The sequence below is a fragment of the Coffea eugenioides genome, chromosome 1, assembly GCF_003713205.1.
Source record: "Coffea eugenioides isolate CCC68of chromosome 1, Ceug_1.0, whole genome shotgun sequence".
Taxonomy (NCBI): domain Eukaryota; kingdom Viridiplantae; phylum Streptophyta; class Magnoliopsida; order Gentianales; family Rubiaceae; genus Coffea; species Coffea eugenioides.
The window spans coordinates 5,150,628-5,222,716 of NC_040035.1; the positions used below are offsets into that span (position 1 = coordinate 5,150,628).

Here is a 72,089-nt window from a genome sequence, read left to right on the forward strand (position 1 = left end):
GGTATGCTTTGTTATTCAATCGTTCTTTTTCTTGTGTTTCACTTTGACATCTCAGTGGCTTTTTTTTCTTAAATTAAAAGTGGATTAAAATCTTGAAGGTTTCACCATACCCAAGGGACAGAGAGTATTATTTTGGATTATTAAGTGTTCACTTAGGCCTCAAGAACCCCAAGGTTTTAAGTCTTCGAGGCTAGAAATCTTTGTATTCACCTGAGAGGTTGGATGCCTCCCTTCCACTTCATTCGCGACTTCTTGTACTAAGGCATGAATTTGGGTCTCATAGCTATTTGTCCAGCTTATATTTCCAGAATGCAACAACTTTTATGTGGTTTTGTTTGTGCGTTTTAGGTCCTTCAAACGCTACATTTGGTGCACTCGTTCAAGAAGTAATAGCTGGTGTTAACAGGTATGGTTTGTTATTCAGTCATTCTTTTTCTTGGGTTCAACGCTGAGAAGACTAATCAATTCCCATCCGAAAATTTTTCATAGCTCAATCCTCTCGAACTTGAGCCTTTTGTCTCAAAATTCCCTTCTATTCTTATTTTTCCTTCTTTCTCTCTGAAATCTGCTTGTTTCTCCATTCCTGTTCGATGTATACTTTTTTCCTCTTGATTAAATTTTCAATTGTAATTTTCTATTATCTTTATCTCTATTTCAGAGCTGTTTGAGAAATGGAGAGTGGAAAATTTTGCCTCTTATTAAAGTATTCCCTAAAATTCTAGTGAAGTCATGATTAAGAGGTTGTCAAGGTTTTTTTAAACAGTTCCGTTCAGTAGTCATCCTTACTTGAGGTCCAATATTCTATACTTTCATGCTTTTGCATTGGAACTTATGATTGTGTCCTTAGATAATATCGTTTGACTTCCTTTTCATGTTCTTAGAAAGTTTCATTTTTCCAAGTCGATATTGCCAGCAACTCTTTACAGGTAAGAAATTTAGTGTAAGATGGTGTCAATTGACTGTTTCTATTAAACTGTTTTAGTTATTTGGTAATGACTTTGTCATTTTTCGCCTTTTTGCAGCCAACTATTAGACTTTGTGGGCAACTTTTTATTGCTTAAAGTGAGTGAAATTCCATCTTTGGCCCTTTTTTTCAGAATTTGTATCAATTTTGTTTGATAAAAGTCTATAACATCATGCTTGCTTTGCTAAGCATGCTATCTACATGACTTATTCAATGATTTGTCAAGATTTGACTTTTGCCATTATAAAGAAAAAGGGAATAAGGAAATAGGTTAGCCTGTGTTGGAGTAATATGAACCTTACTGGGAATAAAAGCTGAATTACATAACCTTATTTAGAGCTGCATGTATTTTGGCTTTTGGGTTGGAGTATGTCATTAGAATATAAAGACATCCTCTCTGAAGAAGCTTCTGCTTCATTTTAACGTTTTAGGATCTTCCTGGCCTATTTGATAGCATGATCATTTTATTTCCATTTTCACCTTATTTTCCATTGGCATTTTGTGTAAATTGCATAGTTGCATGATCAAGTTGTGGACAAGTTTACTTGCGTACCATCTCTAACTCTCTAAGGATCTAACACTGTAGCACATCCAATACTTTCACTTCAGTCAGAACCCGAGTTAGCAAGCAAGATACTTTAGCTTTGCGTGTAAGAATCTTTTCATCTATCAACTTCGACAATTATTGTAGCCAAATAAAATGGAAAAAAATTTCCTGATTGTGAAATGGGTTGAAAAAAACAAGGGTAACAAATTTTGTATTGGACTATGAGTAACCACAAGTGCTGTTGTTTGCTGAATTTGTCCTGTCCTTGGTGGCATCATTCAATTCTCTTGATTTATTTTTAACTTGGTGTTATATAGTAAACTAATTCTGATGGATTATATCTTACTTTCTCGGTGTTATACATGGTAGGTTTCTTTCAGTAGTTTCTTTCGAAAGTTGCTCATTACACTTCTTGGACGAGTACGAATGATAGAAATTTTTGTTTTTGGTTTGCGTTAAAATATGTTTCTATTGGAATCATGAAAGTTAGACTTCATGTTTCGAGATTTTGCAAGACTGATTTTATTGTTTCATCTATTTATTATGAATTCCTTGACTATGAACAAATGTCAAGGTTTTCACTGTATGACAAATTGTAATTGTAACTTTTTTTAGTTTAAATCTTTTACAATTGCAACATTATATTTTTTTTTCATAGAAATTTTGTTTGGAGGGCAATAATTAGGCAACATTAAAAATAACTGGGTAAAATTAAAATTTCACACCGCGCAATCTAGTTTTTTTAAGGCAGGGAAAGTGAATCTTTAGCCATGTGAATAATTGATTTGACATATATTTTAAAAGGGGTCTGTCTAAGGGGTGCTTATTAAGATGTATTTCAAGTGTTCGATTTTTAGAAAAGTAAGATTAATTAGAAAAAGTGTATAAATGCAAGATAACAAATTAAGAAAAGTGTATAAAAACAACAGAATATTATAATTGTTCATATATGTATATACATGATAATAGGTTGGGTGGAATATAAATATGTTAATGAGTGCCCGATAAAACAACCCTTTTAAAAAGATTCAGCAAATTGTGTTTGCTTCTGCCATTGAAACTATTAACTCCAGGGCGAAAACTTGAGTAAACCTGATCTATCAAATTTAGTGGCCTAAATTTTGTCACATCTTAATTGCACATTTAATGCTTGATGATTTGATGAAATGGTGCGGCAAATTTGCACATTTAATGTTTGATGATTTGGTGAAATAGTGTGGCAAATTCTCTGCCTACAGGTAGGGTCCATAGACCGGGTCTACCCAATTTTTGCCTTCGGAATTTCATATTCTAAAATTTGGACGTGTGTTGTCCAATACATGAACCTAAGTTCAATTGCGATTACCTACCGATCAAATATACTATTCACCCCTTTATCGAAATATACACTTACACATTACATGATTGTGTTCAATGGCTTGACATTGACATGGTGAGGACCCCGTTGTCTAAATCAATGAACCTTACATTCTCCAGGATTTCGTTCTCTATTGTCAGTTTATGCAATTAGTTCCGACTAGTATTACCTATCGTGCAAAAGCACGCAATCAGATTATTCTAAACTATAGCATTCTTTGGTGCTCAAATTCTTTGACAAGTTTTGATTGTCAACATTGTAATATAATATTTTTAGAAAATTTTCTTTTGCCAATTTGTTTTTTAAAAATATTATTTGCATTGAAGTCAACGATATAATTTTTTCAAACTTTCTATTGAACTATTTGAATAATTTATAGGTCAAAGTCTATCATATTATAATATTGATACTATCATATTTAACCAAAATTAATTACACTCCCGATATCATGATATTTAAGTTATAAAAATAAATTTTTTTATACACAACTACAAATATGACTACTCCAAAGAAAATCTAAGAATGTCATACACACACATATATATGTATGTGTATATGTGTATATATATGTATGTATATATGTGAGATAGCCACAAATATTTCTTTAATAAGTGCCTACCTAAATCAAACATGGTTACTACATGAATAGATATAATCACAATTATTACACCTCCTGCACTTGGATCAAGGTTTTAATATCCAGATCATTCAGTGAATTGGAAATCTTATTAGGTTAATGGTCACTGGTTCAACCGTTAGGCCAACTATAATCAATCCGTTATTGACCCTTAACATCATAAATATGTCATAATTAATTAATATATTATTTTCATTATTATATAGATCATTAAAAACTAAAAAGAAGTAACTTTGATAAAACATGAAATTAAAATAATATTTAAAAAAAAGCCTATGCATTTTTGAAATAGTAGAATTGCATAAGGGTTTTTAGTTAGAAATATAAAATTTAGTAATAAATTTTGAAGTTTTAAACAATTTAGAGCTAAACTATAATTTGTAAAAAGTGAAATGATACAAAAATAGATTTTGCACGAATTAGGGATTACTTTGCAATCTAAAATGAAATATAAGGATAAATTGAAAAATATTGGAACAGTAGTCAGCACTTGCAGCGTGTGTATCAGATGAGTAGGGCCAGCTTTTTTTAGTTGAAATCAGGAAGCCAGGTTCTTTTGGTAATCAGGAAACGAACAGTTGAGTGGAAACTGTTCTGGTTCATTGATTCACTGGTTCAACCAAATGATTCAACTAGTTCCTATAAGACAATGTCGTTTTTTTAACTCTATTCGGTTGCAACCTCAGCCTAGCCCAGAGAAATTACCCGATCATTGGTTTAATCAATTTGACCAGACGGACGATCCGGGCTGAATTTCAAAAATTGATTTGGATACTTTCCTCTGCAATTATTACGAGAAAAGTCCCACTTCAAATAGCATGCCCAAAGCAGAAAACATGAAAGAGGCTACGTAGCTCCACCAGGCATACTTCGACCTCCTCTTCCAAGACCCGACGAGCTCCAGGAAAATGGAAATCGAACAACAATCAAGCTTTAGCCCAGGCATTAGATACCGGTTCTGTTTTCAAAAATCATAAATTGTTTGATGAAGATACAGAGGAGAATGCTGATCCTTCTACTTTCCTTGCTATTGTTTACTCTGAAAGCATGACTCTTGAGGAAAGTATCGTTATTGAGATGCAATAAGCGTTTAATTAGTGTGTGAAGGGTCGTTTGAGTATCACAAAACTAAGACTAAATTTTGTTTAAACTTATAATCAATCAAGACTGACAATACCTTACATGTATTACTATTTATTCCCAACAATATAGAATATACATATTCCCAGTCAAGTCTACCGTCTAGTGTTTATCCATTCATTGAATCTTTGAGCTGATTTTTCTAGCGGGTGCATGTTTGATACTCATGCACAGTCACGGTAACAAGTGGGGACATTGAAGGCTTGGAATGTTCTAAGCTGTCCTCGCAAATTGCAGAACCTCTACATATTGGATTCTCATTGTTAACATGGGTCACGTTTCTAATGGGTTCAAGTTTTTTACACACAGTTGGCTGTCAAACTACTAAAAATAAAATTTGTAATGAGATCTACTCCCTAAACTGAATGAGTATAGTAGTGAGTAGAGTCATCTCCTCAGGAACAGGTAGATTTATTGCACACAGATAATTTGGGGGATTTTTGGAAGAGAGATAAAAGAAATAAATTAAAGACGTAAGGTCACTTGATAAACAATCGCAAGAAATGCAATAACTAAGGAATATAATAAACAATTAATTGACACAACCTAGTCAAGGAGATAATCTTGGCACCGGTTCACACAATTGATCATAGAAACCTATACTAATTCACACGTCCGCCAATAAATTGGTTAAAACAATTTAACAATTGCCAAACTACCAATCTCTCCTTAATTATAAGGTAGTCTAGAGATGCTTTTAAACTACCCTCTTGTAAATTAGATAACCCCAGAGATGCTCAAAGGATTTAATCTATTCACAGCTTTAGAAATTAGAGAGACCCAATCATAATTAACAAAACACATGCGGATTCATTTAAACTAGATTAACTATTCCCACGACCCAGATTAGACTGCTTGCGAGGCAATGAAATTGTGCCGTTTGCCACTAATTTAAGACAATCAAGTGATACGCACCCTTGTCCTAATTGGCAGTATACTATTCAGACAATTGAACAACTGACCACATTGATCTAATAAATCCAAACAGTAATAGGCTATTAAAATAAAGAATAATTAAATACTCACAAACGCTGAATTTAAAACAATCAAAAAGATCTCATAATTGTTTGTGCACCGGGCCTTGATTATTCTTTAACTAGATAAAAAGGTTTAGCCTTACCGCATAATCACGAAACAATTGAAGGCTTTCGATGGAATAGAATTTAGTTGATGAGAGTAAAAGCCACGAATCTCTGACTAACGTTGAGCAGAAGAAAAGAAAGACAAAAGTTCCAAGATAAAAGACAAACTCCTAGTCTATTGTTGTTCCCTTTTAAAGCTTCACCGTTGTCCTTTTAGCTAACAAGGTGCTAGTTTCTATAATGAATACCTTTCCTTATTGTTCTCTTCTTTTGTTGTTGCCAAAAGAGAGGCTCCCAAGATATTTCCTAATCCCATGCAGGTTCAAGATATGTCTCCCAAGAATAACGGTAGCTCCAGGGATAGGGCCCGCGATCTGGCTTTTTAATGCAGCTCTGCGGTCTTTGGCGTGGGCATATTCTGGAATGATTAGTCTTCTGGAATTTCGCCCCTTTTTGCCACTTTTGACACCAATCGCCTGTACCAGACGTATATACCAATTATGAGCAGAAACCCATTACTCTTGGACAACAAATGGCCAAAATCAAGACCAAATATCAACGAATAAAACGCACAATTATCTAACTATCAAATCCCCTCACACCAAGACAATGTTTGTTCTCAAATATCTCAAAACTCAGAGATACAATCACAGCTATACACATGCAGCAATCCAACATGCGAGTACAAGTGTTCTATCCTCCTAACAATGTTATCAAATTCAGAAATTGCCAGACTTAACCCCCTCTTATAGAATGGTATATGACTACTCACCACACCGCCATGAAACACAAAGGGTTACTCTCATCACACAATAAAATAATGCTACCATATGCTTGCTAATATATCACATCGCCGCCACTGAAACCAAATTTAATGCACAAATCAAAGGGTCTTGATGCGGGTTGTAATGGGGTTTAGGCACAGGTAAGATCAAACAGGTAATTTAGACTCATTATGTCAAAGAAAATACCATTGACCCGCTGCTTGACTTCCAATTTCCTTCTTCATTCCAATGATATTTTCAAAACATACCCATAAATTCCCCAAAAAGATGTAGCAAGTTGCCAGCACAACCAAGGATTTCACCCAATTATCTCAAAAGAACATATATTGATATCAGCACTTCAGAGCTATTTTCTTTTCTTTTTTCTTTTTCTTTTTTTTCTTCTTTTGTGTTTCTTTCTTTCTTGGTGTGCTTCTTTTTTTCTCTTTCTCCCTCTTCTTTCTTTTTGATTTTTTTTTCTCTTTTTTGTTTTGTTTTGTTTCAAATATGCCCAACTACAAGGGGATATAGACACACTTGCTAATTTCAATTATTCCCCTTTCAACCCAATTCTAAATCAACATGCACTGAAATCAAGGCATTCATTTGATATGGGGTAGAAACAAAGAGGGTCGACACAAGAGGTTTAGGGGTGACAAAATCAGTTTTTAAACAAAGAAAGGTCTAGGATCAATCATGGTCAACTAGGGGAGATTTGATTAGGATTGGTCTTTAGAAAACTAAAAATGGTGAACCTAAGTGCCCTTGTCATTTTAATGCATCAAACTCAAGGATGTGATCTTGACATGCACAACAAAGCAAGTTCTTGAATAATCAAATCATTTGTGATATCACTCAAAGAAAAAAAATGGAACAGTTATCAATACAATGCTCATTGGCTCGACAGCTCACAACAGGACATTAATAGCCAATCCTTGCAAATTTCCTCATTCAATTCCATTCTTAAGAAAATAAGATATTAATCCACATAAAATCACTACTCATGCTTGTAGAGTAATTGTAATCATCATCATAGCATCAAGTTCTAGATATTTGCAACTGTAGCCAAACAAACTCATCATATATATACATATTTTTTTGTTCCATTTTCTGATTGTTTTCAATTTTTTTTTCGTTGTTTTTCTATCAATCCCAAAAACTATCAACCTAAAGAGCTAAAACTACTCCCCCCATACCAGAAATCTACATTGTCCTCAATGGAGCAAAGAAAAACAAAAATCAACAGAAAGGGATTGGAGCTTCCTTGAAGGCCCACGAGGGCACGATAGCACTATAGAGGAGGAGGGTAAGGAGGCTGAAAGCCAATGTGGGCGAAGAAGGCTGCTAGATTATCTGTTTGAATGGTAGAATAAACCTGTGGACGCTTAACTTGGCCGTCCAATTCATGAATGGAGTCCTGCAAAGTACAGAACTGGGTGCCCCAAGAAGATGGGACAGCGGAGATAGAAGGTCCCGCCTGACTCGCCTCTGATGTCGGCGTAGTAGGGGGAACTCGTGATTGGGGCACACCCTTTCCAGGAGGTGTGAACTGATTAGCATCTCCCATGTTGCAAAAGACCCCCATCCGCTCTAAGCTGCGCAGGTCCAAAGGCTCAAGCTCGAGAGCCAAGGTGAGCTTATGCTTCTTATCAAGGTCGAGCACTCCTAAGCGGATGGCTAAATGAGTGACGAGGGAGCCCATAATCAAGGGCTTATGGTGCTTGCTGAGGACTGACTGCAACTGAGAGGCCACCCAACAGCCAAAGTTGACCTGAACTTTATTACGCATGCACCAGAGGAAATAGAATTCTGCTTTGGTGAGAGTGCCGGAGGAATCATTTCGACCCGAAAAGTTATAGGCCAGAAATCAATGAATGACTTTCAGCACCAGATCCTTGAGATACGAGGGTTTAGATTGACTCGGGTCGTAAAGTTGAATGTCTGTGGACCATTCTCTCCATATCTCGATATAATTTCTTGCAATGGGTTGGGTATAGTCGCAAGCACTGTTAATATAAGAACCAGAGGAAAGGGTGTCCTTACCCACAAACCCTAAGATTAGGTTGAATTTATTAATGGAGTGTTCCAGTGTGTACCTCGCAACCTATATTTGATCACTCCTGGTGCCTCATACGCAGGGTAATCAATAACCAGAAATCAGCCCCACCCAATGTCCGACAATAATTGCTCGACCTCCCTAGCAATGTTTAACTAGTCGAGAGTTAGGGGATGGAAGCACTTGCATGGGACGAATGTGCGCACCACTAGGGAGCTCAACCGCTCATTTTGCTCAGGTGTTAGGTCCTTGAGAGGTTCCCCCACACCCCCGGAGATAAAATACTCCTAGAAAGTCCCAACCGGGATCTAGTGGGGGGTTGAATCGGGGCCTGCCTCTTACGGGGGTTGAAATCCGATGCCTTAGATGTAGTGACTTTCTTTGGAACCATGTACGGGCAAAAATATCAATTTCAAAGGACAGGCCAATAAGAAAACACCAAATGGAGAGATTGGGGACCACAAGTAAAACACCCTTAGTCAATCAGTCAACAAACAAGTGACGATATAGAAATAAAGAGGACCCACTGGCGTCACTTTGGCAAATCAGAGTAAAGAATGGCAGATAATATACCCCAACAAGTGGAATTAACAGTCAACTTAACCCAACAAACTAATAAATCACCAAACTACGTGTGACAAATCTTAGACCCACCAGAACCCACAGATATTCCAGCCCAATTTCGAGTCAAATATAGCCATAAAATTCCAAATCTGAGTCACCGGTGACAAAAATATAGTAAATAGAGGTACCAGTTTGCCACGCTGGAGGAGACCGCGGCGGACACGCACGGCGAGAGAGGGAAATGCACGTGGGCCACGTAGATCTGCAGTGCGCGCGACAGCATGGGTGTTGTGGGAGCGGCGGCGTGCGCGAGGGGCGTCGGGTCAGTCTTGAGTGATGAGACAGCGGCGGCGATGGTGTAGGTGTTAACGATCTGGGTGTGGATCGCATGGGCGCTCGGCGAGACAGCCGCGATGGTGTTCGGTGGACGGCCGCAGGTCGTGAACGAGCGAGATGTCTAGCGGCGGCGGTTGTCAGCAGTGGGCGTGCGACACGGTGGCAGTGGTTGGCTTCTACGATCTAGACCAGCGGCAGCAGGCATGGTGGATTGCAGTGGATGATCAGCACGTGGTGTGGAGCGGCGGCGGCGGCGGCTTAGGATGGCAGTAAAGAAGGGAGACGCAACCAGGGGGAGACACAAGAAAAAAATGGGAAGACAAGAAAAGACAAAGAAAAGTAGAAGAGGAGAAAAGTTAAAAAGAAGAGAAGTAAGGACTAGCGGTTTAGTGTTTTTGTTCTTCGGCGTAGGCACGCCTTGTAAACAGAGGTCGTCTGTCCAACTCCTCGTACCAGAACCGCTACAGCTTACTGTGCGGCGTGGGCACGCCTTGGAGACGAAAGTCATGTGGTCACCAATTTCCTGTAACCATTCATCTGGCGCATCTCTGTAGAGCGTGGGCACGCCTGGGACACGTAAGTCTTCTATCCATCAATTTTTTAAAAGTGTCCATATGCGGTTGTCACAAGGTGTGGGCACGCCTTGGAACAGAAAGTCTTCTGCCCACGAATTTATGCCCCCAATCTAACATAAAACTGTACCGAACACACCCGAAACCTACAATAAAGATTGTCTGTTAGTAAGAACCCAAACAACCTGATTTAGAACACACGGAATGAAATAAAACACAAAAATGACAAAAATTGAGATCATTGGATTGCCTTCCAAGTAGCGCCTTTATTTAACATCTATGGTCAGACCAAAAGGAGGTTACAACTTAAATAGAACCGAGGTTGAGCAAATGGATCTCCTCCACAATACCAATATCTGAAGCATCTATAAATGGTTTGAGATGATGACCATTAACTTTAAAACTTTTGTCAGTTTCTAAATTTCTAATCTCAATCGCACCATTGGGAAAACGTTGACAACAACATACGGCCCAATCCATCGGGACCACAACTTATCTGGCATGAATTTCAACCTTCAGTTGAACAGAAGTACCTTTTGCTCTATAGAAAATTGCTTATTGCGCAATAGCCTATCATGGATGGATTTTGTGCGTTCCTTGTAAAGTTGGGCATTATCGTAAGCCTCCAAATGGATTTCTTCCAACTCTTGAAGTTGGAGCTTCCTTTCCTTGTCATTTCTATCCGCACTCAAATTGTACTGTTTAACTGTCCAAAGCGCACGATACTCAAGTGCCACAGGTAAATTACACATCTTACCATAAACCAAACTATATGGAGATATCCCGATTGGTGTTTTGTACGCCGTGCAGTATGACCATAGTGCATAATCCAATCGGGTGCTCCAATTCTTGCGATTTGGGTTGACTGTTTTCTCCAAAATACTCTTGATATCGCGATTAGAGACCTCAGTCTGCCTGTTGGTCTGTAGGTGGTAGGTAGTACCAACCCGATGATGAATTTCATACTTACGCATCAGTGTTTCAATAGTGCGATTACAGAAATGAATACCTTGGTCACTGATGATCGTTCTTGGCACACCAAACCTACTAAAAATGTGGACTTAAGAAATTCTGCAACAACTTGTGAATCATTAGTCTGGGTAGCCTTGGTTTCTATCCACTTCGACACATAATCTACAGCTAAAAGAATATAAAGACAACTAAAACAACTAGGAAACGATCTTATAAAATTCATACCCCAGACATCAAAGATTTCACAAAATAGCATAGGAACCTTGGGCATTTCATCTCGATGAGATAAACTTCTAAACTTTTAGCATTTTTCACATCTTTTACACAACAAATAAGCATCACGGAACAAGATTTTCCAATAAAAATCACAGTTAAGTATTTTTCGAGCCATTCTTTTAGGACCAAAGTGACCACCACAAGCATAACTATGACAATGAGTAAGTATAGAGGGAATTTCTTCATTCGAAACACATCGACGAATGATCTGATCAGAACCTATTTTTCACAAATAGGGCTCATCCCAAATATAATATCGAGAGTCCTGAATTATTTCATCTCTCTTATTCTTACTCATACCACTTGAAAATTTGTGACTGACCAAAAAGTTAACAATATCAGCATACCAGGGTTCCTCATCTCTGAGCTGAAACAAGTGTTTATTTGGAAATACTTCAGATATGGGCACTGCCTCTTCTTCTCGATTCAGTCGGCTTAGATGGTCTGTCACGAAATTGTCCACCTCTTTTCGATCTTTGATCTCCCAGTCATACTCTTGCAGCAGGAGTATCCAGTGAATGAGTCTTGGTTTAGACTCCTTTTTTGCCAACAGGTATTTTAGGACTGTATGATCAGAGAAAACTATTACTTTCAATTCCAATAAATACGATCGAAATTTCTCAAAAGTAAAAACAATTGCTAAAAGCTTCTTTTCAATTGTGGTGTAGTTGTATTGAGCTGGCGATAGTGTTTTTGAAACATAGTAAATGACATGGCTACACTTCCCACTTCTCTGACCAAGTACAGCCCCCATCGCATACTGACTGGCATCACACATAAGCTCGAATGGTAGGCTCCAATCCGGAGGTTGAATGATTGGTGTTGTGGTCAACATGCTCTTTAATGTATCGAAGGACACTTTACACGATTGTCCAAAATCAAATGTTGCTTCCTTTTGAAGTAGTTGGGACAATGGTTGTGCAATTCGTGAGAAGTTCTTGATGAATCGTCTGTAAAAACCTATATGATCAAGAAAACTACGAATCTCCTTGACATTAGTGGGGTAAGGAAAGCTAGAAATGAAATCAACCTTTGCTTTATCGATTTTGATACCCCTAGACGAAACAACATGACCCAAAACAATACCCTCTTTCACTATAAAGTGACATTTTTCATAGTTAAGTGCCAAATTTGTTTCAATGCACCGCTGTAAAACCATTGTTAAATGATGCAGGCATTGATCAAATGAATCACCGTAAACTGTGAAATCATCCATGAATATTTCAATGCAGCTTTCAACCATATCAAAAAAAATACTCGTCATGCATCTTTAAAATATTCCTGTAGCATTACACAACCCAAAAGGCATACGGCGGTAAGCAAAAGTGTCAAAAGGGCAAGTGAAAGTGATTTTGTACTAGTCCTTTTGGACAACAGTGATTTGGTAATACCCAGAGTACCCGTCTAGAAAGCAAAAGAAACACTTACCTGTCAATCTCTTGAGCATCTCATCGATGAATGGTAATGAGAAATGATCTTTCCTTGTGGCTGAATTCAATTTTCTAAAATCGATACACATTCTCCATCCATTTTGGAGTCTCATTGGCACCAACTCATTCCTCTCATTCTGCACAAGTGTAATGCTGGTCTTTTGAGGGATGACATGCACTGAACTTACCCACTCGCTAGTGGAAATAGGAAAAATTATTCCTAACTCCAATAACTTGAGAATCTCCTTCATTACTACCTCTTTCATGGCGTGGTTGAGCTTCCTCTGATCTTCCCTTACTGGTTTCACCTCTGCTCAAGTAGAATGTGATGCATGCAAACTGATGGATTTATACCTTTGATATCTGCCAACGTCCATTTGATTGCCGATTATCTGCAACAGATGGATTCCCTTACTCGTAAGAGTTTTTCTTCTTACTGCTGTTAGATCACTCGCGATGATGACCGGTAGAGTGTTATGATCTCCAAGATAAGTATATTTCAGGTGTTTTGGCAATTCTTTCAGTTCCAACTCGGATGCCTGTTCAACAGAAGGTAAAATTCTCTCATTAGAAGTGGGCAATGGTAAAAATGAGTCTACTGATCTATCGAAAAATGCAGGAAGTGAGTGTAGTGATATAATTGCTTCTATGGCATCTTCATCATCCACACTTTCCACCTCTTCATTTGTCTTGTTCCGTTGCAACACGAATTCCAGTTTGTCTTCCACAAAATTCTGCTCAAAATCATCTTGCACAATTGAATTAGTGAGACAAACACAATTAACAGACTCAGTATCATTTGGGTATTTCATTGTATCAAAAATGTTAAAAGTGATTGTCTCCTCGTCAAATTCTACAGAAAGGGTCCCTTCATGCACATCTATCTTTGTTCTGACCGTACTCATGAACGGTCTACCAAGAAGAAGTACAGCTGAATTAGCGGAGTATTCATCATTCATGTCAACAATATAGAAATCTGCCGGAAAGATAAACTCGTTAACTTTCACTAGGACGACTTCAACCACATCATCAAGGTAAACATTTGACCTATCAGCTAGTTGTATTACCACTCGTGTCTCTTTTAGAGGTCCTAAGTTCAGGGCCTTAAATATTGACAGAGGCATAACGTTAATAGATGCTCCTAGATCAAGCATACCTCTTTCTATCCTTTTCTGGCCTATGATGCATGGTATCGTGAACATATTTGGATCTTTGCATTTTTGTGGCAACTTCTTTTGAAGTACTGCTGACACATTCTCACATACCCTTATTCTATCTTGGAGATTCAACTTGTTCCGGTTAGTACACAACCCCTTCAGAAACTTTGCCTATTTTGGCAACTGCCTAATCGCCTCTAATAATGAGATGTTGATTTTCACTTTCCGAAAAGTGTCCAAAATCTCCTTCTCTGACTCCTCTTTCTTTGCTTTAGCCAGCCTGTCAGGAAAACTGTGAGAACCCGTAATTTTTCCATTTTCTAGGTTTTATTATCTTTCATGGCTTGTTTTCTGCATTTTCGTGATTAGGAAAAATTCTAGATACTTTTAAGGAGCATATATAGTTTTTAGATGATTTTTCTAGTATCGAATAGGTTTTGAGAAATTAAGAGCGTATACCGGACGTGGGACCCACTAGTGCGAAAAGTTCAGAAAAATTCGGCCAACTAGGTTAAGTTTTGAATACTGGAATTAATTTATCGGGTGTTAAGAGATAAGTAGAGGTTGCAATTTGGATTGGTGTGAGAGGAAACAAAGTGATAGACTTGCATTAAATAAGTGACAAGTGTCACCATTTGGTTGGATGACTTGTATGACCACTATTCATTGTCTTACCAATTGACCAAATAAATCAAAAAAATACCAAAAATTCACCATTTTCTCCTTCATCTTGGCCGAGCACTTCAAGCAACAAAAGAAAGAAAATTCTTCAAGTTTTTAGCTTCAATCTTGCTTCAATCAACTCACTCAACCATCCAATCTTGTTTTTGCTCCATAAAACCACTTAAGGGAGTGATAGTGAGGTGTTGTGTGGAGTTATTTGGAAAGCTAAGAGGACTAGGTGCTCTCTCTCTCTTGTTTCTAAGGTGAGTTGTGAAGGACCCCTCTCCTCCCTCTAATGATGCTTAATTTATGCTTAGTGGTGGAATAAGATGCAACTTTATGGATTATATTGTGATTTTTGGTTGAATTGGTGAAGTTTTGTAATTATTGGGAATTTTTCTGTTTTCACATGAATATGATTATGTGGTTATGTATGATGATTGGAAATGGTATTTAAGAAAGCTAGAAGGTGGAAAAAGTGGTAAATTGCAAGCAATTTCTGTTTTGGAAGAAAATTGAAAAATTAGGGTTCTTGGAAATTACATTCTGCCCGGTTTTGTAGCTCATAGTTAGAGGCTGAATTGACCTTGGGTTAAAACATGAAAGTTGTAGGGAATAATATTTTAGAGATGTCTGCAAAATTTCAGGTCAATCAGAGTAACGCAGCTTGAGAAAAGTCAAAATTACCCTTGCTGTCCTGGTTTTACCCGAATTTGGGAATTGCTTCTGTAATTGGTTATTTCGATTAGGAATGCTTCAAAATTGGTTGTTGAGGTCTTCTGATGAAATTTATCCCTATGTCTAAGCTTTCGTATGGCTTTAGAATTACTGGATTTGGACTTAGGTAGCCTAATTTATGATGTTTGCACTAGAATGCATTCTGTGAATCTGTTTTTGCGGTTCTGGTGTAGTATCTTGCATTTTTGACCTGGTTACACTCGAAACTGGGTTGAGTGACCTTCTGTAATATTGTAGCCCTATCTCTTAGGTTCGAAACGGTGGGTCTTTCACCTTCATCCGATAATCGTAGTGCCATTGGGACCAAAACCGCAAAATGATGTCAAAAATTGTTTTTTTCCGGGTTAACACTTACTCCATTTCCGGATTTTTCTGGTTTCCTCTAATGCTTGTGTATGCTTATGGAACCCTATTTTGGTGGTATTTGAAATTGGTTTATGACTTGTAATTGAGTTTTATTATGTTTATTGGAATATTTTAGGGCTTGACTTTCCTTTCCGATCATTTTTCTAGCTAAATGACTTGAATGACTTTAAGCCCTGTGAACGGCTTTTGGAAATGAGATTATTTTTGTACGAGATGTTGGGACTGATTTGAGGAAATAATGAAGTTATGACGGCTGGAAAAGTAAGCAAATTTAAGGAAAATGCTGTCCAATTTTCTGGGCCGTTTGGTTCCTTTAAGTTTGAATTGCCTGTTGGTAGAAATGAAGGGCTTTTGGGTTGTTTGAATCTAGGTCTTCATGTTACCTTTTCGTTTCCCAAAATCATGTTTTGCACCCTTGCATTAGTAATTATTTGGTGAGGCATACGACTGGTAGTCGAACCTCACATGTGCATTCTGTATACTCGATTTTTGAAAGTGGAACCTTCAATTGTTTTACTTTGATTATTTTAGGGGTTCTTGGTGATTAAAGCTCTCTTTTGGGAGGTATCTGTACTGACCCCGGTGAGTGTTCCACTACCTGCTACCCGTTATGTGAAATATCTGAATATCTGAAATACTTGATTTATGACTGTTGGAACCAAATACTGTATTGATAAAATGGAGGCGAGGGTGTACTTTATCACACTCGTTCTCTTGTCTGTTCATATGCCAATTTTGAGTGCGTATCTGAATCTGCTATCTGTATTTGTATCTGTATCTGTATCTGTTCGGACGTCGTTTGGAAGCTTGTATCCAACGACCTTTCTGGGACCTCTGAACTCAACACCTGTGGCCAGTTACTCGAGTCGGGCCGGCAAGGGCCTGGTCGATTAGATAACGAACCACGGTAGTCTGTATTGGGATCTTTAGGTATTGAGACCCTTGATTCCGGTATACTCGAGTATTACCATTTCTGATCTGATTGGATTTCGGGCCCGGTGGGGGTATGTGAGGTGGAAGGAGTCGAAGAAAGTGGAGTCTACGGTATTGGTTACTTCTGTAACGTTGACGGAGTGTCAACTGTTATTTCGATCAAGTTTCGGTGAAGCAAAGGGAAATTTGGCTCCTGAGAACCACCCGTATCCTTTCTGTCTATGGTGTTTGTTCACTTCTTTATTTGATGCACCTATGTGATTAATTGAATATAAAATTCCATGTTTCTAAGTTGCTATTATTTTGGTACCTCATTGAGCGTAAGCTCACCCCTTCCCGTTATCTTTATTTTCCTTACAGGGAACCACTTTTGAGGCTAAGATGTTTTGACGCACGAGTTGAGCTAGTTTTATTCTATTTTTGTAAAGCTCCTCGATAGTGGGAAAATCCTAAATGTATTTTGATCTAATTATCTTCTTTTGTTCCGTAAATTACAAACGTATGTGTATAAAACTGTTTACCCTGTTCTTGTGTACTATTTGGATTAGAAATGTTTTCCCGAGTCATATGGCCATATCTGTATTCGTTGGGCTCCTGGCTGGATGGTGATGTGGCAACCACTATTCATTGTGGTGTTGATTTTCATTTTGCCATTTGGCGACTCTGAATCGTTTGAGCGCGCTATTACCTTCCTGAACGTTTTCGATTTCTTTTAACGACTCGACTGAGTCCTGGCGAGAGCTGGACAGGCGGCCCACCGAACCCTTTGGTTCGCCTTAGGGGAAGGTGGGGCTGTCACAAAAAGGAGGGTTAATGTCAACGGACTTAGGAACAATTGGTGGGATGCTTACCTTTTCCTTCTCAAGTTCCCCACACTTTCGTTCATCTCCTACTCCTGTTGCCTCTGGTTTTGAGGAGTGCATCTCCTTTCCACTTCGTAGAAACATTGCACTTGCATTTTCCTTTGGATTGGGAATTACCTGAGATGGTAGTTTTCCTTTACCATTCTCAAAGTTGCTCATCGAAGATGCCAGTTGTGACATTTGTGCCTTGCTTGTGCGAGTCTCTTGTTGAAATTTCTGCGAGTCTTGTTGAAATCTCTGTTGGTCCTGCCGCATTTGACAAGTGCTGTCAGTTAGTGATTTAACCATGTCTTCTAGGGACATACCTGCATTAGATGTAGATGGTTGCTGTACTGGTGGTTTCTGTTGGAATAGTTGTTGGAAATCCGAGGGTTTCTGAGCATAGCTAAAGTTGGGTTCCGCTACCCTGGATTGTATGCATAGTTATTAAACCCAACCCGGGAAGGAACCCGGCGAAGGAGGTGGGTCAACGGGTTACTGGTTTAACCGGTGGGTGAGTGGTTGAACCGGTGGATCACTACATATATTTAAATATTATATTTCATAATTATTTATATAAGATATATGATATAAATTGTAATAAATAATGCCATAACAAAAGCTCATTTAATTTAATTTGTTATAAAATAATTAATTCATATAAGAATCAATCAAATATAAAGTTATTTATTAATATATCAAACTTCAAGTGTAAAATTTTATCTATATTTAGTGTAATTATCTAACTTATTTATGAATTTTAAGTGTAAAAAATTATTAAAAATAATATTTGTCTTTAAATGAATTATGTAATATGTTATTTTTGAAATCCATTTTATAACTTATAGAGTTTGGAGGGTAATAAATTTTTATTAAAAGATTCCAAATAAATTTGTTTTAGAGAAAAAAAGATAGAATTGAAAAAACATTTATATATCATAATAAAGCTGCTATATCAACATATTTGGAAGTAGTTTGGTGGTAAGCTGGCGGTAGTGTTGGGGCAGAGGTCTGAAGTTCGAGTTCCAACAACAGCAATATAATTTTTCCACAAAATCCGGTTAGTGACAAAACCGGCCAAAATCGGCCGGATTTCCGGTTTAATCCGGTTCGACTGCCGGGTCGTTGACTAAGTCAACGGTCTCTTTGCACAAACGATCTGATTCCAAATCCAGCCCGGTCCAATGACCGGTCCACCGGTTCGACCGCCAGGCCGGGCCGGGTTTAATAACTATGATTGTATGTCGGCGCATAGGGGTTATTTCTCCTTTGGAGAGGTCCAAACACACCTCCTATGACGCTAGCTTGCTCGTATAGGTCTTCTTAAAGGGTCAGGCATATGTCGGTCATATGTTCGGAAGCAGCACATATCCTACATGCTTTAACTGCCTGACAAACCAGAGCCGTTAGTTTAGTTAATTTATTCGCCAGATCATAATGATTCACCTCATTAACCCTCCTAGTTACGCCCTCAGATCTGACTCCAAACTGTTGAGAATTCTCAGCCATGTTCGAGATCAGCAATTTGGCTTCAACTGTTGTCTTATTAACTAAACAGTTGGTCAGGTATTTGATGGTGCAAGCAACTAGCACACAACTGTTTGAACCGCTCCCAGGATTCGTAGAGGGTTTCTCCATTTGCCTGCCTAACCCCACATATTTTCTTTCTAATGTTAGCGGCCCTAGAAGCGGGGAAGAATTTCTCAAGGAATTGCCATTTTAATCCTTCCCACGTTGTGATGGACCTCGATGGCAAGTAGAACAACCAGTCCTTAGCCTTGTCTGCTAAGGAAAATGGAAACGCACGCAACTTGATTTGCTTCTCAGTAACTCCCTGAGGTCTCATGGTTGAATTCACTATATGGAATTCTTTCAAGTGCTTGTGTGAGTCCTCACTTGCAATACCACAAAAAGTAGGTAATAAGTGAATTAAACCCGATTTTAGTTCAGAAACCTCCTCAGTGTTAGGATACGTATCGCACAGAAGCTATTGGTTAACATTCGAGGTTGTAAGCTCCCTCAAGATCTTTTGGGCTACCATTGTCTCATTGGATCCAGGCAAGTTTGCTTCCAGGTCACTTGACGAATCACTTAAGTATGGATTTGGTTCAAGTCCAGATGGTTGTGCCACTGAAGCTTGTTACTTTTGCAACTTTGTCTCCTTCGTCAATTTCCTTGCGATTTTCTCGATCTCGGAATCAAATTCGAGTCTTCCTGTGTGGGAAGATCGAGGCATAAAACAAAGGATAAACAAGCATGTGCGATAAATCACTTCAAACACCAGTTCCTCGGCAATGACGCCAAAATTTGGTGGCTGTCAAACTACCAAAAATAAAATTTATAATGAGACCTACTCCCTAAACTGAATGAGTATAGTAGTGAGTGGGGTCGTCTATTCAGGAAACTGGTAGATTTATTGCACACAGATAATTTGGAGGATTTTTGGAAGGGAGATAAAAGAAATAAATTAAAGATGTAAGGTCACTTGATAAATAATCGCAAGAAATGCAATAACTAAGGAATGTAATAAACAATTACTCCCTCCGTCCCGTAAACTCTGTCGCGCTTGGGAAGCTGCGCTTTTTATGCACAGTAAAATCCACTTGTTTGTAAACTCATGGGTTCCAAATTTGCCCTTCACATTCACCGACAAACTCAAGAAATAAATGGGTCAAAGAGGGACCCATCAAAAGCATTCCATTGTTTCGGCTACCAAAAACAAAAACTCATTTCCTTATCAAAATCTTCTTCATCCAAAGCAAATGGGTCAAAATGGGACCCACCAAAAACCAATCCTTTGTTTCAGCCACAAAAACCGTTTCCTTATCAATTGCTGCCACAGAAACTGTTTCCTTCTTCTAGCAGACATTCATCACCGCCTACTACTAGAATCTTCTCTGATTCTCCATCGTTAGCCATTCTTCAATTGCTGCAAATTTAAGCTACGATAATTTCTCTGGAATAACTACAAATTCCCTCTTCTCATACTCCATATTCACTTGAAAGTTTTCACCTTTGATTACAATATTGGTGGTCCAGTTCAAGAGAGAAGCATTGGAAGGATATGAAGTTGATTGCTAATCCATAGTTGATAACAAATGAGATTAAAAGGTTAGTTAACTGTCTTTTATTCTTTCTTTTTAATGGTTTTTTTCTCTTTTCTCATGTATGAAAGGCTGGATCTTTTAAACTTTTGTAATGTTTATTTATTGATTATTTTGTCTATAATTTCTTAAAGATTTGCCGCCAAATTATTTACTGAAAATTTGGATTTTGGCGGATTACTCCAAAAATAAGTCTTGAAATGCCTATTTTAAAATATTTAATGGAATTGTACACTGACTTGTACCTCTATATATGCAGTCCGTTTGTTTCACTCTGTTTCTTTTTTTTTACACCATGTTTCAAAGGTGACTCTTAAAAGAAATATGGATACTTTTAATGATGTTGAAACTAATAATTCTACGAAGAGATTAACTAATCAAGAAAGGCAAATGATTTTTGAAGCTTTATTACAGGAAAGTAATGGCGGTAAATTGAAAAGGGGAACCATCAGGAACATTGCAAGCCTATTTAAAACAAGTGTTAGGACAGTTCAGAGAATTTGGAAGCTAGCAGCAATTACTTCTACAGATGGAAGAGTTGATGTATCATGCAGGTTTCCTAAAAGATGCGGAAGAAAACGAGTGGATATTGATTTTACTTTGATCATGGCAATTCCTCTCCGGCGCCGGACAAACATCACGTCACTTTCCAGTGAAATGAAAGTGTCCAAATCAACCCTTCACCGACGAATTAAAGAAGGTGCTATAAGGCCACACTCCAATGCACTCAAACCACAATTGACAGATCAGAATAAGCAAGTAAGGCTTAACTTTTGCTTGTCAATGCTTGAACCAGAAAGTCTCAACAGCAATCCAACATTTATGAGTATGTTCAATGTTGTGCATATTGATGAAAAGTGGTTTTACATGACTAAAGAATGTGAAAAATATTATCTTCATCCTCAAGAAGAAGAATCTCTTAGGACATGTAAGAGCAAAAAGTTCATTGTGAAAGTTATGTTCCTAGCTGCTGTTGCTCGACCACGTTTTGACTGCTCTGGTAACCCAACATTTGATGGGAAAATTGGGATTTTTCCTTTTGTATTCAAAGAACCAGCAAAGAGGAGTAGTAAAAATCGTATGGCAGGTACATTAGAAACTAAGCCAATATTGTCAGTGACCAAGGAAGTATATAGGAGATGTTTAATTGAACAGGTTTTGCCTGCAATACATGCTAAATGGCCACGGGATGGTGGTAGTGTTACTGAAATTTTGATCCAACAGGATAATGCAAAACCACATATTAATCCCACTGATCCTGTATTTATTGAAGCTGCTTCTAGAGATGGATTTGATATTCACTTGTCATTTCAGCCTCCTAACAGTCCGGACATGAATGTTCTTGACTTGGGATATTTTAGAGCTATACAATCCTTGCAACATCAAGAAGCACCCTTGTCAATTGATGAGCTAATTCTTGCTGTGGAAAAGTCATTTGATCAATTATCAAGTGAAAGTCTAAACAATGTTTTCTTAACATTGCAATCATGTATGGTAGAGGTGATGAAAAATCTTGGGGGAAATAACTATAAAGTGCCACACATTGGGAAGCACCAATTAATGAAAGAAAGTTGTCTTCCACTGCAAATAGAATGTGAAAAAGAACTTGTGAATCAAGTTCTAAGTCATATTCTAGCATGATTATCTTCACTGGACAAGTAAGATTTTATAAAGCTTTTTTGTTTTTTAAGATTTTTTATCTCTAATTTCTTGTGTGTATGATTGTTTAAACTAACTAGTGTTCCTTATTTTCATATTTGTAGGTACTTAAACTTTACTAATCATGTGTTTTAAAAAAAATGGTATGGGTGTTCTAATGTGCAAAATGTACATGTACTCAATGTTCATTTGTCTAGCTATTCTTGTTCACTTTGCTCTGGAGCATCTTTATTTGTTGTTTATCACTAAATTGTGTCCTATCTCATCTTTTGGCAGATAGTTGAAGTCAAGCAATCCAACCCTTTTGATTTTGTGGTGCAAGCTTTTGATTGGGCAAAGAATATAGAAGCACTTTTATGTACTAGTGGTTTTTCATTGACTGCTTTTATTTCACTTTACAAGATTTTAGAATAGCTCAGTAAAGTTAGCTTGACGTTAGTAGTAGTAGTGCTGATTTTTGTACAAAAGGGAAAATGTGCAATGCTGAGTGAAGCTATGTACATGTATAAACATTGAAACACTACTTTTGTTGGAGTTTTTGAAACTGTCAATAGCATTATTCTATAAAGTGGAAATAGTGCATATTGGTTTGCATTCTTTTGCTATTTGGTGGTAGAATATCTGTTTTTGCATTTTTGAGTTTTGAAACATTAAGAAAAAGAGAGGAACTGACACTTCCATAGACTACGTTTAAATTAAATTTGGTAGTGAGTGTAGTTTTTTTTCTCCAAGTAGAGTAACATGCCTTATTATTTTGCTCATTTAGTTTTTGGGTCAATCTAAAATTATTCACCTATTTTTTACACTATTTTCTTGCTTTCAATATGAATTTATTTTGTGAAAGTTGATCATTCTTAACAAATTAATGTGTATGAAAATAATTTAAAAGTTGAAAGCTTTCAAAAGAAAATCACTAATTAAATCATCTCGATATTCTATTTCCTGCAAAAAATCGAAATGATCCTCTTGATAACAAAACCAGTTTTCAATTGAAGTTTAAAAGGGCCATGTGCACATTCTTGATGATGAATTTGGCTGGAGTCGGAACTTTGTTGCTGGAGCCGAAAGTCAAATATGGTACAAGTTGGAATATTTGGATGTCCTTTGGGACCACACATCAATTTGTGGGCCAACTAGCACATGCATTATCACACCATTAATAGAGGGTAGAAATGGAAATTCATAGCTTAAAATAGTTTGAAATGTCAAACATGACAAATATTTTGGGACAGACCAAAAAGGAAAGTATGACACTATCAATGGGACGGAGGGAGTAATTGACACAACCTAGTCAAGGAGATAATCTTGGCACCGGTTCACACAGTTGATCATAGATACCTAAACTAATTCACACGTTTGCAAATAAATTGGTTAAAACAATTCAACAACCGCCAAACTACCAATCTCTCATTAATTATATGATAGTCCAGATATGCTCTTAAACTACCATCTTGTAAATTAGATAACGCCAAAGATGTTCGAAAGATTTAATCTATTCACAACTTTAGGAATTAGAAAGACCCAATTCTAATTAACAAAACACATGCGGGTTGATTTAAACTAGATTAACTATTCCCACAACCCAGATTAGACTGCTTGCGAGGCAATGAAATTGTGCCGTTGGCTACTAATTTAAGACAATCAAGTGATACGCACCCTTGTCGTAATTGACAGTATACTATTCAGACAATTGAATAGTTTCCTCAGTTTCCATTAAAAATTGAAAGTATTTTCCGACATTGTTCTAATGCTATCAAAAATGTTTTAAACCTAGATCGGGAAATGAATCGAAAGAGCTTTTAGTTCGTGGTTCATTCAATTCGACCAGTTTAATTTCGATTCAAAGGTTTAATAATTTTTATTTATTTTAATGTTAAATAATGTGAGTAAAGCTAAAATATTTATTCTAAACAAAAAAAAGTCAGTAAATTTGGTTGAACCACCCAACTTTTATTGATTTTTACTGGTTTGATTGATTCAATTAAACTTCTAAATCAATTATTAAACTGAACCGAAAACATGACCTCAGCTAGTCAGACCAACCGGTCCAGTTTGGTCTTCAAAACACTAATAAGAAGAAGACGAAAAAATGGTGGTGTCCCCCAAAGGTCTTCTTAAATTTTGATTTTACCTATTTCTTTCTTTTCCCCATTTATCACTTTAAATTTGGTGAAAATGGAAACTATAGAAGCAGTTACGAGCCGAGTGATTTCGTTGTAGATCCAATATCTGAATCTATATAACCCATACTCTGGTCCATTGTTGGTTGTCCACACACTTGTACGAGCAGCATTCGGCCTATGGCAGCCCATCATCCTTTTTCATCCTAAACTTTAACTCTGCTTTGCTTCATAGGCAACGAGTTTAAGGACTACTAAGTCCAGGAACCACTACAGGGCCCTTTGCATTCAGAAATCTGCCCAAAACTGATTCAAAAATGTCCTTGCATTCATTAAATTCGTGAGTCTATTTGTGAGGCCGAATGGCTAAGAAACCTACCATTAGATATCAAGTTGTGGCCAAAATCGGTGCCAGTCATTTCTTTGTATTGTGATAGTGAAGCTATTATATCTAGAGCGCTAAATAAAATATATAATGGCAAATCTAGACATATAAGTCTAAGACATGAATATGTTAAACAACTATTGAATGATGACAATGTCACAGTGGTATATGTTAGTTCATTCAACAACTTGGCAGATCCATTCACTAAACCTCTCTCAAGAGATGTAGTGAAAGCAACGTCATTGGGAATGGGATTAAAACCCTTTGTCTAGAACCACTAGTAATGGTAAACCAACCTTTCTTCTAGCACTAACACTAGATAAAAAGGTTAAAAGGTAATAAAAAAATTATTAATAAGTGATTGTGAGCACTAGAAATTGTATTATACTATTCCAAGGTACTAGTGCAGTTTTGTACTTAAGAGGATGAGTATCATACTCTTAATGAAGTTAAATATACTTTCATAGTGCCTTCATAATAAAGGCTTGAAAAGTGCTTCACCTATATGATCATGGAAGTGGTGCCGCTCCTACCAAAAGTGGGGATTTTTTTTTGTAAATGATCATGAATCTAAGATGGATCACAGGGCCAGTAAAAGTGCTAAATCATTTCGTGAACTATTCTACAAAAAGGGATATAATCTTGTGTGTGCTATTTCTATTTTAACTTTAAAGTCATGGTTTATGCTATATAGCCACCTTGACTTGTTAGAACAAGTGAAATATTTGCACTGAGAAAAGGGTTTAAGTTCACAAACACCTTTCTCTATGCAAGATAATGTCAGTGCTGATTTAATTTCATTACAAACTAAGTTGGGGATTGTTGGTAATAGTTTGTAATGAGAAAGTTGAAGTTCATTGTTCCACATTGAAAGAGGATAGAGTGCTCATTGTTTAAATATGTCTTTGTCTTCTTTCCTTAACAAATTTGTTTCAAATATTAGTTTGGAGGAAAAGTTATTTCAATTTATATTTCATTCACTTGAATATAAATTGAAAGATATATAAAACGTCTTGACAAGGGCACTTGGGGCTTTCTGATTAGGGAGGGGTGCTAATTGATTGTCTGAAATATTTATTTTAGGTAATTAATTAGAGGTAGTTAATGACAATTACATTTAACAGATACATCTGTTAAATCATTAACTACCTATACAACTCTTCATTAAGAGTTGCATCCTTAATGGTGTCTTGAATAGGTGCTTCAATTCTTTAAAATTGTAGAACTTTGACAGAATTGAACTACTTTTATTGATAGTTCTTAGACTTTGTTGTATCCTAAAGGTAATTTGTCTAGTATAGAAGCCAATAACACTTTAAGGAAAGTGTCTTTTTTTTCACGCATCAAAGTCTCAACGTCTGCTTAGTTTAAATCAGTTCTTTACAATGTTTCATCATGTCTTCCTTAGAGATCGCCAGTATTATTACAACCTCATGAACTGGTGATTTGAGGTATTGATCTTGGGAATGAAGGGGAAAACAGGGCAACTTTGAAAGTGGCGAATTAAATTAGATGCCACGTGGTGATTGCAGGGTCCAGGATTAGCACCAATACCATTATATAATGTAGTTTCAAGGAGTAAATGTGCGCATAGGATCTGTATTGCTGCTTTGGGATCCTCTGTACCACTATCCCGTCTAGTGTCAATCTCACTTATCACGTGAGGGTGGAAAAAATTTAAATAAATTGCATATAACAAGTTAAATAAACAGGACGTTTTGCATAAATATAGAAATGTCACAGAGTTGCCACTGAAAAGTGACACCAAGAATCTCATAAGGGGATTTGATACCATAATGCACCGGTACATCTCATCTAATTACTTAAGGGGAATTGAAGTTTTGATCCCAATGTTTGGCTTGGCATAATTAAAATGATTTAAGATTAATATAATTAAAGTTCCATAATAAAAATAATTTAAAATTAAATACTAAATACAAATAACAAAATTCTTGCATAATTTAAATTTCATATTTATTACAATTTTGGATACTTTATATTTGTTAAATCATTAGTTCCAATTGGTCGTCAAAAGGATAAAAAAAAAAGGAATATATTAAGCTGCCGTGTTTGTACGGCAGACGAAAAAATTCAAACGGGCACCCATTGCGTGCTTCTTTTTATTAATTTGTCAGCGGGCTCTTTTTATTAATTGGTCCCTGCCAGCGGGCTCAAACACGGCGAGTTTTATTAATTTGTTAGCGGCCTCTTTTTATTGGCGGGGACCAATTTGTAATTAGAGACCAATATGTTCCTCAAACACCGTGAGTTTCCTTTTTTTAACAAAAAAAAATCCAACTAATAAAATAGTCCGATGTGTGTCAGAGACACGACGGACATGGACAGAGAAACAAACTTTTTCTCAGCTACATTTTTTGGAGTTTTAAATTTTTAGACAATATTTTCAAGAAATTTGCCCATATGCAGGCTATAAATTGAATGGATTCGTATGGATTAGATATTTTTGAAAATATTTTGCAAAAAAATTTACTATAATGGTGTATGTTAATCACATTTTTGTGTTGATAGTCCATTTAAATTAGGTGTTTTTAAAGATATATTTTGAAATATTTTTAAAATTTTATTGGGATATTTTTAAAAATTTATTAAATTTTCACCACCACTACCTACCACTGCCCCTTTCCTCCTTCTCCACCGTCACCATCTTTTTTCCCTCTCCTCTCTCATCTCCTTTTCCCTCCTCCTTTCTCCTCCCTTCCTATTCCCCCGCAACACACCTCCCATCCCTCTCTCTCTTTGGTTGAGCGAGCCATAGGTGTAGCGGAAGCAAAGAGGAATTGCATGAAGCATAGAATGCGAGGAAAAGGAAAATGGTGGAGGGGAAGGAATAGCAAGAAGAAGGAAAAGGAAAAGGGAAGAGAAAGAAGGAAGGAACGGTTGACGGCGGTGGAGGAAGGGAGAGATAGCGGTGGGTGGTGGTTAGTGGAAAAGAAAGAGGTGGTAGATTTATTTTATTTATTATTTATTATTTATTATTTGTATTGTGTTTTTGGAGTTCTTTTAAAACATATTACTGTATACTCGCAAATTCACAATCGACCATGGTCAAAACAAATTTTATCCAATAAAAATTCGATACATCCATTTCTTGAAAAGACACATTCTTCAATGACTACATCTTACTCATCTTTCATCAAGAAAGCATTCTCTTGAAGTAAATGCTTATTAACTGAAATCAGATGGCGTTTGCAATAACATTTAACACTCGAAATTTTTGAATTCTTAAACGATCTAATACTTTCATACCCATCTCCCAATTGACTAGAGAGGCTGATAGGATATCCACCTTCCAAACATGGATCTACATTCCGCTGGCTTATAATATGGAGCAGCATGGCCTGCTCCCTGATAAAAATGAAGCAAAATATATAGTCAAATCTAACAGTGTTCTTAACTTAATACAACCTGAAAACCTACACTAAAGCAAGAGAAAGAGGAATTTCTCGCCTTTACAGTTGCAAATGTCATCTTATTTGCATAAGTCCTTGTATAACTGCACGTAGAAAAGAGAATGAATTTGTTTAACTTCATGTTCAAGGTAACTAGGAGAAAATTTTCAATTTTCAATTTTCAACCAACCCTGCAACTTGGCCTTGATGAATCCATTGTCTCCAATCATCAATAGTTGGGTAATTTAGAGATCTTATCCATTCTTCAGTTCCCAAATATGGTGAGATCATATCATGGTCACCACTGAAATTAATACAAATATTGTGCTTTCAACATATATAATCGCCATTAATCCGCGAGTGTGATGATATAAATTCTACAATACGAATATTTTGTTACCAAACCTGTATATGAGAGATCTGTAACCTTTAGTGCTGAGGTTTGCGTGGTATGGTACAGCGCTCCCTGCATTTTTTGTGTATGGTATGCTATAGTTGCATCTAATCCACTCATTAATAGTCCCCTGTCATGTAATTAAACAAAATATATGCAGAATCACATGAAGACAACAAGAATATTTAGAGAATTATGGTAGGTACAGTTGTGTTAGGTGCAATTATATCTTTGATATTGTATTTGTTACAAGTTTTGATGTAGACTTACATTACTTTATCGTGTATATATATATATATATATTTTGCACCAAATCATAACTGTACCTGTCCGTGCCCAAATTTAGAGAAGCTGTCTTCAAATGGAATATCAAAATGTACAATTTTTACGTAAATGTACCTTTCGCACATGGAGGGCCTCTTGGACACTCCTGTCATTAGCCCAGTAGTATAGAAGCTCCTCTCCGGTCACCTACGTTAACCATGTGGGCAAGAATTAATCGTAATGTTGTCTATGGATAGAAAATCATTTACGTAAATTTATCTACTTGTATAATAAATACATTTTTCAATCATTTTTTTTATCTCGTATATATCGTATCAAAAAATGTTATAATATTTTTTAAAAAATTATTTCAAATAATCTCCTTTCCAAACACACTTAATTTATTGCTTTACACGCAATTTCGCAAAGATAATAGCAATATCTTACACGACATTCAACTGCATTAAATTCCAGAACGTCAAGCTCCTCAAACTTCTTATAGAACGTTTCAACAGTTGATCTCCTGCCACTGAATAAGTTATTTGGCTTTGGTGAAACATCAGGACAAGTGGGCTCCAGCACATGCTCAATGTTGATGTTATCAATCAGCTGCAGAAGCACATATTTTACCAAAATTATTTTAACAGTAAACTGATCGTGTATATATCATCAGTACATAGAAAATTAATCGTTCTTTGTTTAATTTTTTTTTTCAACCTTTGTAGGAGGCATAGACGGTTTAATTTATAAAGTAGGAAAATAGTTTACAGAAACACGAAGGAGAAAAAGATTGCTGACCTTATTGTATGCCTGGATATTCTTCAAGCAGGGCGCATTGCTGGGGTCTATATTTACATATTCTCCTTTACAGGTCGCTTTCAAGGACTGTAAAATTATAATATAGGTTAGTTAGCAAATCAAGGGTAACTGTGCACTAAAAAAATATGTGTGACACAATGTTTTAAAAGATCATCATTCAGCAGCGTGTAACTAAAAAATATTCAACCTCATAGAGTTCATCAGAGATTAGCGCCATCCTATGAGCAAACGGGATTGCATGGTTTCCATCGCCTTGAGTGGTCGGTGCTGGGTTTCCAAGTATGTATCCCTGAAGCCATGGATTTTGACAGGCGTAAGTGACATGTTATCAGTGAAGCATAAATATGAACAATCTAAAAAGTGCTTATTAAAAATGATATGTTTGTCCAAATATGTAATGATCTTGCTAGGTAGACTACAAAGAGAGAAGATTATGATAGTTACAGGACCTTGAGATGAATATGCGGCTCAATCCCAGCATCATTTCCTACAAGGACACCAGATTATGGAAATTTTAGGGTCAAGAATTCTTGGAAATTAATCTTTCCTGTAGTCCTGGAGAAATGAAACTTGTAGTTTTTACTTTTGTTTATGGCAACTTCGATGGATTACCTTGTAGCAGAACGCTCTGAACCATTTTGGTCCAACTTGAGAGAGTAATGCCATAATGAGCATGGTTCGAAGACTCAGTCTCGGCCGAGTCGTCACCGTCTCGGTTTAGTCTGAGACTAAATCGCGACGAAACGATACCGAGATACGTGACTCGTCGAGATATCACCGTGAAGAGTTGAAACGGTCGAGTCTCACCGAGTCATCCCGAGTCAATTCAAATTTTTATTATTTTTACTAATTTTTTAATTATTTTTGTTTATCATATATTTTACAATTTTTAAAATATTAAATATTTCAAAAATTCGCGTCTCGTCGAGATCGCGACCGATATGCCAAGACCGATGTGGAACGGTCCAGGCCGCGACCGCAACTGTGACCGCGACCTTGAACCATGATCATGAGCACTTGTTCATCAAATATAACGAGGAAAAGGAAGAAGGAATATTTTTCTCTTAGAATTAATATAACCTAGAATTCCAAATCAACGGTTTCTTTCTTTATTCTCCAAGCATCTTGGAGTTAATATACTCACAGAAAAGAATAAAAATCCTGCAAAACTCGAATGAATCTTTGTATTTGTTCCTCTTAATGCTCTACCTATTTGGAGTAAGCGGGCAAGACCCCCAGCTAAAGGGGCTTCAGTTGCAAGATTTTGGAAGGCATTTGTAAAATATACAATTTGCTTACAAAGGCGTTGGCAATCTCCACCATCAGATTATAGCATTCGCAGGAAACTCGCCTAAATAAAGAATAACTTCATACCATTTGATACCAGTTGAGCTACAATTGGAACATTAATGCCTGCGTAGGAGTCTCCTCCAATGTAGAATGAATTGGACATGTACTCGGGGTTATCATGTAGCCACTGCAACACAATCAACAATTAAAAGCAATTTTATGAAAGGGAATAATCTCTTTTATGATTTTTTTTTCTATTTAATGTTGAAAGTCCTAGGTCCTTTCTTTCTTTTTTTTTTTTTTAAAAGTAATAAATGAGCTATGGTTGACAGTCTAGCTTTGTTTTTTGTGTAGGCTGCGAAGCAGTCCACAATTTGCCACATCATCATAAGTGCATTGAATATTTTTTTTTTTATTGAATATTCATAGATCTAAATTCTCATTTTCTTTTGTTTCCTTTTTTTGTTTTGGTCTTTTACAACTATTAATTATCAACCAGTTTTCCCTTTGCAATCATATTTATGCTGTACTAAGCCATTGGAACTGATTCTTAAGGACGCAAATCTGTAGAAACAAAATGGTGGCACTTACATTTCCTTTTAAACAAAGAAAGCAGCAGAAAATGGAAAAAGAAATAAACTCTGGGGAGGAAATTTTGGCAGAGGAAAAGAGGAAGAAAACCCATCCCTGTTCACTTCTATCTTTGTTTCATTTTTAGATCTACTAGAAAAAATCCACTTGACGTGCTAAATTAAATCAAATGAGACCCTTATATATTCATATAAAATTTTTTTATGGGTTCAAAAACAGTTACTAGACATACCTAATAGTTGTTTCGACTGATATAAAATTTTCTATTTCGCACACCCCATAATGGAGGCAGATTTGTTGGGGTAGAGTTATGCGGAATCCTAGATACAAAAGGAAAAGAATTAGTGAGACTATAAACCAATGATCAGTTTGCTAAAAAGGGTTTGTCAACAAATATAGCAGTTTTCTAGTTCGTTTTAAGATCAATTTTTCTAAAAAACTACCAGGTTTGGATGTATTGTGTCTGTGACATCCATACAAATTCGCTAGCATATATGAACACAAAGCCTTATGATTCATTAATTAGATGGGTACTGATATATGTGTGTACCTTCCTAAGAAATTCATACGTGTGTTCAGAAGCTTGCAAATCTGAAGACTGAGAAGCTTTAGCAGTCCGGGCATAAGAAAAGCCAGTTCCCACCGGCGAATCCAGGAAGATGATGCTTGCAAGCTAACAAATGATAACAAATTATTCTGAATCTTGCACTCAATTAGATTCTTAAATCTTGGAAATTATACAAATGAAACACTTCTGTAGCTATGGTATACCCTGTCAATTTAAACCTCTGTTTGCCTTACAAAAACAATTTAAAGAAAAGAAAAAACTCAATTATTGTGTACCTTGGTCCAAGAATAGGGATTTGTCACCAACTTGGGCAATGTCCCATCATACAGTACTCCCTGGAATTTCACTGGTCCTGCAAAGAATCACAAATCAGTGATTTGGTTGAATCCCGCTCCAGTTCATCATCTATTTATCACTCGAAAATTTGAGACGAACAAGATTAGCATAAAACTTCGTCAAAACTATAGAAAATCAAGATCAAAATGCAAAGGAGGTGGACTTGGGGGGAAGGGAATTGGGACTTAAATGCAAAGGCTGAGGCGTAAAAGCCAACCTATCTCATAAGCGAGCCCCGAAAATGAAGAGCAGCCAGGGCCTCCAGTTAACCAAATCAAAAGGGGATCTATTTGAGGATTTGACTCTGACTTGACAAAGTAGTAGAAGAGTTGCACATCCTCCGATTCACCAACTCCAATATACCTGGAAATGTCAGAGAATGAATCAACTGTTTCTTGTAATTTTGATCAACATTAGTTCAGTATCAGTGAGCTGCATATCATGTTATCCTTAGCGACTCACCCTGTTTCGAGCACAAACGGGAGAGGGCCTTCAAATCCTGAAAGAAACTTAACCACGGAACCAGCCACTGCAAGGTTTGGACGTACTGAAACAAGAACAAACAGCAAGAACAGGTTGCAGCAGAAAGAACTGAAGGGCCCACGCACCTTCTCCATTGTCTTGGCAAATAATCAGAGCACCTGATTGGTTTTTTGGGTGATTTGCCGTACCTAATATGAACAGAAAAAACGAAAGAGATTGATTACCTGCCTAAACACGTGTTGCAATTGCAGTTTAGTCCACTTTAGGACTGTAAACGAGGCAAACCGAGTCGAATTTTGAACTTATCGAACCGAGTTCGACTTAATAACAGGTAGGCTCGAGTTCGAGATCAAACTCGACAAGCCAAGAAAATTGAGCTCGACTAAGAAAAAGGCCAGGCTCGATCTCAACTTGATAAGGCTCGCGATCTGTAACTCGATTTTTGGCTCGTGAGCAGCTCGAATTGTCAGTTCGTAATATAGCTCGAATTTCTGACTCGTGAGCAGCTCGTTAGCTCGAATTTCTGGAAATTATTCTAATAAAAAATTAACTAATTATTTTTCTTAATAAATAATAAAATATTAGGAATATATATAAAATTTACTATTAAAATAAAAATAAATAATATATATATATATATATATATATATACTCAAACTCGCGAGCTAACGAACTTAATATTTTGATCTCAAGTTCGAGCTCGAATTCGATTTGACCAACTTGAGTCCAGCTTTGACTCGAGCCGCTTGCGAGCCGGTTTGTTTGTAGCCTTAGTCCGCTTTGACAATTATTGTCGTGCCTCATTGGATTTGCCAAGGTATTGTTTGTATAATAGATTATTTGCAAAAATTTATTGCTTATTTCATCAATACATCTTTTTTGACCATCTTTTTATCTCAATATATTATATTAAAAAAGTAATATGATTTTTTTTATATATAAAAAAATTATCCCAAACAATCTATCATCCAATCACACAACCAAGTTTATCCAATTGGGTAATAAACTTTTCAAAATTCTCATTTTGCCACTAAACTATCTTTTTTGTGCCAAATAGCCTGTTAAACTCTTAAAAGTGCTTTATCTTGACCATTTCATTAACCCTTGCTACTAGGCTAATTCCTTAGATCATACCTAAAAAAAAAAGTTCGTCAAATGTAGGTCTAACAAGCCTATGGTACCAAACTATAGCTATCGTGCCTACGTTGCAGGCTACCGTGCTGCAAATTTTTTTTAAAATTGGAGTCTGCTACCATGCACAGTCAGCACGATAACAGGCAGCCGGTAAAAAAAAAAAAAAAAAAAAAGTGCCAGGAGGAAGCTTAGGAATCTCACATGGTTTTCAGATACGTTGTAGAAAAATTTGACAGGCGTAATATTAATTAATGTTAGAAAAGATCTGACACAAACTCTTGAAAGGAATGCATAATAAATCAAATGAGCCATCAAAGCGTTGAATCTCCTTGTCCTTGGAGTTCACAGACTTGGACTGGTCGTGTTGGTCAAATCGAATTCGAGCTCGAACTTAGTATTACTGTATCATTGATTACCAATTCGATCTGACACACACTAGTGTGCGTGCACACTGCACACAAAGAGACTTGCACGCAAAAACAAATAACCAAAATGAATTCATACACCAATTTCAATTCTTCGTAATTTCTCACTTTCATCAAGGAAAAATCTCATATATTTTAATTACACGGATTCATTCAACAGGAAAACAAAGATCATCACTTTGATATAATCTAAATTGAGAAGAAGTCTTGGAAAAGAGGAAGCAATAAAGACGGAGGATCGGTAGAAGAATCACTCATTATTAACCATTCAAAATTGTATAATCCAAAAATTTTCATGATTTCATACTTCCACATTGAGTAAAACACAATTGATTTCATGAACTAGTCCATTTAAACAAACAAAAAGCGGCAGCCCAAGAAATTGAAATGCATGAAATAGTAAGAAGAAGAGCCGAAATTGACAATCTCGATTACAGGAAGGCACAAAACGGAAGGGGGAAAACAAAAGAAGAAGAAAAGACAACAGAAATGGTAAGAAAATTACTCCAAGGGACTGAAATTCGAAACCTCGTATTCAGAAACAAATGCATCAATCTCAAAATGGTGCGTTTTACTCGACACTACAACAATATGGTACTACTTCCAGTGCTGGGAGAAGCATTTTCATGGGCTAGAAAGAAAGAAAAAAAGAAAAGAAATGCGAAATTTGAAGCGGAAATTGTGAGACATGCCAAGAATCTGATGGCAGAAGTATCAGAGACGAACAACAAGAAGAGCAACCAAAAGAGAAAAAAACAAAATGCACGAATTTTTCAGAGAGAAAAAGGGAGGAGGGGGGAAGAAAAATATATACGGACAAAATAAATGCATACCAACTTCTTCTACGAACAAACATGTGAGATTCCTGAGCTTCCTCCTGGGACAAGGGGCACAAACGGTTGCAGGTGCAACCGTTTGTACCAGTTGTATTCATTTTCCACAGCGCGTAACTTCCATTACATCACTTTTTTGTGGGCCCCACACATGACGTGAAAATCGAGTTACATGCTGTAATCTGAGCCGCACAAATTTTTGAGGCCATATCGTGGCCGTGAACAACCGTTCCTGCCCCATTTCCTTCCTCCTGGCACTTTTTTTTTTATTGGCTGCCTGCTACCGTGCTGACTGTGCACGGTAGCAGGCTTCGATTTAAAAAAAATATTTGCACAGTAGTCAGCACTGTAGCCTACAATGATTTAAAAAAAATATTAGGGTCATTGGAACCGAAATTTCTTGATTCTTCAATGCAATTAGTTGAAAGAAAACCCAGAAAACATTGGATTAGATTCAAAAGAAAACCCTCAAATCCTAATAGCTAGACTAAAACTAAAGCAAAAAAAAATTAAATGGTCTCCTTTAAAAAATTCTCAAAAGGAAAAAAAAAACACAGAAACAATAAAACAGGGCCAAGTTACCCTAATATAACTCGTATTCATAGAGGATGAGGACGAGGCTTTTGAAGAGAAAATACCTAGAAAGAAGTGGATTAACAATTGCTACTAAAGCCTCAAAAGGATGATAGTCTCATGAAAATTGTCCAAATTGTCCATTCAAAATAGGAACGCCTCTCACATGAGGTAATTTCTATCCATTTTTATTAACAAGAGTTAAGGAAATGGTTGAGATAAATCACTTGCAAGAGTCTAGTGGACTTTTTGGTATGAAAAATTATCTAGTGAATAAAATGAGAATTTTAAAGAATTTAGTGACCATTTGACATTTACATTTGTTTTCAAGTATTTAAAATCGAATTTAGTTTCTTTATGCAATAAGAATCTTATTCACATTGTCTAAGGCAAATTTAGCCAACCCTGTGGACTGGGCATCACAGGTTCTATATTTCCACAAGTTTGTCCTTGAGCGTTACTGAATTAAAAAAAAAAATGGTGTTTAGTTGACTTAAAGGTCTCCGATATGCCGACCCTCCTTCTATGTCCCCATTGCCCACCTAGCTACACCTCTTTAGTTGACGTTCGGCACAGACTACAGAGATCATGGAAAGCCTCCAATTTACCTAATATAATAATTAATGTTTGATAATAATTGATGTTTTAATATATAGATATTTTGAATGTAAAAGGACCATGCGATAATAATTGTGCTTTTAATTTTAGTATTTAGGGATAGAGGCAAAACGGAGTTTATAGTAGTGTTTTGTGTTTTTTACCTTCTATCATTGGATCCCCTTGGGTGAAAAATTTTATCAATATACTTAAGTGGTCAAAGGTAGAGTGGGAATTAAATATTAGAAGTGGGATAAGGATTAGCAGACAGTTGCAGTTGCGTTTTCTATTCCCAAGATTTTGGGGTGATTTTCGGGCATTCAAAAAAGTTTTGTTTTCTTCTCTTTTTTTATTCTCATTCATTTCGTATGTTACAATTAATAATGGTATCATTTATTAAAGTAGCTTGATTTTGTATCAACATCAAAATTCGTGATTTATCTAAACAAAGATTGTTTGACTTTGCTTTACTTCATCGAGCACAACCAATCATAAACCCCATATTTAGAGCTTGAATCAATTGTGGATGTTTAAAATTTCACACCGTATTAAGAGAGTTAAATTTGTGCTCCATCCAAGCCATTATTAAACTTGTACTGTTCTTTTCTTTTTTTTAGTGGAAAATATTTTTGGTACTATTCTCTAGTACAACTCCAACTTTCAAGATTAATATGATCTGAAACGACAATTAGAATAATACATCATATTCTCGTAAAGTTTTGCTCCTACTAAAACAAAAGATAAACCAAAAAAGATCTTGTAACATTTGTATAATTACGTGTAACTCTGTATGTATTGTTGGTGCATTTTAGTCCAAATAATTTTTTAAACTCTAAAGTCTAAATTTGTAACGCTTACGTCAGTATGAGATTTCCTCGAAGGATGCTAAATCAATAACTGAATAAAAAGTCAAGGCATAGGAAGTCCTATTGCTCTTGGACGAGGCTTTAATATTATTTAGACTATGGAGGAAGAAGAGAAAAGATAAACGACTGAAGAATACTTCAATTGTCCCTAGTATCAAACCCTACACCTATTTGAAGGATAAATTGAATTAACTTGAAGAAGAGGTTGCTAATATAACCCAACAGGGAATGAGGTAAAAAGAAGAAATAATTTCAAGGATTCGAGTTTCTCTAAAATTTGTTAGGAAGAAAATTCCTTTGTCTTTTCTTTTTCAATTATCTTTTTTTTGAAGCATCTTCTTTTTCAGTTATAACCTAAAAGTCTTACCATTTGATAAAAGTTGAGCTATAATCGAAACGGTAATGCCTCGATACGATTTTCCACCAACATCGAATGGACTCCGATGTACTCAGTACGGATAAATTAGGCTTTGACTACTTGTTAGATTACCGCAAGTGAGAAAAATTTTCTTTTTATGGTATAAAACTGGTTAAATTCCCATAGCACACGACTTTCGTAAAGATGAGTGATTTATCAACCAGCAAAAAGTTTCATTTATCGAGGTTTTGAGACTGTGAAGGGCTGTTTTCAGAGTTTCTAGATTGTACGAAATCAAGATCAAAATATGGTTGACTGACCAACCAAAAATGGACACTGCCAGCCAAATTTCAATGCGTTTCGGGTTGGACGGAGAGTTTGTCAGATTATTCAATTGGAAGTGACTCTGTGTCTGTGTGTGTATCAACACATATTTTTACTGTAAAGAAGTCTTTAAAAAAAATGTGCAATTTCTTTTTTTTTTTTTTGGTATATACCATGTGAAAAATCTGCAATTTCAACACCTAGTCCCATATGAAAATTCCTAAGATGCTATGACAAATGTGGCAGGATTCTAGCTCTCAAAATCACCAAAGGCAGAAGAATTCAGATCTAGATGTTAGTTGTCTAGGGTTACATCTAAATGTTCTTACTAATTTAGAAAGGTCTTTAAGTCATAAATTAAACTTATAAATACTCAGTGAACCCTACCAAAGAATACGACATATTTAATTTGTATTCATCCGACATTATGCATCTAAACCTTGATTAATTTTTTCAAACTGCATCACGATTTCATGATTCAAATGTTTTTCTTTTAATTAACATCACATACCAAGCCTTTTTAATCATTTTATTTCAATGCAGTAAATGAGTATCTAGTTGATTGTGAGTTACACTTTCTCGGATTCAAATATAAATTTGCGAAAGTTTGGATATTTATCAGCCTTTGTGTTACGAATTCAAGCTCCAGCCTGCACTCAAGAAATCCTCTAGACTTGATTCATTCACTTACAATATTGCGATTGACACCATGTCAAATGGCAAAGAGAAGCTTCACCACCAAAACTACATGACAAGGTTCAAAGTGTTATGATAGGGTGCATTTTAGTAGGATATTTTGGTCATTATTGTACAATTATTTGACTAAATATTTTCATTAATTGGGTGGATTCTACTCAAATATGATTTTGGTGCCAATTGCAGGATTTGATGCTGAAAAGTGCTTAAAATCGAAATTTAGAGGAGTCGTCGTACGTGGGGCATTTCAAGCAGTAGGATCTGCTTGAGTAACTGAAGAAACTAAATTATAATAGACTTTATTTTATTTTATTTTACTTAAGAGAGTCTTGTTTTAATTTTTGAATACTAATTTTCGATAAGAGGAAATCTCTCCCTTGAATTTCGGTGTGACCAAAATAGATAGAGGGGAGTATTAGACTCCCGGAGGTCGGCTTTTGCTAGGGGGATTATTTTTTTCGTCTGGCTTAGGTTTCTTTTCGTTCCTTTTTTTTGTTTTTGAATTGGATCGGCGGTAGCTTTGAAAAACAATCAGGGGACAAAGCCACCATTGTTGACTTTGCAATTTTATTGGCTTTTATATCTTGTGTGGATTGAATTAAAGAAACCAAGCAAGGCAATCTCTCGTAAGTCTTGCTAGCAATTAGGAGAAGAAATAAGGGCCGCAATTGTTGACCCTTTGTCTTTGCTTTTCAATTGGCTTTGACTGGAATTGAAATAGGGCATCAGACCCTCTTTCACGTTTGCTCCGTGAGAGACAATTGGAAGCAATTAAATCCCGTGCTTTTTCCTCTTGTGGTGGACCGAAGTGGGAGAATCGATTTGCAAATTTTTCCCAATTCTACGTACGCGGTTTGTTCTCCATCAATGGAGAGCTAATTCTCTAATTCTAATAAAGGGGTAACTGATGAATTGGTTCAATAATTACTGTGAGATTTAAACCATTTTTAATTATTTTCTTCATTGATTGATATTTGTTTGTTTTCTGCTTTTAATTGTTATAGCCCTTGTATATGATTGATTAGTGCGCAATAATTAATTATTCATATAGGCTATTTTGCTAATTAGGAGTAATTGAATCCGTAATTATTCGTTATCCCTATCTTAGTAGCAACTGGCGTAATTGGGTTTATGTCAGGAGAACATATGATCTAACTTAAACAAACCCTCGTAGCGTGTTTGTTAGTTAGGATTGAGCCTTTCTAATTATTAATGCAATCTAGAAATTAAATCCTACGGTCGTACCTAGGGTTGTTTTTGGGTTAGAGAAATAGTTAACGGTCGTACCTTAACTATCGAGAAATTAAGAAAAGGTTAGTTGTTTATCGCGTGCATGACAACTATAACTAATCTATTAATAAATGTTGGAATTATCTGTGAATCGATGATCAGTACATGAACCATTTCCGAAGTGTACCCTTGGCTAGAGTTTCTCTAATTATTTCTTTTAATTAATTATTTTCTGCATTTTATTTATTTAGCTGGCATTTAATCCCAAAAACCCCCCTATTTGTTTTGACTTGAAAAGAAATAACTTTCTCACCAATCCTTGAGGAGACAACTCTACTTGCCACTGTCTACTAGTTGGTGAATTCAGTTAAATAATTAATTCAGGTATATCGAATTAAGCAAACTCTTCGGGAACAGGGTGAATCAAGTAACCCATTGCACACCTAGAGTCCTTACTCCAGTACTAGAATTGATTATTAACTGCTTCAGGTGGTAGTTAGGTTTTTATTTATTATTATTGCACATGTTCGGCACCTGTCATGTTAAGGCAGAAAAAACCCTAAAAATTTCGGTTGAAAAATGTCGCAGCTCGGATTTCCAGTCAATAGGATTGTTTATGATGCATTCATGCTTCAGGTTCTTCACGTTGTCAAGATGTATGAGTTATTTAGGGCTGTTTTCTTCACTCAAATCATTTGTAGTTACCAACACACATAAATATGTGTATGAGAGAAAATTGAACCTCCCTCTCAGAAAGGATTGCAAATTTACAGTAGTATTGCTTTTCCTGGATTCCCAATTCTTGAACCTACAGATCTGCCTTCATTTATTCATGGTTTCGACAGATACCCAAGCGTCCTTGAGGCCTTCATGACCAGTCAATTCTCCAATCTTGATGGAGCAGATAGTGTCCTCATGAACACATTCGACAAATTTGAGTGAAAGGTAAGTGTGTGACCCAAATAGTTGGCTCTTGTATTGATCGTGTATTAATGTAGGGATAATTTCAAAAAACCCCCTTGAGGTTTCTAACAATTCACTTAGCTCCCACCAATTTTAGAAAACTATACTAACCTCCCTCGATTCAATAAAATAATTACAATATCCTCTACTTAATAGATAATTTATCACATATGTGGGATACAAAAACCAAACCAAAAGTAAATGCAAATATAAAAACCTACAACAACTAGTCATCATTCCCAAACCTACCTTAATTAATAGCAGTTTCTTTTCTCTTTTCCTCCTTTTTTTTCTACCTCTTATGATTCTCTCCTTCCTACCTATAACCCCACAGTCTCTTCCATCCATCAACTACACTACCATGCAAACCTATCCGAAGTGTTTATTTCTTGTATATTTCTCTCTTTCCGTGATACTTAACTACTAATCCTATTATTTATTTCTTCTCGTATTATACTTTGCATATATTAAAGTTTCATGGTCAAATTAGATGGAGATGATGAAGATGGCTATGATAGAGAGGGAAAAAAATGAAGTTAATAGGCTATGGTTGGAAGAGAAAAAGGGATGACTCTGAGTTATACTATTATGTTTATTACACACAAGAATCTAATATCTTCATTTAGTTTTATTTTTGTTTGATTTACAAGTATTGGTAGTGGTTTGTCATAGAAATTAGTTTCTCTTTTCCTAACGCCATTGGAGTGTGAGGTTGCTCTTGACATAGACATCAATAGTGGTTCGTCAGATCTTCTGTTCAAGAAAAGAGATATGCGATAGGTGTTAGGTTCATAATTTGAGGTGTGAGATTAGCTAAAAAACAAAATATAGTGTTAATTTGGGGTAGGAAACTTTGAGAGTATTTCAATTGGTGGTGGTGGTTATGGTCTATTTGTAAAATGATTCGGGTAGAGTTTGGGATTTTGATGATGCTGAAATTGATAGAATTTGGGGATTAAGTTGGAGTGCGATTTTGGTAAAATTTGGGATTTTAGTGATACCAAAATTGATAAAATTTGGGAATTAAATTGGAATTTGCTTGAACGGTTGATGAGGTTTTGGGTTTACAATTATTGTAGAAGCATAGCAAATTTGGATAAAAAGTGTTTGTTGCTTTTTTTTTTTTGTTAAATTGATCACTAAACCTTTTTTCACTTTCTTTTGATGTTATGATATTGCATAAGGGTATTTTAGGATACTTAAGTATAATTCTAGCCTAATGGGTCTATAATGTTACTTAAATAGTAAAAGCAAGGGAGGTCAGTGTAATTTTCTACAATTGAAGAGAGTTGAGTGAAATTGTCAAAAACCTCAAGGGAGGTTTCTAAAATATCCGATTAATTTACTATAAGTTATAGGATACTGCCGTTTTACTACTCTTTCACAATAGATATATATATATTTAATAAAGAAAATTTTGAATGAATTCGACTCCAATCATTACCACGGATCATAACTTATTCCGAGATCAGGATTCAAACACATAACTGACCAATATGTGTGAGCAATGATGAAGCGATAAACGGTGGGATTGGAGCGTGGGGGAGTTGGTATTCCCTATTTCACACAAATCGATGTTTTGATAAAAAAAAAACAAATATAATTTCAGATTCTATATCATATCCACGTTGCATTTACTGATTCTGGACAATTTCTTTTGTTGTAACTTCAATTGTTTTTTTTTCTTATCTTAAACAGTTATCTATAATTTTTAAAAGAGCAAATTGCGCGAAATGTTACTAAACTATTGCGAAGTGCCGGTTCTGATCACTAAACTTTTTTATTAGCGAAAAATGTCACTGAACTAGTAAATCTGTACCGTTTTGGTCAATCCGTGTATTTATGCCGTTACAAGAGACGGAAATCAACTTTTTGAGTGGCAATTTCGTCTGCACAGCCTATTCCTTGAAACTCTCCACCATAAATCGCTCGCAAATGTCAGTCAACTTGTAAGTTCAATTAGGAAGTGCAAACCCTTATCCTCTAATAGATTTCTTTTGCAAATATAGAGTAGGAAAAGCAATATACGAAGTTGCAATTTGCTGGGAATGTGTTGAAGCTTCATCAGATGCTCTTGTGGCAGTAAAACCAATTTGAAGACTTCATGGACTGATAGGAACCTGGCAAGGAGATATGTTGAATGTGCTAATGGCGAGGTAAGTGTGTGAAGATATAGGAAATTCGTTAAATTAGGTTAATGTTTAACTTTTTAGACCTTTATCTGCTAAAAAGAACTTGGATAATTTTTTTGTAGGTTGATGGCTGTGGTTATTGGAATTGGTATGATGATGAAATGTGTGAGCGTTCGAAACAAGTCATACCCAGTCTTTTAAGAAGAATAAATAGACTGGAAACCAAGAATGAAACTTTTCAGCAGCAAGTTCTCAAGTTGCAAAAGAAAGCTGAGAAAATGGAGGTTCAAGTAAAAAATTTGAAGGAAAAGCTTGGAAGAAAGAATGGGAAAAAAATGGTCATTGTTCTTTTTGTTATAACCTAGACAATTGTTAATGCATTAGTGTGGATTTGGGGGCCTAACAAGGGACACAAGTTTGGAAGGCTGCAAATTGATGGCCACTAGATTATTGTTGTACTTCAAATCCTAAACCAGTGTTGTCAAATGTTTTAATACATAGCTCGTTTTTGTTGAGGTTGTAGAGTTGTTATATACACCTCATTTTAGTTGGTGTTGTTTACACCTTGGATGGTTGAGATTATAGTTTATGAATAAAAGACTGAAGTATTAGTCCAGCATATGTATTCAAAAGAAAAGTAGCTCACAAATGCATCTACATAAAGCCAAATACAACAAAAGACTAGTGGACCCAGCAAAATGAGAATGAATATGCACACTTCCAAACAACTGCCTTACAAAAGAGATAATTGTCACTGTCATTCCAAACAACTGCCTTACAAAAGAGATAATTGTCACTGTCATTCCAAACAACTCCCAACAAAGTTAGACATGTTTCACATGTAAATAATCTAGAATTGTCCTAGACATAGAATACATCCAAACAAAAGTTATCCAAACAAGTCCTTTAATTTGATCTTCCACTTTTGTTGCTCCTTGATGTTCCAGCCCATCTACCAATCTTGAAAGAAGGTTCTTTGCCCAAGTACTCATAATTGGTATTGATCCTTATCTTGTCAATTTTAGATAGCTTTCTCTTTGAATGGAGAGATTGTTTGTTGGCCGCTGTAGTAGGCTGGTCGGCATCATTGACAGGCCTAACTCTCCTCACCTGTACACAAGTACAATACATATTAACAGTAGCTATTTGCCATAGTAAAATTAAAAACAAAATTAGAAATAAATTTTACACTTACAGGTGTCTTAGTCTTTCTAATCTTCTACTTTTTCGTACTATTAGTGGCATCAACACTATCAACGTTATGAGTTGACTATTTCTGCACTTCTGATAGCTCCGCAGCTTATGCATTACTTTCAGCATGTGAACCAGTGTCGTTATATGAAGTAGCTTGATCTTCAGCTCCATGTGGCTGAAAATTGGCACCCCTTGCAGAGTATCCTTGAACTTTCACATGAGCAAAATTAGGCTCCTGAGAATTAGCTCCATGTGCTGTGCTTGACACATTTTTGGTGCCTTTTGACTTTCTAGCATGTTTAGGAGCCGGAGCAGGTTGACTGCAGCCTTCACCTCCATTATTTTCTGGAACACTTTTGCAGGTAGCAGTATTGTGGCCTACCTGACAGTGCATGATTACATGCTTTCTTAATTTTTGCACATTATCCCTTCCCACATGAACACCACTTCTATTTTCAGAACTATCTTTTCTTCTTGTTTTCTTGGGCCTACCAAGTTGGACACATACAATTGGAGGATCTAATATGGGAGTATCACTCTGAGGCCATAGAGACTTTCCACTAATTGGATATAGAACATTCTCATATATTTGAAAGAATAGATCTTTACTATAATATTGATCGGCATAGCCATTTGGGTTCCTACCAATTTTTAAAATGGCAGAAATTGCATGGTAGCAGGGGAGCCCACTAATTTGCCACAACTTGCATGTAAATGTTCTGTCTCCTAAGTACACAGCAAACTGTTCCGTCCCAGGTCCCCTACTTGATACCCCCTTTTACTATTTGATATCAGCTTCCATTTCCTAGATAGCTTTTCCCTTTCCTCAATCAAAGCCTTTATTGCTGGTTCCACGGAACCACTACATTTTCTCATTCAATACACCCTATTTGCTATCCTTTCCATTATGAATTGTCTAATCCACTCAACCATCCCAATCACTGGCAACTCTATAGCATTTAATAAATGAGAATTAAATGTCTTTGATAAATTATTAACTAGCATATCAGACTTCATGTGAAGTGAAAAAAAAGCCTTGCACCAGTGATGAGGTGGTGCAGCTCTCTTGACCCATGCGTGAGCTTGCTGGTCATATGCTCTAAGCTCTTTCAATGCTGCCTCATAGAACTCCACTGTTGATGCTGCTGCAATGCTCCAGAATTTTTCTTTAACCACTTAACCAGGGTGCTTTTCTTGAAATTTCTGTACATATGTTGTACACAATATTTATGGCCAGTTTCTGGTAATAACTCGTGCAATGCATTATCAAGACCCTATAAAAGAGTTCTAAGTTTAGTTACTTGCAAAAATATTACTTTATAATACATGCTATAATGATAAAGTACAATACTCCTAACTTTCTGTTGGTCTGAAATAAAAGTATATTCACTGCTAGTTGTTGGTATTTCTAGATCATGAATCAGTAAACGCAAAAATCAATGCCATTGTTCTCGAGCCTCCTTCTCAACAACTTCCTAGGCTAATGGCCACCAACCATTATTTGGATCTGCCCCAATAGCAATCAACAACTGCCCTGGATATGCCCCTTTAGTGTGACAGCCATCAAGAGCAATCAGGGGCCTACATCCCTCCCTAAATCCCTTTTTGAATGGTCCCAGACAGCAGTAGAATTTCATAAATCTGGGATTACGTTCAGGATCAGGTCTTGGGGAATACTTAATGTCTATGGTGGTGTTAAGGTGAGTTTTTTTTGTAGTTTTGCTGCGTACCTCCCAACATCAGTATACTGCTGAGATGCTAACCCTTTGATAGCAGTCTTAGCCATTGCAAGTGCTTTGTAACCTTTGTTTCTTGTGATCTCGCAGCTATATTGCTCATCTATACTCTGTATCAATTGCCTAACAGGCATGTTCATATTGGATCTAACAGACTCTTCAAACTTGTCAGCTACCCAATTGGATGTCATGTTTTTGTTTCTCCATGCATGGCTGCAATTAGTGTGGACATCATAAATTCTTTTAACTACAAAGTCTTGGGTACCCAAGGCAGGAACGTGACTAGCATAAATATACCACTTACACGGATCTACACATTTAGTTCTCATTCTTGTTTGTCACTTGTATACATGTATACAGGTCTTCTACTCAAAATTGCATAATTTCTGAGAGCATCTCTAAACTGTTTTTTGGTTCCAAATTTTTGCCCAACATGAAAATGGGGATCTGTTCCATCTCTGCTAGCATTGAAACTAGTGTATCTCACTAGAACATCTTCATCTTCTGAATCTGGGTCACTATTTAATTCCCCTTCCACAATATCGTCCAATAGTGGGTTGTGTTCCTCTCTATTTTCACATGCTTCAGCTTCAGTTGCTGCACCAACTTCTGTTTCAGCTTCAATTGCTGCACCTTCATTAGTTTCACCTTGACCTGCTGCACCTCCATTTGATGCACCTTGAGTTGCAGCACCATTATTTGATGCACCTTGAGTTACTGTTCCTCCATTTCTAACTCTTTTTGCAGAACCAGAAAGGGCCTCTGAGGTACGAGATTTTCTGCTATCTCTGTTTTTTCTATTACTAGAGCTGTCATTGTCTCTCCTATTCTGACTTGATGGAGTTGGGTCATTATCAACTTGGCTATGCATTTGTGGCTCGGACTCCTATGTATTGTTGTTGGCTTGCTCACATTTCCTAGAAGATTTTTGGTATGAATCTTCATCTTTACCAGCATGGTCATGCGTTCATTCTAGAGCTGCAACTGATCTACCAGCTTGGACTCCTTTTTTTCGTCTATGAGGTGCTGCTACCTGTTGTGTAAAAATTTCACCATTATCCAAGATCTCCTCTATTACCACTGAACTCTTTGTCTGTGATAACTGTTCCAGTTGCTTTTTCTTCTACAACTCATATATTTGTTCAACTGTTACAGGATGACAGTATACTTCCATCAACTTGTACTCATTAACCCAACCGCAGAATTGTCTAATGTCTTTATCCGTTTGAAGTTCCATCAGTCCATGGTTCAAATCCCCTCTAGGGTCAATGTAATAATATAATATTGAATCCTTGTGCCCACACTCTTCCACCATTTTATTTATTTCATGAATCGACATAAAATCGGCATGGCAAAGATTGAAATAATCAATCTCTCCACCTACATAACTCTTGTATTTCTTTCCCTCAATTTTACCACGATGGTGGAGTTTAAGAAAAAATATAGGTCTATCAGGGACTGCAACAACAACAAAGGCAAACATCACTATTCTTGTTAATCACCATTTTTTATTGTCATAGATGTTGTTCTTCTTATAAGAATACTTAACCCCTATTTGTTAATTAACCCGAATCAGATAACTGCATTTTGAAAAGTTTATTTTTTATGAGTAAATTACAAGATAGAGGGTCTTGTAGGACCATTTGCAACCCACTTATACGACAAAAAAGGGAAGTCAATCGTTCTTTTGTCCTTTTCTAAACAACTGGATCACATCAGCAAACCCTAAACCCAATAAACACTCTGAATAAATACTTCATTATACTCAAAACACAAACAACACCATTAATCATACAAAATATGTACGGATTGTAATATTTCTTACCGTATAATGTGTACGGATCAATGAACTCATCCCTTTGCCTTTTCACCCAATTCGCTGCCATTGATCACCGATTCACTGCTAATCTTCGTCTTTTGCTGGTTCTCATAAATCTGGGCACTGATTACTATGATTTTGCTAAATTAATTTTGATACTTTTCGCTATCATTGTTTACTTTGTCAAAAATTTTACCAACATTCCAAACGCCACGGTTAAAGCCTTCATTTACCAGATGAAATTTTTCCCACAAATGCTGTGCAAATAAAATTGCCCCTCAAAAAGTTGATTTCCTTCTCTTGTAATGGCACAAATACACAGAGTGACCAAAACGGTACATATTTACTAATTCAGTGACATTTTTGGCTAATAAAAAAGTTTAGTAACCAGAACCGGCACTTCGCAATAGTTTAGTGACATATCGTGCAATTTACTCTTTTTAAAATTACAGCGGTGTATATGACTCTGCTAATTTCCATAAAGTACATCAGAATTTCGAATTAACTACCCATGCCATAGTCTTATCAGTAGAGTAATAATTTTGTAATGAATTTTTAAAGCTCTCAAAGAGATTGGCTATACAGTCTTGGCATTAAGTTTGTCTGCAAACTTTTTCGTGTAATTTCGATTCAACCATGATTGTAGTTTGTAATAGCAACCAAGAAGTTGAGAATTCTGATTCATCATGCATTCAATATTTTGAAACCCAATTATCTTGTCAAGAGAAGGCTGTTACATGGAAGACCAACTTTCACGCCTCAAATCCGGGTCCCTGGACTGGATTTGCAACGTGGCATGCCGTATCTATGAGATCTCACTCCCATAAATACAAGGCATCGTAACCATAGTTTACAAAAATTCACTAAAATTTTGAAACTTACATATACCAATGAAACATATACATTTCAATAAATTACATCTACAAAATGCTTTATTCTAACTTCCTAGAATTTTAAACACCTACCTATATACCTTTCTCACTTATCTTCTAAACGTACACGAGTCGACTTTCTTGATCTGCAAGAAAGATAACTAGACGTGGGTTGAGCGACGTATGCCCAATAGGTAATACTTACTCCCCTGTCGGATCATGTAGCTATATATATATATATATACTATATATATATATTTACAAATTCGGTCACACCATGCCACATGCATATATTAATTAAAAACGTTTGTCATCCCGTTTCATATATTACATAAATATATTCCATTGAAAGTGAGAGGCTTAAACACAAGTGACCTCTATCTGACGTGGCACTTAGTCCCATAGATTCTAGAGGTGGCCCCCATCGAACATAGCTTAGAAATATACATAATATGATATGATTGTATTCATTGAACATACTTGCAAATCATAAATTATATCAATCATGCCATCTCATTTCATAACATAGCTCATAAACAAGCACATGCAATATCCGGCTTCTGAGTACTCAGTCTATTAAACCCCTTCTAGGTGGGCAACTAATAGGTTTCATGACTACCAATTGGTTTCATTACATACATAAGTCAATCGGCCGAACTCTATACCGAACTATCATGACCTTGTCAATCGGCCGGGTTCTATACTAGGCTACCATTACCATTAGACAGGACTATAGCCCCTACTGTTTATTCCATGACTGTTTAGAGTTTTTCGTAACATAAAATCATTTCACGCGTCACATGCACCTTTCTTTCGTTTCATGAAAATATTCCACTCATTCCATAAAATATTATGTAGCAAAATATTTCAAGTATTCATAATTTCATGCTTGCAAAACATTTCAAATAGGCATACATGATCCATTTCTTCATATACCAAAATAAAGCTCTTACTCGAAAAATATTCATATTTAACATTTCAAAACTATAGAGGGGTAAGCACCACCTACCTCAAACAACTCTCTTGAAGAAATTCTTAGTGCACCCTTAAACTTGCTTCAAATCTATAACGAATAACATATGTATGTCTTAATCAGCTCATACATCCTAATTTAAAGTTCTTATTTCTATCTTGAATAACCCTAAAAAAGTATTTGATAAGTTTCCTAAAATGGAAGGTTTTTCTTTTCAGAAAGTTTCCTAATTTAAAAGGGTCTCCCTTTTTAGAAGAGGCCATAATTTAGTTATTCATAAAATAAATGCTATGTATTTATTTAACTTACTCATTTGTTTATTTGTAGAAGAAATGGAGGGCCTTATTTAAAGTCACTTTCTAGAGCTGAGACCAACCATAAAAATATATTTCTTTTTATTCAAATAGGACTTAAAAGAAATATTGAACCTTTGGTGTTGTTATTGGGTCCATTTGTCACAACTTAGATTATTATAATTAAATTTAGGTTTTCAAAACTTCCTTAAGAATGTGTGCAACGAGTTCGAGCCTAAGATTCCATGATCAAAGGTGAGGCACGTATAGAAAATACTACACTTTTGTTTTTAAGTTTTATAACATATGTTCATTATATTTGTTTGGGAAAGCTTAATAAGTCCAACAAAATATCCATTAAACCAATTATCTAGTCAATTATTGATTTTATCCTAAAAAGTAATACTAGTTTAACTAAAGCTCAATTCTCTTTCAACCTAAATCAGCCTTTATTAATAATCAGCTTTAACCCACAATACCAGTTTTTTTTTAAATATATTTTAGCTACCCCATTCTAATTATCCCAAATTTCGAGGGCTAATTTGCAATTTGCAACAACTCCGAAAGCTAGACCAAATCAACAGTCTTCTGCTTCCTCTTGTTACTAACAAACCATTCTCACGAAAACAAAAGACATGACCAATCTTTCATTTGTGTTGAAAACTTAGGAATAGAAAACCTTAAGGCATTGAACTATTTAATTATTTTCTTCCTCTATTCTGGAAGTAAAACCAAGAATTAACCACCAATATTTTATCCTTTTAATTCATATTAATGGTGGCCTTGCCTTCAAGTGCCCCTTATGCCATAAAATTCCTTCTATTCTCTAACCAAACCCCAATGATAGGCAGAACCATAGAGGTGTTTCAAAAGAGAAATCATCAATTCCTCCCAAACATTATATAAAGCATGGTCTGGTTACTTCACCTTTTTTTTCATTGGTTTGAGTATTCTTTTGACTTTCTACATTCAAACTAATAGTATTATTAACCGGAAGGTAGTCGCATGGCTTATGAACTTCCATAATCTAAACAAAAACACTTATCAAAACTCACAAAACTTGTACCTAATATTTCAGACATGTTTTGGGGCTACTTTGGTTAGTAAAAGAGAAAACTAAGAAATATTAAAAGAAGAGTTCACGGCCTTACTTGTTCATGGTCAGAGGAGCCAAATTCCTGTATTCTGGCCTCTGTCCAATCTCTTGATTTCAACTTTTCCTTTTGCTGACATGTCCTTACTCTCTTATTTTATGGTTTTCTTCTTGTAACGTTGTGAAAGTTTACTCACTATTAGACTAGTTATAGTTGGAGTTGGTTTACGCCACTTCGTCCTAAAATAACTCCACCAACTCAAACTAACTTCCATCTCTTTCTACTTTATCTCCTAGTTTGTCTTCTATAATATCTACAAGTTCATGTTAATTCCTACTCTCTCTTATCATGGCTCTTACTATCACTTGGTGGTTGAGATAAGATAAGACATTAACATCAACCTCTATAGAGATAAATTAACTAAGTAAATAACTAGTAAAATAATTAATAACATCATTTACAAAAAAATTCGGGGTTTCACACCAACTCCCCCAATTTCTTAACTGTTTTTCTTTTTAAAAAAAATTTATCTGGATGATCCACAAACCACAAAGTAGTCCAGACTGGCTTTACATTTTGTGCCCAGAAAAAAAAAAGTGATATCAAAACTCCTTGTAATAAAAGAACACTAAGGATCAAGAATTCGGTCTCTCATGCATGCAGGCCTCACCATATGGACCTGGCTGCTTTAAATGATCGTATTGTTTTAGGATATGAAATTATTTTGCATCACTACACGTTTTTAAATAGTAATCTTTGTTATATTTTCCCAAGTAAGGGCCTAAGCATCCTAATAGTTTCCTACCCTTTGGCTAAACAAAATCTTACCGTACTATATTTGTTAGAACTTTTCAAAATTTATAAAGGAGCTGCGGATGGAATGTTGTTGGATGGGTCCATGTATCCACTATCCGGCCCGAAATTAGTGGAAACAAAACTAGACTTGTGGATCGAATTCTACCGAGAGAATTGCGAAATTCTATCAAATTGGATCTGCAGGCAAATCCATTAGGATTCGTGGATGGATCCTTAGTAACGGTCAAAAAGTTTAATTTTTTTTTTATTTTGGCACCTTTTCATATTTTGACAGTTAATATCTTTCCAATAGTATCTAAAACATCTAGGAAACTACTGATTACTTGTGTTAGTATGGAGGAACCTATCGGCTAACACAAATCAAGAAAAAGACATGAAATCAAGTTACAACTCTTGACACAAAACAATCTCATTTTATAAAAGATCACGTAAAGAGTGATTTGTTACAGAATTCACTTTCCTACACTCTAAAATACTTTACAAAAAACGCTCCATAGTTTGAGTAGGGTTTGTCTTACTTAGTTCAAGGATTAAAGATAAACAAACTTCAAATTATCCTAAAATATTTGTCCAAGTTTTATTGCATAAAAATACTAGACAAATAAAGTCTAAATAAAAGTGATTTTGAACCACGATTTGAAACCTTTATTTGTTTATTTATCTTTGTATTCTACAGCCATTTTCTTGTAACATTCCCAATAATATCAACTCATTTCACCGAAGGATGGTTTGGAGGAGGATTCAGCTCCTCTCCAATATAGTTTCTTTTCAACTTACCTCAATTACATTTAGATGGATCATACATGTATTAATCCAATATCAAAGCCCCAGAATCATTGTTTATAATCATGGCTCTTGACCCTCGATGATTTATCAATTCGCTTTCTGTTGGTACCTTATTTTTGTGTGAATGGAATGACAATTACTGGGCTTTTGGCCGCGATCTTGTAACCTTGAGTTTGGTAGGTTAGATTTAATAAATCAAGTGCGAATTCAAACTCGAATAATTCTATAAATTAACAAACCAAATTTGAATAAAATTTTGAAATCTTTCATTAAAAACCCAACGAACTTGAACTATTTTTATGTAATATGTACTATAATTGCTCTTTACTTCAAGTGGCAAAAGTGCCAATTTGAGTCTTATGATTCTGCTGGTTAAAGCAACATCACATCATGAATAATTTATTTGCTTCCAAACGAACAGAAGTGTCGCTGCAATTTGTTGGATCTACACGCAAAGTTTCCCAGTTTTTCTGTCGCTGCATTATGATTCTGCTTGGAAGATTATCTTATCTTACTAATTAATTTGTTAGTCTTTTCTGTTTCTAAGCAAGACTTTCAGGCATCAATTATATGGAGTAGATGGAAAGAGATTTTTCAAGAAATTTTTTTAGGTGAAGTAAATCACAAAGACATATCACAATTTGTTTGTCAACTTTGGTTATTGCTTGAAACAGGGACCTTTTACATTTTGTGATTTCTTGTTCTTCTTTTCTTTTTGAAGATCTAGATGGAAGATCAAGGAGAAAGGCTTTGCTTAAAGAAGAATGGAAAACGAGAAATTAGATGTAGAAATTGATATAGAAAGCTTCTGTAACAATTCATTTGACTTATGCATGCTTTGGACAATTATAGTGCTCTTATGAACTTTTTTTCTTTCCTTTTTTTTTTTTCAATTTCAGTTGCAGATTTAATTTTTATATATTTTTTGAGTAACTTCGTCAATTCGCCTTTGAAGATTAAACATCAAATTGGAGTTAAATTTAAGGGATTTAATTTGCAAGAACTGTCGAGAGCAGGAATGAAGAGAAAAAAGTGATTCTTGATAACATATTTATAGGTACAATTTCATGTTTTTGGTAATGTTTTTTTTGCTACCCATACATGATCCCGTACAATTCCACTGATCCCGTAGTCTTTTGCCGATTCACCTCCCGGTTCAGAATCGTAAAACTCTGGTTTTCTACAAGTTTATAAGGATTTCACGGCTGAAAACAGTTTTCAATAGGGAAAAATATTTGTATGTATAATCTCTCAATGTAAATTTTTACAAAAGAATCAAGTTTCCATTGATGTCAAGGGACTGGGGTAAGCTTGAATCCAGTCTACATGGACTCTAATCAAGTTGCTTAATTAGCCTTTGTTGAGATATAAAACCTTCGACTGTAACATGTTGGAACCTATATAGCTTTCTACTAATTCAGAGAAATCAGGACTAAAATAACATTAAGAGTGTGTTTGATAAAATTGAAGTTTAAAAACTGAAATCTGATATCTGAAACCATTAAGTTATAGAATTATTAAATACTAAATCCAATACATTTGAGTGTATATCATATTAAATGATGAGTGAATAACTTATCATTTATTTTAGGAACAAGTTTGGTTTAAAAATTCAGTGCCACTTAATGAATTCAAATGTTCAATTTTTAAGTATCAAACGCATCTAAACAGTTTAGATATGAATTTATTAAATTTAAGTGTTAAATTGAATTATCAAATAATTCAACAATAACACTGTCAAAAATACATTTGTCGCTTGTGTAACATCGATTTCTTTCTACAAAAAATCTTTTTTTTTCGTAAAGAACTAAAATATATTATTTGAACTTCCAAAATGTCAATTTTCTCAACTTGTCACAATCACATTTCCAATTGTTGTTTTCGAATGTAGCCATATATGCGAGTAGCTATTACTTGCAAAATTGGCATTATGTTTTATCTAATGTCTAATTGCAGAGAGAGTATTTGACCTGTTGAATTTGACTTTATTACCAAACACACTAAAAATTGTTTGCCTTCAACTTCCCATTCACAACACTTGCCAATCTCACAAAGTTGAAACCTCTTGAATTTGACAGAAATATAGACAAAGATAACAAGAAACCCTTTCATTCAAAGGAATCCAGGCTCTAAATTCTTCAATTTATCCATGTCTTCTCTGAAACCTGACACAGCATGTTCTTGCAAATATACATAGAGTTTAAAGCCATCCTTTTTCCCTGCATTTGCTGAAGAATTGGGCAAAAAGAAACAGGGCTCAACACTTCCAAGTAGGTTTCTTGACAGAGGAAAAACTGTAACAGGACCTCCCCAACCAAAGTCCACTGTGGAATGGCCTAAGTGTCTCCAATCAGTAAATCCACTCACCTTTGCTCCTGCTGTGATTCCTTCATGATAATGTAGCTCCTGAAAATCGATAAACGATCGAACATATTCATCGGAGACATTGTATTTGCTCTTGTTGATCAATTCTGCTGTTTTATATATCGGTTGATCGACAAGGTCTCCGGCTTTGGCCTGAACATACATTGGAACACAGCCATTTCCCCAGTATCCTGCTAGTAGCGGTGGCTTGACTAGCTTTCTTACGTTGATTGCATATGCAAACTTAACTTTCTCATCAGATGGGATCCCAGAGGCCTTAACTCTGTTTCACAAATTAAAGATCAAGTCAACGGCAGGGACAGAATTAACAGTTTTTCGATCTCGAGTTCTGAGTTTAAATTTCAACATAAAAAAAAATGACTTAGGTTATGACACAAAAAAGTCGTCACACTTGAATCTTTTCAACAAATGTCCAAGAGGCACCCGTTAGTGCACTTTATTGATATTCAAAGTGCCATTTAAATACACATACCTGTATTTATTGCCGCATTACATGTATGCACTTTTCCAATATATATAATCACTTTTCCAAGAACCTCAACCCCTTTACCACAAAATTAGTGGTCTAATCAACGTTTGATGCTGGCCAAAGAGCCAAAATATTTAAGAATAAAAAATTATACTCCCTCCGTCCCACTTTGATAGTCCTGTTTTCCCTTTTCGTCTATCCCAAATTATAGTCCACTTTCCAATTGAAGAATGTAGTTGTATTTTAATTTTTCTAAAATACCCTTATTCAATGTAAGTTATTGTTACTATAAACCTACCCCATTTAATGAGAGTTGATTCTTGTTTTATCATCAATTCAAGTTCCCATAAAGTTGTACCATATTTAATGTGAGGGTATTTTAGAAAAATAGCAATCTAAATTTACTTTTCCAATAAAGTTAACTACTTTTTCTTAAACTGTGTGAAAAAAGAAATAAGACTATCAAAGTGGGACGGAAGGAGTATTATATGCAAATTTATCTAAGTAGAAAATACCGGTGACAACGACCAAGATTTTGACTAAAACAATTCAATTCCTACTAGTCCTACAATATCAGTTTACTCCTTCAGTTTCAGTTTACAACTAGATATGAAATTTATTCTACTACTATATAGTCAAAGTCAATATAAACTTTTAATTTGACATGACTATATGTATAACTACGCCAACAAATGCATACTATTAGCAATAATTGATGAAACTTTTTATCCCTTGGCCAAATTTGTGATGATCTATTAACTAACAAAATATACTTTTGATAATATAAAGATGTAAAAACCAAAATATCACACCCCCTTCCTGCTTAGTAGGTGGTTTCTCTACTTTATCTTGATTGGATGACAAATTAAAAAGAGAAAAAAAAACCCCATATAAAAAAAATTCAAAATATTGCAATTTTAAACTAAAGGTAAAATGGTAAATGGAATCCAACAACTGAAAATTGAACAGCAACATACCTAGCACGCCAGATAAAAGCACCCAAAGCCTCAAAAGTGGTAAATTTCGAACCGGACAGCTCTAATAAAATACCCTTGAGCCGGTCCAACCACTCATCCTTCACATTGAAAAACTCCCTAACAACCCGTCCGGTCTTCTCCGAATATGGCGGAAAATCCCGGTCAAGACTCAAAAATTCCTGAACCGGAAACTCGACCCGTGGCGGGTTCCTAGGCCCAAGCAAATTCACCCGGTCCCAGACCGGTTCAACCCTGATCTCACTCGCCCCACGAGCCAACTCAGCCATGTGATTGAAAAACTGAGTCGCCCCGAGTCCATCACACAACGAGTGATGAATCGCCGCCCCGAGAACAAACCCGCCACACTTGAACGCGGTGACCTGCAAAGTCATCGGGTGGGAAATGACTTCATCCGGGTTCGGGTCGGGTACAAGAGCCTCCACGAAGCTCTCATCCGGATCGTCATCAATATAATCAGCCTCGCTCAATGGGAAGTCAACCCTGGCCCGAATGACAGGAACTCCACGACCCACTTGGCAATGGAGCTCCAGACGACCATCCGGCTCCCGGCGGCTGAAGCTGCCGGTGAACTGGTAGTAATGGACGAGTGCAGCTGAGAGGGCTGTTGTGATGACGTGGAACGGATCGGAGTCGGGTTTCTTGGGCTGCTGCTGCTGGGCGTCCGAGTTCAAGTAAACCCGGAGATATCGGAAGGTGACGTGGAGGTTCCGGTCGGTGTCGAGGTGGGATAGTGGGAGGACGTGATCGTCTGTGAACGGAGTTTTGGAGGGATAAATTGTGATGGTTTCTTGAACGTTAACTTGCATCTTTTTTTTTTGGGGTGTTGAAACTTGAAAATGATGGGCTTTTGAGGCCAGTGACATGGGTTGGTTTGATGGGATTATATACAAGTGATGAGGTTTTTGGTTGGTGAGGTGGTTGGGTGGCTGACAACTGTGGAGGGCTGTGAATAATAATCATCGAGTATGGAGCATCACTATAATTTTCCCCCTTTTGGAAGGTGGTTTAGGTGATTCAGCACCTTCGAGGAAAATGGCTTTTGAAATTCTAGTTTACTTTCTTTAAAAGCAAAAAAAAAAAAAAAAAAGAAAGAAAACACAGGCAGATGCATTTTTTTATCGCTGATTTAAGAGATTTTGAAAAGTATTTCGAAAATATTGCTGTAAAACTTAATTTATTTGATGATTTTATAAATTTAAGAGTTTCGCGATTTCTCACGTAACTCTTTGTAGTTTCAAAAGTTATACATGATCATTTCATAATTTGAATTAAAATATCAAAACAACGCAAATGGGCTTCAAATCCTCTGTCCCCAAAATAGTCCATGTCCCCTCTGTCCCTTATTTGTACAGCTGGCACGTGTCTCTAATCTTTTGTTAATCCAAATTCAAATGAAACCGATAATAATCGGTTTACAAGTTTTGTTAATCCAAATTCAAACAAACCGATAATAGTTGATTGACAGGTTTACTCAAAATCAATTAAAACAGATATGTTAAAACTTTTTTTTATTTTCTTTTTAACAAAAAAGAGTCTTGTTAATCATAAACATAGAAATCAACTAAAACTCTTCTTTATTTTTTACCCCAAATCATCTTTTTTTTTAAACCCTAACAAGCATTTTGATTCACTCATTATATCTTTAATCTTGCAGCAAAAACGCTCAAAGGATCAAGTAGTAAGATTCAATTTCATCTTTATCCAGGTAAAACAAATCAATAGATCATATATGCCAATTTTACAATATATTTGATTCATGATTTGTCTTGTTATATTAGAAATTACCTGTATTCATTGGAACTTGTATGCGATGGGAACAATATTGTACAATCCCCTCTCAACATCATTGTTCATATAAGTATCTATATACACTGTGAAGTCAATAAAGTTCATAAACTAGTATCTAATTGAAGTAAAGCCTTTAGTAATGCCGTAAAGCCCCTTTCAGTAATAAACTAGTACAATCCCCTTTCAGTAATGCCGTAAAGCCTTTAGTAGTCAAAGTGATTGAAGTAAACTTTTTCAGTGATAAACATTACAGTTAAAAGCTTTTATTTTTGACTAATGTCATTCGATATTTAAGCAGATCTATTTGTATTTAATTACGTCGTAGATATGGAACATGTCCTGGTGGTTTTGTTTGTAGATGCACAACTGATGGAAAATCCGACAATCTTTAGAAGTTTTGAATTATGAATAGGCAGGGGTTTGATATTGCAAACCAACTTGATAGACCATGGTTATTCAAGTATTAGCAGGGTTTTTAGGTGTACTTAGTAAGAGTGGTTGAAATTTTATTACTATTCTCTTATTTTTATCCAGTAGATGATTTTTTGAGAATCAAATTTCAATATCTAACATTCTTATCAACCATGTGTGTGTTTATATCAACTTATTTAGCTCTTTCTAATTTTTTTCCATCTCATAATTATGTAAATACGATGATTTAAAATTAATTACTTAATAGTTTTGAGTTATCTATTTTAATTGATTTTGAGTAAGCCTGTCAATCAACTATTATCGGTTTGTTTGAATTTGAATTAACAAAACTTGTAAACCGATTATTATCGATTTTATTTGAGTTTAGATTAACAAAAGGTTAGAGACACGTGTCAACTATACAAATAAGGGATAGAGGGGACATTGACTATTTTGGGGACAGAGGATTTGAAGCCACGCAAATGATAGTCTATAATGAAACTTATTGAAATATCGAAATTACCCTCGTTTAAAACCTAAATTAGGTGAAGTAAACAAAATATATAAATATGTGCGTGACACATTAATCTCCTATAGTTTTATGTTTTGCCATATAACTCCCTTATAATTTAGCGCTCTATCATATAACTTTTTTGTGATTTTCAAAATATATACATAATCTCTTTGTTGTTAAAGAATAATTTCCAACTTTACATAGGAATGCTTTTGACATTTTAATTGATTCTATTATAGAATGCAAATTTTATCATATTGACACTTTAGTTCAAACAATTAGAGAGTTATGTACTACTTTTAAAACCACAGAAAATTAAGTGAAAAAGCGCTAAATCACAAAGGGGTAAGATGTAATTCACCCTAAATTTAAGTGTGTTTCGCTAGGATAGGATCATACATAAAAAGACAATTCAATTTGAGGAAAAGATTAATTTTAATTACGATAAGTGCTCCCATTTTTTTTTTTTTGAAGCATTAAGCAGTCATTGTTGATGCGATCTTTTGGTGATCATGATCGAACTATCGCCGCTTACATATGCTTGCCCTGCATCCTTGAGTCCAAAATGGTAATATCAACTGAGTCCAAAATCGTTTCACGTTTCAATACATCAATAAACTCCCTACTATATATATTGCTAAGAAATTCCATCTATTTTCTCTTTTACCTTATCTACTCAACTTTTTCCACATGATGTACTTTCAGAACCGGAAAGTTCTGTGATGAATTTGAATTTGAATTTGGAGTTATTCGATTCTCTACTATAGCCATAGCAAAATTATTATGGAATTTGTGTACTAGATACATTTGATTTAGATATGGATCAATGTAATTGATTCTAGACAAAATGTTCTATGTTATAACACGTTATTTTGTTAATGCTTACATAATATGGTGAAAGGCTACAAATATATTGAGTTAAAACCAACTACTCACGAACTTATTGGATCAAAACTCAAATTCGAATTCGTCTTGATCGAGCTTGATCAACTAGAATAGCGAGACGAACTCCAAGGAGCCACAATAACTAGACAAGCTCGAGCTTATGTTTTAACATATATATGGTTTAATTCAACCTTGCATGTATACATGTTATTTAAGATTTTAGTTAAAAAAGTATCATGTTCATTTTATGTCTTATTTAACATATACTCCACAACACATTAACTTGTATTGTTCAAACTCAATTAGCTAGATTAAACTAGTTAGGTTCGAGTTTGAGTAAAACTATAAACAAGTATGCTTTTTTTTTTGTCAACAACGATACATGTATATAACATACCCTATCCTAATTTAGGGGGGAGGGGGAGCCTAAGGAGGCTGTTGTAGGGGTTAGTGGATATACAGACCCAACTAGACCAAGAGAGTGTTATGACACAACTCTTAATTTTTTTTCGCTACTGGTGAGGTTTGAACCCTCACCAACAGCCCAAAGAGGGACTTAATCCCTCCCTGGTAGCCACTGAGCCATTGGCCCAATGGTTCTATAAACAAGTATGCACCGACCAAGATTTCCACTTTGGAGCGAATTCGCCTCCCCTCTTCACTCTGTTGACGCAGGCAGAGCAGGAAGTAGGTGAGCAACGCTACTTCGCGGAAAGTCTGTAATCTTTTTCTATTACTTCTCTTTTGAAGAATCAACTATGAATTGATTGACATTGACAAAGCAAATTCTGGTCATTGCCTCAGCTTTTCCCAACTCCTAAGAAACACGTGAGTATATATAGCTTTGAATTGATTATTTTTATAAGAGTCAACACACAAAATATTGTATGCCAACGGCAAGATGTGATTTATTATCATTTGTTCTTAACAAATCTCCTAATCTCATAAATGATAAACCTTCATTTCTCTGTCATTTTCCTAAAAAAAAAAAAAAACTGCATTTCCAAGTGTTTTCTTTCCTCACAAATAAAGATTCTTGAATTGCACCATAACACTCTCCCGAGCAACCCAGATGCATCGGCTAAGGGAGCTTCGAACAATTATTCATCAACAATCCCTTTTCAATTTTCATGTAAATTTATACTAAAATATACTTGCATAAAAGTGTAAGAACACAAGACTTTACTACTCAAGTTGCATTATATACCGATCACTAATATATTACAAGATTCATTATGACAGAAGCTTGTGTCCATGGAAGCTTGGCAAGAATATTAAATCATGAAGACACTATTATATCTCATTTAAGTTAGATCAGTCTCTTTCTGGGATTTCGCACTTTAAGACTTTATGTTCATAATGATGTCATGCTTGCCTTTAACCCTTCGGAGAAGCAAATCTTATGAAATCGGTCTGTTTGGATTGTAAGTTATTTGGGATTATTTGGGATATTTTTACTGTAGCACTTTTTGTGATGTGATGTATGTGAGATAAAAAGATATTGGGAAGATAAAAAGATGTATTGGAAATTGTAAAGATGATGTAAGTAAATAAAATTGGGGAAATATGAAGCAATCCAAACAAACTTACAACCCACGATAAAACTTCATATGAGTTCGATATACTTTTATCTTCAACGTTTTAATAACAGACACTTGGTAAATTCCCTCTAAATGCAATGGGCACCAATGACTCTTTCTGCATTTAACGGAAGACAGACCAAATGTCAAAGTTTCACCTTTGGCTTTATCCTTGATTGAGGTGTTGCCTCTTGGAGAGCTTACTATTATCCATCATCTTCGGTCAAAACTCAAAAAGTATCAGAGGAACATGAGTAGAAGCTTTCCGGTTATGCTATGTGCGTCAACAAATTAGTGACATGGGAGCATTTGAATGGAAATTGGCCTGCTTAGCACCCCAAAACCACATAATAGCACTCTAAAACCACATAGTAATTTTGGTTCATTATTGAGAAAATCTGGTTAGGTGTGCCTAGGATTTTAAGGTAATTAATCTTTACCTGGTCAACGTTGTACAGTGAGCTAAACGTGCAACCTGGCCTAAATTTGACGAATTCTTTTTATCTTTTCAAATTCTTAACTTACCTTGATTAAAGCTTTGTACTATCAAAAAAAAATTCAGAGATAGTTGAAGCAACAGTGCATAATTAAAAAAAAGGATAATATCAAAAACCTCCCTTGAGGTTTCTCTTAATATCGCCTGGTACCTTTAAAGTTTTAAAAATATCAGTTACCTCCCTTACTGTTGTTATTTGTGTAACAAAATTTTTAAAAATCCTAAACTACCCTTTCACTTGCTAGATAAAAATACTCCTAAACCACTTTATTCATTTCAAGAAAACTATCACCTAAAAAATAATCTCTTATAGTACTACTACATCAAAATGTTATAACTTATAAAAATATAATTTTGAAAAATAAAAAGATATTTGAAAAGAAATACACTTGCACAAATTTACTTCTTTATGCTCAAAACTGATTTCTTATGAACTATTTTTTTTCAACATCTTCTCAACCGTTGCCCAAACCATTAAAGTGTACCAATATTTATAAAAATCAACTCAAAATAAGCAAATAAATCATATCCCATTTTATCATAGTCACAAAAAATAAAAATAAAAATAAAATTCAATTTATTATAATTTACAAATAAAATATTGCATAATCATCTAAAAAATGAGTAAGAGAGAATGATAGAGAAAAAGGAAAAGAGAAGAAAGTGACTTTCATTTCTTTTTTGTTATTATTTTTGACATCCATTTATTTGATATGTGAATTATGTATCAAGTTAGGGTTAATATAGTCCTTAGTCCTTTTACATTTAATAGGGAGGTAAGTGATATTTCAAAAAGTTTAGCGGTGCCAAGTAATATTAGAAGAAATCTCAAAGGAGGTTTCTGATATTATCCCCAAAAAAGAGCGCTTGTCTATCAGATGTAGAGTTCTAGAAAGTGCCTTTCCAACGTCAATCCCGTCAACCATAACTATTCCGCAGCCTTCAACACGTGGAAAATGGAAGCAGCATAAAATTTTAAAAAAATGGGGATATGTCATGTGCATCGTCCGTCAACAGAAAAGTCATTATAAAAGTTTATCCTTTTTGGCGAAAACATTCGAAGGTATATGTCATGTCCAAGAAAGCCATAACTGAACTTCTCGGATCTTTCACTTTCAATTTCACTTTCAATGTTCTTACCAACTTTGGTAATTTTTTAACGGTTAAGGCTGAATTTTAAGAAATTATACGGCCTTACTTTTATGTTTTTCGTGAAAATATTTTTTTTATTATTTTTTTATTTTTCATATATCAAATTATTATCATATATATTTTTATAAAAATTATTAAAAATTATAATCCAAACGGGGCTTAAGTCTTATAGCTCGTTTGGAAGGGCAGATTTTGGTAAAAAAAGAAAGAACTAATAAAGAAAGTTAAATTTTTCTGATGTTTGAGACTTTGGATAGGAAAGAATTGAAAAGAAAAAAAAGATATCAAATCCCTTTCAAGTTAGAAAGGCTATCCACCTAAAATCAAGCAGAAAATAAGAGAATTTGAAGTGGATTAAGTGAATTATTTTATGTATCACTTTTATCCTTACAAAGATTATAATATAACTGTATAACCTAATAGAATATTCATGTAAATTCAAGATTTAAGGGCCTTTAAGTAAAACACAATCTTTTTTTTTCCAGTTCTCTCCATTCTCAATTGAAGGAAATTTACTTCATTCCCTTTCTCCTCCAAAACTCCCAAATAACATAGAAAGATATGAAGTACAATCTTTTCTTTTCTTTTCTTTCCTTGGTTTCCAAACTAGCAATTAGATTTTCAATTGGTTGATGCGATTAAAGAAGTGTTTTGGCTAGCAAAGGTTGATTCACAAATTTTTTTTTGGGGTCTTGCAATCGGTTGTATTCTACTTTTAACCAAATGAAATCGAAAATGATTTCCAGCCGATTCGTGTTTTTGAGGCAGCCAAATCCATGATTGTGAGAGCTTAAGTGGATCAGTTATTTCTTTGAAAAAACTTAGGAAAGAAAGTAAGCGCTATATGGACTTGAGAGACTTGTTAAGGAGCTTTTTACTTGTGGCCTTCATATTCTTAATATCCCCAGTGGGAAATTCAAAGATTGCATGCTAGGAAAAGAAAATTCATGTACCTCCCAGCAAGATTGCGTTTTGCTTGGGGTTGGGCATAGGCCTACTTCCTTTTGAATCAGGAAACACGCTAGAGAGAATTTTCCAAGTTGGCGGTTGTTGGTGTTAAAATTTCTTGGATAACTTTGCTAGCTGTATTTCAATTTAGTCATTGTACTATCCTTACATTTCTTTGCTGACTTGTCAAACGGTAAATAAATACTTTGGCTAAAGACCTAACTGAGGACCAAAAATGATGTCCACACCTCCCTATTCCCCACTATAAGTAGCCAAGCATGGGATGCCATGGTACAAGCAAATAAGCCTCAATTCTTCAAGTTTTTTAGTGCTTTGATTTACCATTTATTCAGTTCTTTCCCCTCCTTCAATTGCCAAAAATCTACAGCAAAAATGGCTCCAGCATTGTCCATGGACTCCAATTCATGGGATGTCATAAGTTTTGCCGTAGATAAGGGTCATGGGGTTAAGGGTCTAGCTGACTTGGGACTCCACACTTTGCCTAAGCAATATATTCAACCTCCTGAAGAACAAATCATTAACAGTACCATAGTTACCGATGATTCAATCCCTGTCATTGATTTGTCAAACTGGAATGATCCAAACGTTGCAGAACAAATTTGCAATGCAGCTGAAAAGTGGGGTTTCTTCCAAATTGTTAACCATGGCATCCCAATTGAAGTGCTGGAAAATGTCAAGGAGGCTACGCGTCGGTTCTTTGCACTGCCGGCTGAGGAGAAAAATAAGCATTCAAAAGACAGTTCCCCATCTAACAATGTTAGATATGGCACGAGCTTCACTCCTAAGGCTGAAAAGGCTTTGGAGTGGAAAGATTTTCTCAGTCTCTTCTATGTTTCGGATGATGAGGCTGCTGCACTCTGGCCATCTGCTTGCAGGTATGCTTAAGTAACTTTAAAGTTGTAGCTAATGATCTTAGTTGCATACGTTGCATTTTATAGCTACCATTCATATGCTGGAGGTACGATAAAATTGGGACCATACATTAGAGACTAGTATTGCAATGTGTCTCCTAAATATTTAGCACAGCAATATTTTGAGACATGTTATATACTACTACATAAGTAGTGATTATATTTACATTATTTTTCTGATTGCAATTCCTCATATGGTGGAATTTTCTCCCATTCATTGCAGGAACGAAACATTGGATTTCATGAAGAAGTCCCAATTTGTCATCAGAAAGCTATTGGAGGCTTTGATGAAAGGATTGAACGTGAAGGAGATTGACGAAACCAAAGAATCACTCCTGATGGGCTCAAAAAGAATTAACATTAATTATTATCCGAAATGTCCCGAACCTGAACTCACTGTTGGCGTGGGGCGTCACTCAGATGTATCCACCCTAACAATCCTTCTTCAAGATGACATTGGAGGGCTCTACGTGAAAAAATTAGACACTGATGCGTGGGTTCATGTCCCTCCAATTGATGGAGCAATTGTGATCAATGTTGGTGATGCCCTTCAGATTTTGAGCAATGGTCGTTATAAGAGTGTTGAGCATCGTGTGATTGCTAATGGAAGCAGGAATAGAATTTCAGTGCCCATATTTGTGAACCCCAGGCCTAGAGACATAATTGGTCCTTTGCCAGAACTTCTTGAGAGTGGGGAGAAGCCAATCTACAAGCAAGTGCTCTACTCGGACTATGTCAAACATTTCTTTAGGAAAGCTCATGATGGAAAGGAAACGGTGGACTTTGCCAAGATATGAATTCATAATTAGAGTTGCAAAATAATTATAGTAAATAAGTCTGAGTAGGGAAAAAATGGTCCAATACAGCTTTCGCACAAGCTGTTGATAGGCCTCGATTTTTCACATTGAATTGTTTAACCATTGTTTTTGTATTAAGAAAATGTTTACAGATGCTTTTAAAAGTGTGTTTATAGTTTGATATTTATTCTCCTAAATGTACCATCATTCAATTTGAACATTATTTTTTTCGTCCCTTTGTAGAAAACTCATTTGTTAGCTTCTTGATATATGTGTTTTCTGCCAAAATTAATTGATATATGTTTTTCCCATTTGAGAAAGAAGAACCCATTAGGTAGGCAATTGTCGTTATAATTGATAGCCGTCTCAAACTATTTGCACTGTTTTATTTTTGTGGTCAATAGAATACGATGCTTTCTAGAATTCCAAAGGAAAAAACATGTGCGAGAAAATTACCATAGCATTTGCAGAGTCTTCAGTATCATGCATGAATCAGTAGACCACCCTCTTTATTTCTGATGGACCGTCGCTTGATGTTGCACCAATTCTATGAATAGGCTATAATCAATATTCAATATGGGGCCACAAAAACGTGGGAAAACGCCAAAAAGTACCAAAAGCCATATCAGGTCTAGATGTTTAGACAGAGTCTACAAACACCCCAAAAAGAAAAAAAAAACAACTATTTTTCTATATTGAAACAGATTATGCTAGTTATTTGCATTGATCTCTAATTGTAGCCAATATTTCATCAGGAGTAATTTCGAAATGAGAAAGAGATGTACGACAGTTTAGCTAAACTTTCCCTAATTCCAAACAAAGAATAATGTAGGCCGGGCCGTCTTCATATAATAGACGGGCTAATTTGATGTTCCTTTTTCTTCTAGATTAACTCTACTTTGCACCTCTGAACTTGTACTACTTTTCTACTTTATATTTAAAAGTCTTAATTTTGAATACTTCGTACTTTATAGTTTACACTCTCAATTTTAGATATTTTGCACTTTAAATTCTCAAGTTTGTTTTGTGTAACTCAAATCAATGACAACGTTGGCAAAATGTTCAAAATTAAGAGTTGAGGATGTAAAGTGAGAAAGGGGTACAAGTTTGAAGGTGCAAAGTGAAGTTAATCCTTTTTCGTTGTCCCAAGAATTTTTCTCCATGACTATCTGTTTTCTTGTATTCAAATTAATGCCAAATTGGTGTTGATGAATGATTTTCGGAATTGCCATTTGTCCAAGGTTTGAAGCCTAGTGCTCTACCATTTCAATCTTGTGAGTGTGAATGCTAAGCATGCCCCATACTTCCTTTGCCAGGGGTGCATGATGCAGTTAAAAACTCGGGAAAAGAATTTGTCCCCAATTAGAAGAGTGGAAACATGAATTAAGATGTGAATATAATTTAAGTATAAGGGTTTTGTGAATTAATATCATAGCTAATAGGTCTTTAATTCTTCAAAATAAAACAAACACGTTTTCAAATACATTTGTGAATTAATCTCACTATTAACTATTTTATCTGATTCAGTCGACAATTCGAATGTAGCATCCTAACGTTCTCGACTGGAATTAATAGGAAAGGCTGTGATAAAGGTTGAATTTCATGCATGAGCCTAAATTGTTTTTGGCTTTAGCCAGGAAATGGAATTGAGTGAATACTTTTCTGGCATTTTTTTTGGTCTTAGTTCGCTTATTGTAGCTACTCATCTTAAAAGTCTATAACCGTTTATAAGTGCATTTTGTATTCAAGTTTTTTTTTTTTTTGTAACTAAATTTTTACTGTTACAATGAGAAGTGAGGATTGCTTATTCCCTTGGGTCATTGATCAACTTGTGATTTGTTGTAGCCTAAACAAGAAGACCCTTTGGTCCAAATTTTTAGAAGTTTTGGGCATATGGGACTTCTAAAGTTATTGTGTTGAACTTGATGTTGTTTGTTGCCTAATAATTTTTAGAATTCTGTTCCAAACTTCAAAATTATAACTACTAAAAAATGGATAAAAGTGACAAATACTACAATTTTGCAACAAGTTCTTAAAATTGATGGATATCTAGGGTTTTTTTTTTCTTTTCTAGAGCCTGTAAAAAACATTGGATGGAGTATATATACCATAAATCAAGAAACACCACTTGTTGGAAAAGAGCAGAATTTTCCACTTTAGAATTTCCCATGAAATCAAAATAAAAAAAAAATTTGTTTATACTTACCAAGTACCAACCCATGAAAGTGCACCGGCGTGCAACCCATGAACATATGCCCGCGTGCAACACAACGGAAAAGTAAACATGCAAAGAGACAAAGAAGCAAGTACAGTGTTACCAAAATAAATCGTTTTTTCTAAGTAGTTGGTGGAAAAAACGAAGGTGATTTGCAAAAGACACATTAATTGAGTTTCCTAGAAGATTCACATCGTAATTATGATTCCCCTATTTTTTATTTTTATTTTTTACAATTTACACATTGTCAACTTTAGAAAAGTATTCATAGCAATATATATGGAGATGTCAATTGTTGCTAATTTTGTTCATAAATAGTTCTTGTTTCCATTTTCTAAATTAATCCAGCACGCTATGACTGTCCCAAATGCGTTTAACTATCCTTTTCAACTATCTAATCAAATTTTGTCATACATGTGAGTGATTAGTCATTGATGTAGCCAAAACATTTATTGTCATTAGTCCATCCCCGTCCTTATGAGTACGAGAGTTTAAAATGGGAGTTAAGGGATCAAAATCTGAGTAGTTGTCAATATTGATGGAATAAATTTTGAAAATCATCTTAGACTAAATTAGCATAATTAGGGATGGCAACGGGGCGGGGTTGGGGCGGGGGACCCCTCCCCCATCCCCCGCCCCGCTGCCTACAAACTCCTCCCGCCCCGCCCCGCTTCCCGCGGGACTAATAAAAATTGGTTATATAATTTTATTATGGTTAAATTTTAGCAAATAATCAAGTACTAAAATATCGACACATCATCAAATTGTTATTCATTGTAATTTTACAATTGAAACTTATAAAAACAATCAAACAAAAATTATTTGAATACAATCCAACATGATGAAATAAATATAACTAAAGTAGTCAAGTTTTCACTTTTAGCACAAATACAATCACTAATTCATTATTGTACTTGTGTTGTTTTTAAGAAAAAAATGTTATTGTATTAAGTGTAATTAGGGATTTAGTACAAATGTATTAGTAAATTTAGTATAACCAATTAATAATTTGTATTAGTACACATATATAATTATTAGTATAATTAATAATATCAATTATATTATATATACTAATAGACATTATATAATACATATAACTAATAATATCATTATCATAAGTTTGTAACTAATTAAATTATATATTATATATGTAATTATATACATATATATATTTTATATATTTATTTTTTTAAAGCGGGTGGCGGGACGGGGGATGGGGCAGGGGTACACTCCCCCGCCCCCCGCCCCGTTTCTAAGCGGGGGAATTTTTTTCCCCCCGCCCCAACCCCCTCCCCATTAGCCCCCTGCGAGGCGGGTGTCTGCGGTCACCCTCCCCCATTGCCATCCCTAAGTATATTTGAACTATTCATGGTTGGTGGGCTTCCTCTGCTTGCTGCCTGCTTTATTCAGACTATCTACATTACTTCTCAATTTAGTTCCTTTATCTTCGTAGAAAGTGACCAATGTATAACATTTATGATATAACCGAAAATTGTGGGAAACTAAAGAATGAATGAGTCACTTGAATTGCTCCGAAACTATTGGAAGGCAATCTTTTAAGTGCCGAAAAATAAATATTCTGTGGTGTTAAAGCAATGAGACGTGAGGAATGACTCTCTTAAAAAATAGCATCCACATTTACAAATGTGAAATATTGATGCGAAAAGTTTTGACTGGCATTTTGTAATGATGAATATGGCACTATGAACCCTTATTGAAATATTGCCGAATATCACATTATAATAAGACATCTATTAGAAAATTGAAAATCTTGGTCCTTTGTCTTAATTAACGTCATTGTTTTCTTATCATGGATATAGTCTTAGTCCCTTAACTATAAAAATTTGATCAGTGTAGTCCGTTGAATAGAAAATTGGTCCCTAATAAATTTTAAAAAAATTTAGTAGCATCAGTTACACAACCTACACGACACGGCTAGATATTCCAGGCACGATACTTGAGTATTCTACTTGTGGGTTTGCTTAATGGAGGAAAAAGGTGAGAAGAAGGCACATAAAACAAACAATACTGGAAAATCAATACTGGAAAAAAGGCACATAAAACAAACAACCCCATGACTAAATATATGAAGGACGTATAAACAATTTATTTCAAACTCTCCTGCTTTCCTATTTTTGTTTTTGGCATTGCTCTAGTATGGGTTTCAAACTGTCCGACTCCTGTGAGGTTTCTCCTAAAATCACTTAACTCATAAGGTTCTAAAAATATTACTTACCTTGCTTGATAATTGTAAAATGATTATATTAACATTCACTTGATACATAATTTATATATCAAATAAATAAAGGTCAAAAAATTAAAGAAAAAGAAATAAAAGTCACTTTTTTCTTTTTTTTTCCTTTTTCCAATATTCTCTCTTACTGATTTTTTTGGATGGCTATGCTATTTTTATTTGTAAATTATAATAAATCAAATTTTGTTTATTTTTTTCCTTTTTTGATTGTCATAGAGTCAGGTATGGTTTTTTTTTTTTTATTTTGAGTTGATTTTTAGAATGATTTAGTACAACTTAAAGGTTTCAGTCACGGGTTGAGCAGAGGTTGGGAAAAAAAAAGGTTCACAAGAAATCGGTTTTCAGCATATGAAGTTGAATTGGTGTTAGTGTATTTCTTTACAAAAATCTTTTTCATTTTTTAAATTTACATTTTAATGGACTATAGTTTTGTGATGTGGTGGTACTAGAGAAGGTTTTTTAGGTAGTTATTTTTGTAGTAGCAAACAAAGTGGTTTAATAGTATTTTTATTGTGGTCATTTCATGACCTAATTTAAATTTTCCTTTCCCACAATGTGGCTTTTTTTTTTTTAAGAGTTCCTTAATTGTCTTATGTGTCACTGAAAGCGCTATTCTAACCTTCACGTTTGTGTGCATCTTTTAATTTATCATCATAAAAAATATTTAGTTTAATCTTCGCATCTGTTTATTTATGATGAATTTGTTGTTCTTAATCTTGTATAAAACTGAGAAAGTTATTCGTGTGTGAACAACACATGGACTATGAAACCTAATAAAAGAACATGCACTATGTAACCCTTTCCTCCCTCATATATTCCCAATGTTTTCTTTTATCCAACAAAGACTATAGAGAAGAATCTTTAGTTGGAGAGTAAAACCTAGGTAGACTTGATGACTACTTATAAGGTGCCACGCGTATTTGTGTACCATTTTTATACTAATACGTATGTACTTGATGAATACTTATACTACTTGCAAAGACTATAGAAAAGAATTTTTAGTTGGAGAATTAAACCTAGGTAGAATTGATGAATACTCATAAAGTGCCACGCGTATTTGTGCATCATTTTTGTAATACTGTACTTAGTGTGCTGGTCATCGGTTTAAAATATGTATGAAAGTTGAGGGCATTTTGCATGCTTCGTTGTACTTGGCTGCTAAACTATTCTTGTTTTTGTCCCAGTGTGGAATTCAACGATTGGTTGCGTGTGTTAAGGGTTGGAAATTGGAAGAAAAGGATGAATTGCTCAGTCATTCTTTTTGAATCCGCACATAGTTTTGTGAAGGTAGCCGTGTATTAGGGGATAGAAATTCACCTAATTATCAAATTTTGTACCAGAAAGCATTACACCAGGAGAGTCAATTGAAGTTGGTGGTTGATAAACGGCTTCAATATATACATTGAAGAATTAATTTTTGCAGGACAATTTACAGTCAAGCTTCCTCATGCATTTATACCCTTGTCTCACTTTGCAGTTTGTCCACATTAACTTCATTTATAATCACTTTACTCCCTTTTATACATTGAGGGACAAAAGTGGCCCTTCCTAAATTTTCAATCATTGGTTTGTTACCTACATAAAGCGACAATTATATTAAATAAGTTAAATCATTTTGTCCATGAAAATAACAAAATAAATGAACAACTTTATTTGCTATGTTGATTATCCATAATTTACTACAATACAAAAACATTGATGTATTGACCAACGTACTACTTATATCTAAATC

The 72,089-nt window shown here is 35.4% G+C and overlaps 5 protein-coding genes across 5 annotated transcripts; 2 read left to right on the forward strand and 3 right to left on the reverse strand.

Annotated features, from left to right (window-relative positions):
- Positions 1–10,534: 10,534 nt before the first annotated feature.
- On the reverse strand, positions 10,535–18,905 carry LOC113766198. Its single transcript, XM_027310414.1, has 7 exons — positions 18,843–18,905; positions 17,406–17,663; positions 13,052–13,800; positions 12,696–12,892; positions 11,568–12,467; positions 11,029–11,159; positions 10,535–10,942 (listed from the first exon to the last, which is right to left on the reverse strand). The coding sequence occupies exons 1-7, from the start codon at positions 18,903–18,905 to the stop codon at positions 10,535–10,537; spliced, it is 2,706 nt and encodes a 901-aa protein (XP_027166215.1).
- A 2,552-nt stretch (positions 18,906–21,457) lies between these two features.
- LOC113766205 lies at positions 21,458–22,573 on the forward strand. Its single transcript, XM_027310420.1, has 2 exons — positions 21,458–22,000; positions 22,436–22,573. The coding sequence occupies exons 1-2, from the start codon at positions 21,458–21,460 to the stop codon at positions 22,571–22,573; spliced, it is 681 nt and encodes a 226-aa protein (XP_027166221.1).
- Positions 22,574–27,727: 5,154 nt separating this feature from the next.
- LOC113766214 (serine carboxypeptidase-like 7) lies at positions 27,728–32,953 on the reverse strand. The gene is made up of 14 exons (XM_027310429.1): positions 32,799–32,953; positions 32,554–32,699; positions 32,276–32,352; positions 31,983–32,105; positions 30,926–31,028; positions 30,001–30,038; positions 29,739–29,840; positions 29,531–29,617; positions 29,180–29,341; positions 28,868–28,939; positions 28,480–28,598; positions 28,265–28,378; positions 28,133–28,178; positions 27,728–28,030 (listed from the first exon to the last, which is right to left on the reverse strand). The coding sequence occupies exons 1-14, from the start codon at positions 32,951–32,953 to the stop codon at positions 27,947–27,949; spliced, it is 1,428 nt and encodes a 475-aa protein (XP_027166230.1). The 3' UTR covers positions 27,728–27,946.
- A 21,544-nt stretch (positions 32,954–54,497) lies between these two features.
- Positions 54,498–57,317, reverse strand: LOC113763876 (taxadien-5-alpha-ol O-acetyltransferase). The gene is made up of 2 exons (XM_027307862.1): positions 56,365–57,317; positions 54,498–55,180 (listed from the first exon to the last, which is right to left on the reverse strand). The coding sequence occupies exons 1-2, from the start codon at positions 57,246–57,248 to the stop codon at positions 54,646–54,648; spliced, it is 1,419 nt and encodes a 472-aa protein (XP_027163663.1). The 5' UTR covers positions 57,249–57,317; the 3' UTR covers positions 54,498–54,645.
- A 7,172-nt stretch (positions 57,318–64,489) lies between these two features.
- On the forward strand, positions 64,490–66,111 carry LOC113782421 (feruloyl CoA ortho-hydroxylase 1-like). The gene is made up of 2 exons (XM_027328316.1): positions 64,490–65,055; positions 65,315–66,111. Exons 1-2 carry the CDS (start codon positions 64,553–64,555, stop codon positions 65,886–65,888), a joined length of 1,077 nt encoding a protein of 358 aa, XP_027184117.1. The 5' UTR covers positions 64,490–64,552; the 3' UTR covers positions 65,889–66,111.
- The last annotated feature ends 5,978 nt before the right edge of the window (positions 66,112–72,089 follow it).

Bases quoted from the DNA above. Each gene is read 5' to 3' on its own strand.
- LOC113766198 (XM_027310414.1), bottom strand. From the start codon at position 18,905: ATGGCTGAGAATTCTCAACAGTTTGGAGTCAGATCTGAGGGCGTAACT. The intron at 17,664-18,842 runs GTGAATCATTAT...CAAATGCGGCAG, and splicing joins TAACTAGGAGGGTTAATGAG to GACCAACAGAGATTTCAACA. The intron at 10,943-11,028 runs GTATTCATTTCT...TACCACCTACAG, and splicing joins AACGATCATCAGTGACCAAG to ACCAACAGGCAGACTGAGGT.
- LOC113766205 (XM_027310420.1), top strand. From the start codon at position 21,458: ATGTTCCTAGCTGCTGTTGCTCGACCACGTTTTGACTGCTCTGGTAAC. The intron at 22,001-22,435 runs GTGATGAAAAAT...ATCTTTTGGCAG, and splicing joins TGCAATCATGTATGGTAGAG to ATAGTTGAAGTCAAGCAATC.
- LOC113766214 (XM_027310429.1), bottom strand. From the start codon at position 32,953: ATGGAGAAGGTGCGTGGGCCCTTCAGTTCTTTCTGCTGCAACCTGTTC. The intron at 32,353-32,553 runs GTTGGCTTTTAC...GATTCTTTGCAG, and splicing joins GGGGCTCGCTTATGAGATAG to GACCAGTGAAATTCCAGGGA. The intron at 30,039-30,925 runs GTATGAAGTTAT...GTGTCCTTGTAG, and splicing joins AGCTCAACTGGTATCAAATG to GAAATGATGCTGGGATTGAG.
- LOC113763876 (XM_027307862.1), bottom strand. From the start codon at position 57,248: ATGTCACTGGCCTCAAAAGCCCATCATTTTCAAGTTTCAACACCCCAA. The intron at 55,181-56,364 runs GTATGTTGCTGT...TTTGTGAAACAG, and splicing joins GCTTTTATCTGGCGTGCTAG to AGTTAAGGCCTCTGGGATCC.
- LOC113782421 (XM_027328316.1), top strand. From the start codon at position 64,553: ATGGCTCCAGCATTGTCCATGGACTCCAATTCATGGGATGTCATAAGT. The intron at 65,056-65,314 runs GTATGCTTAAGT...CATTCATTGCAG, and splicing joins CTCTGGCCATCTGCTTGCAG to GAACGAAACATTGGATTTCA.